At 44.4% G+C, this 72,089-nt stretch overlaps 4 protein-coding genes across 4 annotated transcripts in view; 2 read left to right on the forward strand and 2 right to left on the reverse strand.

Annotated features, from left to right (window-relative positions):
* Positions 1–7,595, forward strand: part of LOC135818848 (uncharacterized) — a 12,315-nt gene extending 4,720 nt beyond the window's left edge. Inside the window, exons 5-9 of the mRNA XM_065332062.1 lie at positions 930–1,016; positions 2,029–2,184; positions 2,588–2,779; positions 4,747–5,090; positions 7,244–7,595. Coding sequence (XP_065188134.1) covers positions 930–1,016; positions 2,029–2,184; positions 2,588–2,779; positions 4,747–5,090; positions 7,244–7,255 — 791 coding nt within the window. The 3' untranslated portion in view covers positions 7,256–7,595. The remainder of the gene's footprint in view (positions 1–929; positions 1,017–2,028; positions 2,185–2,587; positions 2,780–4,746; positions 5,091–7,243) is intronic.
* A 3,293-nt stretch (positions 7,596–10,888) lies between these two features.
* Positions 10,889–36,083, reverse strand: LOC135819435 (uncharacterized). Its single transcript, XM_065332645.1, has 18 exons — positions 36,004–36,083; positions 35,655–35,755; positions 33,002–33,150; positions 29,334–29,475; positions 28,728–28,805; positions 26,178–26,261; positions 24,229–24,390; positions 23,436–23,600; positions 22,074–22,222; positions 20,539–20,677; positions 19,162–19,332; positions 17,622–17,764; positions 16,506–16,650; positions 15,962–16,045; positions 14,806–15,003; positions 14,290–14,472; positions 12,817–13,154; positions 10,889–11,166 (listed from the first exon to the last, which is right to left on the reverse strand). Exons 2-18 carry the CDS (start codon positions 35,725–35,727, stop codon positions 11,164–11,166), a joined length of 2,406 nt encoding a protein of 801 aa, XP_065188717.1. The 5' UTR covers positions 35,728–35,755; positions 36,004–36,083; the 3' UTR covers positions 10,889–11,163.
* Positions 36,084–38,157: 2,074 nt separating this feature from the next.
* LOC135818849 (fibulin-1-like) lies at positions 38,158–52,240 on the forward strand. Its single transcript, XM_065332063.1, has 12 exons — positions 38,158–38,219; positions 38,465–38,564; positions 40,673–40,821; positions 43,429–43,570; positions 45,026–45,121; positions 45,397–45,492; positions 46,922–47,061; positions 47,856–47,997; positions 48,828–48,914; positions 50,186–50,359; positions 51,238–51,581; positions 52,034–52,240. The coding sequence occupies exons 2-12, from the start codon at positions 38,471–38,473 to the stop codon at positions 52,061–52,063; spliced, it is 1,494 nt and encodes a 497-aa protein (XP_065188135.1). The 5' UTR covers positions 38,158–38,219; positions 38,465–38,470; the 3' UTR covers positions 52,064–52,240.
* A 17,960-nt stretch (positions 52,241–70,200) lies between these two features.
* Positions 70,201–72,089, reverse strand: part of LOC135819436 (fibrillin-3-like) — a 46,987-nt gene continuing 45,098 nt past the window's right edge. The window contains exon 15 of the mRNA XM_065332646.1: positions 70,201–70,454. Within this exon, the coding sequence (XP_065188718.1) occupies positions 70,425–70,454 (30 nt within the window). The 3' untranslated portion in view covers positions 70,201–70,424. The remainder of the gene's footprint in view (positions 70,455–72,089) is intronic.

The following is a 72,089-nucleotide window of genomic DNA, read 5'->3' on the forward strand; positions in this document are numbered from 1 at the left end:
GGCGCTGACTTTGCCGATCACGAGCGTTCTGGAGTCGACGGGATGTCTGTCCTGACGTTTCCTGGGACCGGCGCTGACTCTGCCGATCACGGGCGTTCTTCTTCTTCTTCTTCTTCTTCTTATTATTATTATACTGACGGCAACTAACATCCATTCTGATTGCATTTACTCGTCTCCCTACTTCGTTTTTTTCTTCAGAAAATCTCCCCATACAGCAGGGAGTCGTTTACATAATATGACTCCCTGCTATAGATCTAAATGACTGTATATACGTTATAATGATTATGCTATCGGCCTACATGCGATTCCCGGGCTGGTCGACAGGCGGCCCAGCCAGCCTGCTAGTGGGATCTCGGCCTCGCACACAAACCCACAGAAAATGTTACTGCACTGAATGCATTCCCCCGATACACTTCGCATATATACTCATTCTCTTGATGGTACCGTACTCTTGATGGTACGGGACAGGTACGGGATAGCGCTAGGCATATCGATGGCACAAACAAACAAAAATATTGTGGTCAGCTGTCTTTGCTGGTACGGTACAGTACGGGACAGATACGGGATAACGCGAGGCGTGACACAAACAAACAAACAAACAAATAAACAAACAAACAAACAAACAAACAAACAAACAAACACCAAATTAAAACTGTGTGGACCCTGGCTAGCGCCAGACGTTACTGAAGTAACGTCTTCTGCATAGCTACGGGAATAAAATAAAATAAACAATACAAAAAGTGTACGTGGAGATAGGAAGGTAATTAACGCAATAGTTTTGCTGATGGTGTTTGTACTGAGTGCGCAGCTTACTCTATTTATTGCGTTAAATACAAACAGTGTGAGTCATTGTCTCTCTCTCTCTCTCCCTCTGCCTCTCCCTCTCCCTCTCTCTCGTTCTCTCTCTTCACTGCATTTCCTGTGCTCAGATTGGAATGAATGCAAATTCACGGATGCACCTTGCCCAGAGGGCACTGAATGTGTTAACAGCAAGGGCAGTTACAAGTGCATTCGATGTAAGTCAATTGTCTCTCCATCAAGTGTTTCTCTGCTAGTTTTCACAGCTATTTATGGCAGCGGTGATTCAGGGTGGTTTCTTCTCATACATTGTAGCTACACGTGCTGTCTGGCCGACCTCATTCACACCTAGTTCGAATCATTTCGTTGATCATAGTAGGCTGAAAGCTGCTGTCTATCCCCATATTATCAAGTTGTTGCACTGTTTCGGAAAATAGACAGGCATTTCTCTCGTGCAACAAGCGGAAGTCATTTGAACCGTTTAAAGAGGCACACGCATATTAGACAAGCGCAATTCGGCATTCGCTGCATTAGACAAAAATTCAGAAAATATTTGAAAGCAGGTACATGCATATTTACATGTAGGAGAAACTTAAAACATCATGAAAAGACGGAGGGCGTACTGTGGCTACCAGAGAAGTTGCCAGCTTCCCACTGATTGTGCTCTCCGCAGAGATAACCTCTGTGGTGTTGGTGACAGAGAATTTCAACCACAGCAAAGATGAGAGGAGACTTGTCCCGCACAGTCCATGTTGATTCCGAGACGGGAATGGTCGGAGAAGTGCGCTGCGCCTGACCTGCACAGCTCTTGTAGCACCTACTACTCCTTTCTTGTCTTTGTATTTTGTCTCTTTCATTACCCCATTACTTTGTAGGGATGAGCACATAGTATAAAAAGAAGAAAAAGAAGAAAAAGAAGAAAAGAAGAAGATAATAATGTAATGTTGCCATCACTTGAGTATTGCAGTCATCGAGAAACAATGAGAAACTACCTGCTACATCATTAGAGATCTCATGTTTACGCATTTGAAAAATCTCAAGATTTCTAATGGTTCTCAAGATACATGTACTAGCACATATTACAAATCCCTGGTTTTCTGATGGTTCTACAGAAATATTATTTTTATAAATCGCTTGATTTTTGGAGGTTCCTTGTTCATGATAGTATTGATACATGCTGTTCCCTACATAGGCCTTAATTCACGATTTTTCCTTGTGCTCGTTTATCAGATGAGTGCCCTGAAATGAGAGTGGAAAATGGCAATCTGCTTGCTACATTTGTGGATCTGTCGGCCACTGCCACATGTGATGAGGGTCACCACTCGACGAGGAAGGTACAATGTACAGCGAACGGCTGGGAACGAACGGAGGGCTTGTGTTCTGATCGTAAGTGGCGTATCTGTTGCATTGTTGGCATGAAAGCAATTTTGTAAGTGCAATAAAGAATATAATTGATGCAGACATGGCCAAACAACAACGGATTTTAAAAAAGGAATTAGAAACAAATATTATCCAAAATCGATTTTCACGTTATTATGATTACTACACTTGATCTACTCACCTCCCACCGCTTTAGGAGCTGCATCTGCGCCTTGATCCTTGAAGGGTGATGGCGTTGCTACGGACGCAAAAAACTCGGTCTCTACCCGAGTCTGACGGGAACCGTGAATTTGTTTTTACATTTGTGTGTCTTGTATGGGCAGACTAATTGTGCATATCGTTGTGGATACTACTGCAGGTGTTGGGTCTTCTGCTGAGTCAGATTTTCCTTTTACCCTGGTGTCCGCAGATCTCCGGTGCTCGAAAACAAGTATTGCTAATGGTGTCATACCTGCTGGACCAGCAGGCCGTACTGTGCTGCCCACATGTGATGATGGGTACACACCTCGTGGATATCTAGCTTGCAATGCTTTGTTGGGATGGAGCCTTACCACGCCAGACTTCAATAATCCCTACGGAATAGAGCAGCAGTGCAGGAAATGTAAGTAGCAAAATCGTACTGTATGGCCACACATGCATGTCTGAGCGGCGGGTGTTATTATTAATATTCACTATGAGATGACATTGTGAGAGCGAGGTGGCGGCTCTTTGGCCATGTCCTGAGACTAAACGACGATGTACCAGCACGCGTTATGATGGCAGCATACTTCGAAAACCCAAGTTCCGCTGCCACCTGGCGGGGCCGGCCACGTACCACTCTGCCACTGAGTCTGCACCAGGACCTGCAGCGTATCGGGGGGTCGCTCAAGAAACGCGAGGAACTTGAGAACCTCCATGCCATCTCCCAGTCACGACAAGACTGGAAAGACCTATGCAGCAATGTGATAAAAGCATACATCAAAGCCTAATACTGCTTCTACCTGTGGCAGCTGCATGGCCGTACGGTGTACCATAACATAACTCATTGACCAACATATTTTGTGAAAATATTATCCTGTAAAAGAATAGGAATGTAAACAATATACCTGTGAAAACACAACCTTGAATGCTACTAACACAACCTGTGACTACAATAATCATGAGATCAACCCCAAAACATTTCTTGCAGTTTACTTTCGTAGAGTTTGTAACTTTGTGTTCCTCAACACAACTTGCAGCTTTCTTCAAAAATATCCTCAACCTTCGTTCTGTCCTAGATCGTGTATACATACATTCATTGTTTCGTCTCATTGTGGAGCAGCTTATGCGAAGGCTAGCCAAGCTTGCTTGGCGATGCCAACGCGGAAAAGCCTATAATAATAAATAATAATGAGATGACAATCTAAAAAGTTTTTAGATTGTCATCTCATAGTGAATATTCACCACCAATATGATAATTATGGCTGTACATGTACATGTATGAGACTAACCAGTCTAATGACCGATACTTGGTAGCGCACCGCGTGTGTGGTGGCCAGCACTGTAAACACCAGCACTCTACAAGTACAAGGCACCGGTATGTCCATTATATTAGCACCAGCACCAGAACCAGCACCAGCGCCAGCATTAAAACACTAACACTAACTAATATTTGAATTTGAAACTCGGATGTTGAGCCATAAATAAATGTAGAAAGGAAAAGGACATATGGATACGAGCTACGAGCTACGAAGATGTGGTGAAGCTAGGTGTCAGGACATTGAATGTCTCAGTACTCTGTCAGTTTTGTGCCTAGTTATTGCACTTTCTGACTGTATATAGTATCCAGTGATGGAGAGTTACTCTTAACTCGTATCCATATGTCCCTTTCCTTTCTAATATTTGAATGTAAGGAAAAAATTGGAGGCGTATACATTTTTGACAGAAAAGGTGTCAGCACCGACGCAATCCACACAGTCAAGTGTGTTTTGGAAGCGTTATAATATTATATTCGGAAGTTGTCCCCTGAACTATGTGTTCAGAAGGAAAATGTTTTGTCACTTCAGTTGTTTGGCGCTAATCCTCGTGAAAGTGTCAGGAGTGCTTCTCCTCACTGATGTTTTCATTATGTTTTAGCCATTTCTTCACCTTCACCCTGTTTTTGACCTGTTCTGCTGAATTTTATTTTTTCCATACGTATAGCGTGAGGTTCTCGATCTTTGCTTTTGCTGTAGCTCTTATAAGTTGCTGTATTTTGACATTTTTCCATTATTTCCTGTACTTACCCATGATGAGAAGGGAACGAAAACGTTTGGTTACTAAATTGGATTACTTGACTGTGTGGATTGCGTCGGTGCTGACACTTTTCCTTTCGTAATATTTGAATGCTTTGAGTTCTCGGACCATTGTTGTTCTCACATTCTGATTTTTGTAATAAACACGTCGTGTCGACCAGCACGAACACCAGCACTAGTATCACCAGCACCACTAGCGCCAGCACCACCACCACGACCACCACCCACCACCCACCCCTCATCTTGGTCTATGAATTGCTTACACACAGACACACAACACGTTTGTGTCATTGTCTGTCCCATGTTGTGCTTGCAGTGAACCGGTGCTTAGTAACGAATGCCTATTTCAATGTACAAGCAGTCGGTTCAAACTCACGCAGCTCAACCTACACCGACCATCTTGAAACCTGCTTATCCGTTGGTCGCCGCCTGCCAAAAGCCTCCGAGGTTCCCTGTCTGAAGTCTGTCCTGAGGCAGTTGCTGAATAAGTCCCCTCAGGCAGGGTATCGCAATGCCTTTTTATTGGAGGAGAGAACTGCTTATGTCCTGAACATGACAGCTGCTGGAGCTATTCGTGCGTCTTCACTATCGCCAATGCAGAAGAATGAAGTCGTTCCCGGGGCTGTATATGCTGTATGCATGCAAGTCTGCAAGAAGACGGTAAGAATGCACTTTTAAAGAGATTTCAATAGTTGCGTACGGTTTCAGCACACAGCACCAAAATACAGACACAAACACATGCGCACATACTAGCGTATACACATGCACGCACTTTGCCATGTGTAGCGGAAATTGCAGTAGCTCCATTGGGATTGGAATAACACGGGGTTTACATCTTTGGCACACTTTGAGCACTAGTTTTCAGCGGTTGTTAGCAATATTCATTAATGACTATGTAGAATTCGAAGGCTAAACAAGGCTTCAGAGGTAACAGAAATTTCATGTGCAATTTGATCCCTGTAGAGACTGATTCTGTTCGAAGCAATATCCATGCTGGTCAAGAAAACTATGAGCACCCAACCATGACAACCCAGGGTTGACTTTGGGCCCGGCCACCTCAAAGACAATCTTGTGACTTAAGAACGGCAGCCAAACCACATGGGAGCACAAATTCGTCAAGAAACTGCCGTATCCTTTCACGAAAGAAGGGAATGCGCGGAATTGCTTAATTGGCTGAATTTAGTCTCTCAAACATAGTGCAAATGCATAAATAGTTCCGAAAGATTCGCTACATACACGCTTCACCAGTACTTTGAAACACACTAGTGCAAATGCATTTCGAAGTCTCTTCAGTGAGTCCGAGGGAAGTTGTGAACAGTCGCTGCTGGGCTCGCCACGGCACCAGAGCTTATAGGCTATTTATACTACGTTACGATACGCGTCACGTTTTGGAATACGACGTACTGGCAGACGTCATTTTCATGCTGGTGCATTCACACAGGCACGCACACGCTGCTCATACAGCTGTGTGTACAGCTTCTTTTGGACACAAACTGCTGGGAACGACAGAACAAACCTCGGTACATGGTCTGGATACGTCGTCTACATTTTCGTATCAGGGGTGCGATTTTCCCGCCACGTTCCATGTTGTCATGGCTATCCGGACGAAAACAGGCGTAGTGTGAATGGCCCATTAGTGGTCGAGCAATGTTGTCCATAAACGAGGGTTCCTGGTTCGAATCCTGGCGGCGCAAGTCAATACTTTCTTCAGTCTTTCTTTCCCCATTCAACTTCATGAGCCTTAGACATATCACTATGTGATGGTAGTTTGGAAGATGTTCATTGGGAATGATGCATACTTGCCAACAAAAACGAATTAAAAAGTAAGAGAAGTCAGAGAGAATAGAGAGATGTAACAAAGATTTTGGATAAGTCAGAGAAGTTGAATACATAAAACATTTGGAGATGAAACAGAGAACTCATTGAAGTGTAGGAAAGGGGAAGGGGGCGGGGGTGTGCAATGGTACTGCGGTCACTGAGCTTGAGAAAATGTACACGTATGGCTTGAAGGCAGACATAAGGCCACACCAAGTTATTTCTATGTTTCGCTTCACCGCCTGCGTACCTTTTCGAATCGTTGGCAATAACAAAATAACCGAAACGAGTCAATCGATGGCCATTCTGGCGAACATTCTCTAGCCAGTATGGCAGATCACTGAGATCAGAGATTATCAATCTTGCATTCCAGACGATGGTAAGTTAGAAGGTGCGAGCGATGAAAGTATCCATTTTTCCAAGCCGCTAGGGCCTGCACACCAAGCGAGCGGCGATTCCAGGTGTCAAGGACTTCGAGATTTTCCACTATCGTGAAGGAGTGGAACTCCACTCGACCCATGTCAAAGTTCTGAAGGAGCCATCCATGGAGTCTTTTGCTATTATTGTATCACTCCAGCCCCCTCTGCAAGCTCTCCTGTGGCGACATTTTGCCATTTTGTACTTAAGGGACAGTTTAGCAGTGATATTCTGTCTGCACCATGGCTCAGTACACATAGAATTGGGTCTTGTTTTTCGACTGTTTTTGTTTTTTTTCCGCCCGCCCGCGTGCCTTTTCCAGAAAATGGTCGACGCGAAACATGGAATTTTAAAACTATGCGTGGCCCTAATCTTTAAAAATAGAATTTGGTGTACATGTACTTCTAATATGTGCCCCTGTACGGCTCGCTAGCCACACAACCCAGGGATACATGTAGCCTTTTTCTCATACGTTGTGTAATGCTATGGCTTTTGCCTTGTGTGTGTGTGTATGTGTATGTGTGTGTGTGTGTGTGTTTGTGTGTGTGTTTGTGTGTGTTTGCGCTTGCGTCTGCACACAGGCTAATGTTTAGACTACGGACAGTGGACAAGCGACTGAATCAAGCCAAGTACTTGTCCAAATACTTGGAATAGGGCCAATATTAGTATTGACCGGCAGTGCAGACAAGTTCAGTTTCATATGTGACATTGTAAATTGAAACGAAGGTTATTTTCTACGCCAAGAGTAGCTCATTCTCCACATGTTCTTTGCGTCTCTAGCTCTGTTGCTTTTCATTTGTTTTTATTTGACATTCTTAAAAATATGAACACGAGTTTTGTCTGAACTCTTATCTTGATCGGTTGTTTCTGTTTTTTGTTTTTGTTTTCTTTTGTTCTGTGTTTGATCGGATCAATCCGACGTCCGCATCTGAGCACTGTATTTACAGTATGCTGATGTGTGTGTGTGTGTTTGTGTGTGTGTTTGTATGTGTGTGTGTGTTTGTGTGTTCGTGTGTGTGTGTGTGTGTGTGTGTGTGTGCGTGCGTGCATGCGTGCGTGCGTGTGTGTGTGTGTGCGTGTATGTGTGTATGTGTGTGTGTGTTTGTGTGTGTATGTGTGTATGTGTGCGTGTGTGTGTGTGTGTGCGTGTGTGTGCGTGTGTGTGTGTGCGTGTGTGTATGTGTGTGTGTGTGTGCGTGCGCGCGCGCGTGTGTGTATGTGTGTGCGTGTGTACCAGTGATCAATGTATGTCATTGTGCAACGGAGCCTGCACTGTCAATCTCAGCAAGTCTATGTTTTTAATGACCATCCCTGTGGTTTCATGCGTATTTGTTTTGCATCTTGTTTGGAAATTCCAATGATGATCACAGTCGGATATGTGTTGGTAGTAAAGTAAAACCTGGTGTGAGCGACCTCTGGGTTTAGCGACCACCTGCTCTTAACTTATGGTTGATAAATATGGTGGTAAAGACACACCTGGCAATATGGCGGTAAACACACGCCTGCCCACACACGCTCTCTAGGCTGTAAAGTTCTGGCACAGAGCTCTCCTTCTCACTCAACTTCGTACACCTGCTCTTAACGACCGTTTTTCCATGCACCGACAGTTCTACACAAACACTGTGGACCTGGTTCTAAAGACCACCTGGCTTTAACGATCGCTTTTGCTTGCACCGTGGGGTGGTCGCACAAACCAGGCTTCACTGTACTGTATACTGTACTGTAAAACCGGAAAGTGTGACGACCAAAAAGTTTAACGTTTTTTGTAATTTTGGCATGATTACGTGCAGAAAGTTTAACGATGGCTACCTGGTCAACCATCTGTATGCGCATCTTTACACAGACATCTAGCGATAACGTTTTTTTTCAAATAACGAAACATAATGACGTGTGTGTGCGTGCGTGCGTGTACGAGTGTGCCTGTGTGTGCGTGTACAAGTAGTTGTGCATTCATGTGTGTGTATGCATGGAAAAGTAGGTATGTGTCCGTGCGTGTTTGTGTGTGTGTGTGTATCTGTATTTGTGTTTAAAGTCTTCATTCTCACGAGGGCCCGAGTCCAATAAGAAATAGATAACAGAAAAAACATATTTAAAAACGTCAAAAAAACCGTCAATGATCTACCGATGTCTGTCCCTAATGTTTCACTGTTCGCCGATGAACCACAGTTTCCGCTTCAAGTAGTTGCAGGCAATTGCTAGTTAATGACCTCCAGAAAAAGATAATGTTTTTATCAGATTATTATTATTATTATTATTATTATTATTATTATGACGGATAACCCAAAGGTAATGGTACCTAAATCAGGGGGTGTCTCCGGACCAAACACAGAGCAAGGAGCTCAGCCAGCAGAAAACGTCAGAAAACAAATAAACAAAAACAGGAAGCCTGGCATGTCAGCCGTACTTGCAGGGTGCACTGGACAACAGCAGCACATGCACATGCGACGGGAAAAATAAAAATATGAAGCATCGGATGTCAGAGAAGTACGTGCAGGAGTGCGCCAGACAACAGCAGCACATGCACACGCGACGGGAAAAAGAAATAAAAACACAGTTTAAAATCCAGGGATCCCAGCAATGTCGTAACAGTACTGAGAGAAATGACGCTTTAAGTCTCTTTTGAATGTATGAGCATGTGCAATCTCACGCAGACTTTGGCACACTGGCGCCATGCGCCACACTGCTCGTTTTCCTTGTCCAAATCTATGTGTGCTGCTCTCCTATCGGCCTCATTATCCTTTACATCGTGAGTGTGATTGCTCTGGTAGACCACTACCCCGTGTACTGAACAGTCGCTTTGTGAGTGAAAAGTTTTGTTTTTTCACGGCTGAGCGTAGCGAAAGAGTGCAAAAAACGTATTTTTCACTCACAAATATTTTCGTGCATTTGCTCTTATTCTGCGCAACTCCGTTGAACCTGCCATCGTGGTCTTTGTTTTTCCTCGTGGTAGTTGAAGTTGCCCGCCCACCCACCCTGGTTTCATGGGAGTCGTCCGCTGTTCTTCTTGACAATCTATGCCTATGTGTGTGGCAGATGTAAATGTTGTGTCATGTTGCACTGTATCATCTCATGCTTTGTGCCTGCAGTCTGCACTCAGTTATATATGTTAGCACTATGCTTGACACCTATTATGTAATGCTGTAGCACTTCCTTTTTTGTTCACACTTTTAATTATGCTGTTATAAAATGTTCTATTTTTGTTGTACACAGTACACTCAGTTCCGATACTATTCACTGATGAGCGGAACACGAAAATCGATTTTGAATAACATAAAAATTCTTAAAAATTCCATGAACTCGTTGTTGTCTGGCCATGTCTGCATCTATTATACTCTTAGGGGCCGTCCGGGGTTACCGATTGTTTTTACAAAACGAAAAGTTTTAGTATTTTTCAGCCCCCACCCACCCACCCACCTTTACTGCAGGTAAAACGAATTCCAATAAAATATTGATGTCAATTTTCGACACCCAGAAGTAACTGGGCATTCTCCATCAGCATTCAATAATTATTTTCAAAACGAAACTCCATCAAACCCACCCACCCACAAACGAAAACATTTCGTTTTGAAAATATTATTGGTAACCTTGGACGGCCCCTTAATTGCACTAAAAAATTGCTTTCTCCACGCCGACTCCTTAAAAAACAAATAAAAACATTGTCTTATTGGACTGTAGGGCCCTCGTTAGAGTGAAGACTTGAAACACGCACGCACACACACTCACACGCACGCACACGCATGTACACACACACGCACACACACGCGCATACACGCATAATTTATAAACACACACGCACGGATACATACACAGTGACACCTACTTTTCCGAGAATCGTTCTGAGTTGCAAGGATAACTGACACGAGCACAAAACAGAGCAAACTACTCCAGACGCAATGTTTGCAACGACAACAGGGCCAGGTGAAATCTGCTTCATAAAATTTGTTCTTGAATTTCCCGGTCTTTTCCAGTGAGTGGTACAAGCTTTAGTATGACAACGTCACATGCTGGTCGACTGAAAACGTAATCTATGCAGACCGAAAAGTGCAATGTGGTTGCAGGCGGACTTGTACTGAAATATGCACGAACATTTGTACTGTGATTTAACTGATTTTCACGTAGTGTGGCCTTTTAAGCCTGCTCATATCTATTCCTTCCGCCACCTTTGACCAGAAAAGCTGCACTTCCATCCGGACTTACGTCCTGTACTTTGCGAATTCGGTACACACACCACACACCAAAGACCAAAGTTTCCAAGACATCATGTTGGTAGTCATCGTATTCAAAGAAGGAATGAAGTTAATAACTTTAAAAAACGTATCCAACAAAGAAATTAGATGTGTGCTAAACTGGTACGATCACACTGCAATATATAGCAGATAAACGAAGCATCGCGGGGGCAGCATTGGAATGTAGATGGAATCGTGCACCGCAGAAACATAAAATCGTGTCCGTATGACAGACGGCTTGACTGGAATCAGATGCTTCGGTTTTCTCTGTTCCCTCACTGGAGACACGCAAACATAAACAGGTAGAGTGTAAATGAGGAACAAACACCGGGTTAGGATTCGGTAAAACCATGAATTATGCAGCAGCAGCAGCAGTAGCACGACCATCACCAGCAGCGGCAGCACCAGCAGCAGCAGCACCAGAATAACCACCACCACCAGCATCACCATTATTGGCATCAAAATAATCAACATTCATACTGCCTTTAGCGCATGGTGTGCGCTTCACATGGCAGTACAGCCAGTGAGAAACGCCCTGAGCTTTGTGCATGAAATGCAGCCTTGCGATAATGACCTAGTACCTGACCAGTTGTCTTTGTGGCAATTCTCCATATTTGTGGTGTTGAGCACTCTATAGGCATATGTGGATAATGCCGGCAGAAAAATTGGCAGAATTCGATACATTTTCTGGTAAGTTTCATGCATGTTTGGTACATGTATGTGGATAAAGAAATGGAGCAGAATTCGAGGAGATGCCCGCCATAAGGTTTGTAATACAAACGGTTCTGCCAATTTCACTGCTTTTCGAGCATAATCTGCCACCTTTTCGAGCATTATCCGCACACCCCGGCCCCCTAGCACTCTAGGTAATTTGGGAGAGGTGTTTCTGGCAGCCTCAACTAACACCGCCAACGATGCTCGCGCTGATGTCCGGGCTCGAGGGCTGTGGACCAGGGCACAGAATGCTTTCCTGGATGTCCGGGTTTTTCATCCCGATGCTCCGTCCTATGCCACCAAACCTCTCGACAAACTGTTGGCGGAGCATGAGAGGAAGAAGAAGCTGCAGTATGCTGAGCGCATCATCAATGTGGACCGTGGGACATTTACTCCACTAGTTTTCACCACGGCCGGTTGTTGTACGCCAGAGTGCTCCAGATTTGTCAAGCGCCTGTGTGGCCTCTTTTCGAGTGGTATGGGGACACGACGTTGTATGCCAAGACAATGACATATGTCCGGTGTCGACTGGCGTTTGCATTGTTGCGGTCGACGATCATGTGCATCCGCAGTGCCCCATCGTCATATCACCGTCCTGTGAATGCATTGCGAGAGTTGGCAATCTCGGAGGGCCGGCTGTGAGGTTTTGGAGACGATGGTGGGCAGGACAGTGCCCTTGTATTTTCCTGTTTTTTTTTGTTTTTGTTTTTTGTTTTTTTTTCTCGTTTTTTGCGTTTTTCACACATACAATATTGTTTTCATTTTTTGGTGTTGTGTTCTAATCATTCGCCATGCCACTGTCAATTGTATTCTGTTTGCCCGTAAAAGAGGCCTACTTACTTCCTAGGTAATTTGGGAACTCTTCCTATTATGGGGTCCTGGGATTCTTTGTATGGGTGTCTACTAACTGACAGGTCCTTTGGCGGCTATTCTTTTATTTTTAAAGCATTGTTTATTGTGGTGAATGTCATTCGATGAATTCTCTTTGGTCCTAGTCAAACCTTCAGCGAACGAACAAACTCCTGGATGGACTGTGGAAAGACAAGAAGCGCTGCGGACCCTGTGTGCTCCCTTTCTTACTTTTTGGCCACGCTCAGCTACTTCGAAGTATTTTGTTTTCTGTTCGACTCTCTTTGTAGTGGAGCATTGTACAGGGCACAAACTAATAAGAACAAAAAAAGCACAAAATATCATTGTAATAATTATAATCTTACCGTCTGATGGCAAGCTGGCATGCACACCACCAGGTCTGCTCCGGGAAACGTTTGGTTGCGCTGTGCCGGTGATAAACGAGACTCGTGAAACTCTCCATCATCGCTGATGGTCAGGACGTGGCCTGCCCCACCAGCATAGAAGAAGACTTTTCGGAAAGCCGGGCGCTTTGAAAACAAAAACGTGAGTATCTGCTTCATACATGGCAAATCAGAAGACGTTGGCAAACGACCTTCAGCAGTGGCTGCGCAATTTTCAAGGAAATTGCTATATGTAGGTACCAGGCCACCTCGCGTGCTGAGCATATATTTCGATCCAGCATTCTCTGGGCAGCTGTTCACTAAAAGCAAAAGAGCAGACACATGCACACGAAACGTAACTTATAAGAATCACTTAGTTTCCAAACTAGGCAGATGAAGTGTACAACATCTTTGGCAAATACAGTGAAACCTGTCGAAGACGACCGCTCAACTCAAGGGACCTTCAAAATGTGGTCTCTGTTACCAGGTGGTCTCCTTATCCAGGGTCACTTGACTTGAAATAGCATCTCTTGATCCTGGTTTCAGTGGTCTTCTTGGACAGGTGGTCGCCTTATCCAAGTGGTCGCCTTGACAGGTTCTACTGTACATTTGCTTTGTCGGTACAAGAGGCTTTTCGACTAGGCTTTCTCCAAATCGGCCGGTTTTTTCGCCTATTCGGATTTTCGCTTAGCTAAAAAATACATCAGATTCGGCTGCAAAATCAGCTGATTGTTCGAAAATCGGCTGCAAAATTGGAATACGTTGGAAAATTGGCTAAAACAATTGTTTGCATATTGGCTTCAAAATTGGTGAGATATTGAAAATACAGCTCTGCTAGGTGGAACTGGCCACAACTGTACGTTGAAGTGTAGTATTTTACCAGTAACGATCTGCCTAATGGCTAATGTTTGTTTGGGAGGAGGTCAAACGACACGAGTCACACGCACTAGTACTACAACTACTGAGGTAGATAGCTCGAACGGTAATGCTTGCAGCAACATCATTCGTTCGTAAACGCACTTTGTAACAACATTTGGTAGATTTTTTGGCGATTCTCAAAGCAACCCTCCATTATCGGCGAATAGCTTAGCAATTTTTCACAAAGTCTCCTTTTCAGCTGCCCGATTTGGGGAAAGCCTATTTTTCGACTATAATCATTCTCATTAGAAACAATGCTCAATATCAATATCTTTAAGGAGTGTTAATAATGCATCCACCACTATTCGCCGTAAAATTGGATGTACAAGTAAGAAAAAAATGAGCTACCCCAAGGGCATGATAGCTTTGGGTTTGAGTACAAGGCATTGCAGGCCTAAAGTTTGAAACGGCAGAAATAAGAAACCCTGCGTTCTTTAAAGGCGCAACAAGTATGATATTGCGTGATGGACTGAATACGGATAAAGGTTGCTGTGAACTGTACAGTTCAGTATTATGTCTGATTAATATTGTACTCACATGGAAAACAGCCATCAGTGTTGTATCTCTTCCCCCAATAGAATCCACCATCCCTATCCTTGACACATTCGTAAAACCGTTTAATGGAATGATATCCATTTTCACATGTGGCAGAAACAATCGCACGATGTGGTGCTGAATGGACTCGACCATGAGGTATATCCATTCTTAGGCAACCGACAGCTGCATGATTGGGACGTGAACCACAAGAACAGCATTGACTTAATAAAAAAGTTTACAGTTGACTTTCTTACAAAGGATATTGCCGTATTTTCTCTAATAGGATATGTATGTTGCACATGTCGGCGTGGCTGCGATTAACACTTGTGTCCTAACACACACACACACACACACACACACACACACACACACACACACACACACACACACACACACACACACACCTGTGGCCAAAGAAGCAGTCTGATCGGCAACCACATAAAGGCAAGATATGAATGGCTATTAATGATGAAGTTTAAATAAGGAGAAACATTGTGCTGTAGATGATGAGCTTACGTTTTCCACATAAATGCCCATCGTGAAAAACTGTAGGCCGATCTGGATGTGGAACGCGTCCAGCCACCCATCCTCCTTCCGTACATGTCGCTTTGTTTACAGTGGTATAACCTGCGTCACACGTGGCTAAGACTTCATGATTCACAGGTGTGGTGTTCACAAAGCCATTAGGAACGTACACTGGTACGCACTCTCGCCCTACAAAACAGCGCACAAAATAAAACTCAAGAATTGGAGGCCGAAGTTCTGCAAATTGAGCATAGCTCCATTCAGCCAAATCGTAGGGTTGAGTCAGAACGAGGAGTAATCATAATAATCGTTATAGGGATGTACGGTTTTTACCACCACCTCTGGGTTTACAAAATAACGCTAGTAAGGCAGACCAGCTCCGGAAGGCACTAATTCCATGTATTGACTAGCTCCCATTCAGTCTTGATTCCAGACGGATCACCTGATGATCACGTTCACGGAGAGTGGTCATATGTGCAGCCGTACGCAGACTGGCCAGCAGGTACGATGAACACACAATCACTCACCCATCATTGCCAGCACAGCAGTACAGGTCGGTCGACAAGTCTCAGCAAAAGATTACGGATATGCGCACACTGAGATCCGTAAAAATATTCAATGAGAAGCTATAGTTATGACTATGTCGCCTTTCTGACCTCCTTCCCTCACTTAAAGTACAATGTATCCGGTTACGGTTTTATGTGGTAAATGGTTGATGCAAAAATAAAAAAATAGAAAAAGATTACAGATCATGCTTTATAATAATTAACCTCACAGCCATGCATCATTCAGGATTTCAACCTGCCTCCTACATTATCTTCGATGACGGCAGAATTTGTTCTCTTCATTGCTATTATAAAAATTGTTGTCTCCACGTCGATTATTTGCATATTTCAAGCGGAGATACTCTAGGAGTCAGGTTGAAATCCTGAATGATGCTCTGCGCAAACGCCAAACGCTACTTGGCTAGAAACATTTCAATATTATCTTCTTGAAGCCATGCATATCTTTTATTCACACCCATTCACTACATAATGAAGGGAGGCCTCGTTTTACTCCTTCCTCGCGAAACCTGATAGCCATTTTACTGGAAAAATGGGCAGAAACACTGCATGGGAGGGGGGGGGGGGTGGAGAGTAATACTTACGATGACATTCATAACTCCCCATTGTGTTTAAACATGTGAAGGAGGCATCACAAACAGCTCCATCCTCCTGACATTCATTTCGGTCTGCAAAGCAAGCAATATAGCAAAACAGCGTGAGAATCACCATGAACGTGACTGTTGATTCCCTCAAGCTGTAGACGGCGAGTGGATCTGGAAATTCACACAAATCCATTCCCAGTACCAGAGTTAGTGCACTGCTTTCTGCCTTCGAAAGGTTAATAGCTAAAGCTTTGTTCGTAACTGGCAAAAGTACTCCATAAGTAAAAGGTTCTTGAGAGCTCTAGCATACATATTCGTTAAGGACTTCACCTAGGACAGAATTTCGAGGTGTTACGAAAACGCTTATCGAAGGGCACTAGGTCTTAATATAAGGGAATTCATGAGTAAGTAAACAGAACGAAACACATTATCGCCCATGCCACCACTCTTTTCGTGAGACTAAAGAGCAAAGACGTAAAGAAAATAATTTTTAATATAGTCATCTCAGATGTGATTTTCTCACTGTCACTCACTCCAGGCTTACCTGTGACACAAATAAAGGGACTAGCAGATTGGCCAGAGCTGGCATCAATTGGTTCAGATTCCAGGCTAAACACACTGCCCTCTGACCGGGATTCCTTCAGCCAGGTGCTCGCCAGATTGATGCGCCGAAGTGTCCACGTGACGTACTGCATGTAAGAGACAAGCAGATTTCGGGTTAGAGGAAAGCAGCAAAGCACAGACTGAGGCAATGGACACTGTGACCGGGCCTATCGTACTCTTGAACATTCGTTGCAATGGTGATTATGGGAAGCAGAAAACCAATCTTTTATAGGTAGCTTTGGGACGTTGAGAGCAATGACGCGAAAGGCACCCGCAAGAGTGCAAGTATCACCAACTACAGTTGCGCTTATTCAAATCCGACAGAAAGTACATATTGGACGACCTCAACTCAGTTACTTGCACGCCTTATGAGGAGGCACGAATGCAGCTGGACGTACTCTTGAACAAGTACAGTAAAACCTGTCACTAACGACCACCCCTTGGGGTCAGAGAAAGCGGTCTTTAGTGGCAGGTGGTCCTTAGTTGGAGGTTTGCACCGCACAACCATGTATGCATGTGAGACCGTCCGTGCCTGGCGAAGTGGCCTTTAGCACCAGGCTGGTCGCTAGTCACAGTGGTCTTTAGTTACAGGTTTTACTGCTCAGTAACCGGAACTGGTCCAGGGCGTTAGTTTTTGCACTTCTGGTCTGATGTCAGTGAGCACCAAGTACAGAGTGAAATCATCCATACAGAGCATGACAATATCAACAACAATGGGAACGAAGAAAGCAAGTCGGCTAGAGACTGAACGTGGTAAATAACTGGAATTTTGTATTTTGCAGTGCATGTATTTTGCAGTGCAGGTAGTAGTAGTACATGTACTAGCATTAAGATTGCAGACGGAATGAAATTTAGAGTGGGAAAAGTATTATGTTGGGTAGATTTGCTGCAGCACCGTATTGCTGTTGATACAAGTACATAATATGTGCTTGTATATGTATAATTATTAATTATGTTCTTAGAAGTTCCAGGTACATATACATATACATGTGCTTTGGATCGGGTTAGCAGATTCATTTTTGTCCTTTCGTTTTCTAGACCTCGATGTGAGACTTACGTTGGAGCATGCCGAGCCCGCCAACTTATCGTGCTCTGCTTTGCTGAGAAGCGATGCATTGCGTAGTTCACACTGCCTAGCGGCGTCCGAGTATAGTGCAGGATCCTCGTGGATACTGATATGATATGGAGTGCATACGTCTCCTTCACATTGAAAACAAATAGAACATAGCTTCAATAACAACGTCTGATGCACGAATATGCCCCAGTCACAAGCCCACTTGACTAGAGAATATGGAGGCCTCACGAATTGCGCGTTCGAGTTCGTGAACGTTTCTCCGTGTGCGAACTGGATTGCGAACGTTCACCCTTTTCGTTGGGAAAAGCATTCGAATCACGAACCGCGTAACTCCCCTATAAACAATTAACACCATGGTTGGTTGGTTTATTTTAATTCGCACAGCCAACGTCACTGAAGACAGGGCAGGGACCGAAACCTGGGATGTTCCAGTCAGATTTGTATCGGCACTACATGTAGCGGTACTATTGGTTTGCCCAACCCTCGGGTCCGGCGCATTAGTTTGAAACCTTGCTTTAACTATCTTTTCCCTCTCCTAAGATCTCAAAGACTCATAAGTGTCAACATTCCCTCAGCCCTGGAACCTTTGGATCCGTTGCCTCATTTTCATGAAACACCTCATCAATTTCAAATTCGGTACTTGCAGTATTCCCTCATTGATTTGTTTCCGTCTTCTCTTTGTTCTTTGTTCATGACTGTATTATCCTCCTTTTCTTATAATTATCACCATTAAAAAAGAGGACCAAAAGTTTACAAGTTATCCGTTTTGTCGTTGAATGTCATGATCTCATCAGTCAGTTTTGTGCTAATTGTTGCACATTTTCACTCAACAGTGTTCTGCTTATAACCGTTAGTGTTGGACAAAACGGATAACTTGTAAACTTTTGGTCCTCTTTTTTAATTTTTATCCTTGGCTCTCCATCCGAGTTGAAGTATCACTATCTTCATTATTTTGCGAGAACTGTGGCAATACGCCCAGTGAGAAGGCAGTTTTTGCCTGTGCTTCCGGTGAAGTGAAATAAAGCTAAAAAACAAAACAAAAAAACAGCCTACTCAAGCTCAACTGATGAAGGTTGAATTCCCCGAAACGCTGTTTATTTAGCAGGGAGTGGTGCTTTCTTGCAGGTTTGCCGAGTGGAAGGTTCGATGGACTTCTCGTGTGCTCTGGATGGCAGCCGTTAGTCAGTCAAGTGAGAATTCAAGTCGGCAGGAAAGGCGCGAGCTCCCACGTAGGGAGCAACACACAATTCCTCAAGTATCGCCAGTCGCCTCTTCTTCACATTTTGCCGGTTAGGTAGGCTATGTAATGATAAATCTATTATTGTCCTCATATTGCCCTCATAACCGGTCAATATATGAAATTATAGACCTTGTGAAAGAAACGTCTTCGGCCGTTGTCGTCTACTGGTTCTATTTTATTGACGTCTTTAATCGTGCAATACATTCTACATATAACAAAGCCTTACTGCCACACACACATGTAGTATGTGCGGAGAAATACTGTTATAACAATAACACTTACGCGGTTCACACATGGGCTCGGTCAATACCCATCCGGCCTGATTGCATTCGGCCCAAGCCCCTGGAGCAGGCCTGTAGCCATCATCGCACGTGAAATTGGTTCTGAATCTCTCATCTTCCGGTTTCTCGACTAGGAAGCCATTACCAATCCTCTGTGTTGGACATCGGAGTCCTGGAAAAAGATTACAACTTCAAGGTTGGTTAATTGGTTGGTATAATAAAAGAGTCCATAACCCCCTGAGTGCGCAACTTCACTGATCAGATCTGGGACGCCGAAATCCGTGTTGCGCGTCATAGTATGACATCATGATTAGGGGAAGTGTGAACCGTGTCGGCGGAATGACGCACATCCGACCCAAAAAATGACGTACACCACGGAATACGCCGTCCCACAACCCCACCCCAGTGGCGCACTCTGGGGGATTATGGCATACTGAAACAATGGGATTATGGACCCTTGGCATAATTATTTGACATGCCCCAGCAGACATACAACAACTATCTCATCACTCTGGTTAACTGAAAGCGTAATGGTGGCAAAACTACGCCAGCTGAGTTGTGCTAACATGGCCACCGCACATATCTTTGAGAATTTATGTGCTGCGGCCTCAAACGTAAGAGAAAAATGATCTTCTAGCCGCCAATCCACTCTCCGTACACGGATGGGGCTAAATGGTTTTTTTTACATCCCGCGAGCCCAGGGCTAGTTTATCATGGAACCAAGCGGGAAACGTGCAGAAACAAAGTGCTCAGGCACACACGGTCCCGGTCCTCAAAGGGTTAAGAGTCAACGTCTTTAATCACGAAATATAACCGGACATGGCCAGATTTCTGATTTCGCTCAAAGTTGGCTCCTTTTATAAAAAAAAATTCTCCATTCGCCACATTGTAACAATGGCAATAACCTACCTCCCGTCTCCTTTGTACCGGACCTGCATGCACAATATTCTCTGAAACTCATTGCATTAGGGAACTCTTCCTGGAGCCCTCGTCGACGTCTCGAGATTCGCTAGTGTTGCCAGACACTATTCGCCTTCTGGATCGGTAATAGTATTGCCTGCTCCAATCTCTGCAGAATCCATACTCAAATCTTAGTGGCTCCTTAGTAATCACGTTTCCCCAAAAAGGGCATTTTTCAGAGCACACACTTTCTGGCATGTTGCACATGGAATAGCCTGTTATTGTGTAATGACCGTTTTTTCTATCTCAGCAAAACACAAAATCTGCCCCAGGGCCAAGGCCATGCATTCCTAGTTCTCTTTTACGTCCGAGCTATTGGGAGAAACCAAAAATGATAATAATAAGCTCAATAGACCTTATGCACGTTATAAAGATGTACGAAGCTCTGTACTATGACCGTAGCTGCAATTTAGCTTACCTTTAGCACATACAAAGGGGCTAGCAGATTGGCCTGTGCTAACGCTTTCAGATTCCAGTGTGAAAACAACACCGGTTGAAGGTGATGTCTTTAACCAGGTGGTTGCCAAATTGTGAATTTTTAATCCAGACATGATATACTGTATGAAGTGCAATTCATAAAACACACACACCCGTGTGCATATACACACATACACGAACACACACGCACACGCACACATACATTCACAAAATACACTTCAAGCTAGGTTTTCACTTTTACAGAAGAAACCTTTTACGATGTCCAGATCAGAGTGCTGTTGAGAGCAGCCCTACACACAACCTAACTTCATCATGAATTGTTCTCCTTCTAAGGCAAACCTATATCTGTTTTAGCATTCGCAGGGTTAGAACAGATCATGGTCGGGATCATCCACTCAAACATCACTTTTCTGGCAATTTACAGAGGATTTCTCGCACTCACACAAATGGGCGTACGCATGTTCATGGCTTTTGTAATCCAATATGTTCTTTCTTGTTGCTGTTTCTTGTTCTATGCAGGCATGTGTAAATAAATGCTACTGGGCGCTCCAAAATTATCGATTTCACTCATACGCACAGTCTCGCATTGCCGTACACACATACCATTTTTGTGCACAAAACTTACTATCAAACACTCCCATATGCAAACACTCAATCACTCACGATTGTCCACACACAATAGTCAGAGACAGACATTTTCTGACACACAAGCAGATTCACACACACACACACACACACACACACACACACACACACACACACACACACACACACACACACACACACACACACACACACACACACACACACACACACACACACACACACACACACACACACACACACACACACACACACACACACACACACACACACACACACACACACACACACACACACACACACACACACACACACACACACACACACACACACACACACACACACACACACACACACACACACACACACACACACACACACACACACACACACACACACACACACACACACACACACACACACACACACACACACACACACACACACACACACACACACACACACACACACACACACACACACACACACACACACACACACACACACACACACACACACACACACACACACACACACACACACACACACACACACACACACACACACACACACACACACACACACACACACACACACACACACACACACACACACACACACACACACACACACACACACACACACACACACACACACACACACACACACACACACACACACACACACACACACACACACACACACACACACACACACACACACACACACACACACACACACACACACACACACACACACACACACACATGCTCTCTCTCTCTCACACACACACACACACGCACACACATCCACACACGTATACACACTGACAAACACGCACACACAGACAATTGTCTATGCCAAAGATCAATTATCTGGCTTTCTATTTCTAGACCAACATGTGAGGCCTACCTTGGAGCACTGGGACTGTTTCAATGCATCATAGGATTGTTGCGTTAATAGCGTTGCATCGCGGCGTTCACACTCACTATTTGCATCTGCGTATAGCGCTGGGTCCAAATGGACGCTTACATTGTACCAGTTACATACAATAGGGTTATCTTCACGAGGTCAAGCAAGAAGAAAACAGAGCACAAAATGAAATGAAATTAGGACAACCTAAAGGCATTTTGGCTGGAGATTACGACGGAATGTATTCATGCACTACACACATTATGTGTGGTTTAAACATTTTACCCCATTTACGTATAGAATAAACACCGATGTCGCAGTGTTTAAGGGAATATATACACGTACTGCTATAAAAACCGAGGCGTAGCCGAGTTTTTATAGACAGTGTTTATATTCCCATAAACACAAGACAGAGGTGTTCTTCTATTTATACCTAGCTTCGTTTTTGGCCTGAAATACCGGTCCGAAATAGCTATTTTAGTATCCCAGTATACTATAGTATACTATTATCAAGAGTACATATCTACTCTTGCTATTATGATTAGGTAGCATTGCGTGTTCCAGACCTAAGACCTATCTTTCAACCAACATCTGCATCAACACCCTGGTGGCTGGGTGGTCAAGATATGTGCTTGGGAGTCTTATGGTTAGGTTCGATTCCTGCTAAAACTTCTTTCTTCTCTTCAATTTTTTTCTTTTTCAATTGGAGAGGAAATTTCTAAGTCCCTTGAAAGTTGAAAAGTTACAACCTCTAAGTGGGTAATATAGCAACTTCGTTTATAACGACATTCGGCGGGGCATCAAAAAAGTGTCCTTATTCGCGAAGTGTCGTTATACCCGAAGTCTCATTATTATGTATTTAATACAGTTGGATAGAACTTTGCTCTGGGCATGGAAATTCTGTCGTTATTCGCGAATCCGCAGTCGTTATTAGCGAAGTTGACTGTACCCCACGTTAAAGTGGTGAATATGGAGATATATTCACCAGTTATAGATCACAGGTATTAGTGGGGTTAACTTGAGCTGGGTATAAAGAATATTATTTTACGAAATACTCCATTGTGAGCATACTGTTTCTCCAGTGTTCAGAAATTTAAAATACAGTACCGGTAGTAGTTTTCACCAGTGGCATACGCGAAGGGCAACAAAACGGAAAATCTAAAAAAAATATGGGCCGAGTACTCAGCAAATATGCCAGTGTTCAAAGCTGGGAACGTGGGAAATCAGTCCACACGAAACGATGGCTGAAAAGTGGTGATAGACGGTGGCATCGTATTAGAAGCACATCTGCGCTTAACACAACCATCCTAGACTAGTAGTGCAACTGGCATGACGAAACCCAGTTGCACAATTGATACTAACCTGGTGGACATAAGGGCTCGGAGTAGGACCAGCCAGTCTTGGTGCAAGTAGCCTTAGCCTCATATGCCTTGTAGGAGCCGTTGTTACACGTTACTTCGGCATCATGATTAACAGGCGCATCTGCTAATGACCCGCTGCCAATTCGTTTTGCTTCGCACTGTGTTCCTGCAAAAATGATCGTAGCATGCCACAAGAAGATAATTACATTAATTTTGATAGCTATCCAAACCCAGATATTTGTAAGTGATACTTACCCATACTTGAACAAAAAATATACAGAACTGTTCCTAGCCATGGAGCGATGATTGCAGAAAATGGATTTAAGGTTGTTGCCTTCCATATAATTATCTAACCAGCACAATCTACAAGAGGTGTTTTTAGGGGTATCGGATACTAGCAAAATAGTGGTCGTCGAGGCCTGGAACGCCTAACCCTGAGCAACCCTGACTCTTCCTTCTTTCTGATGTTCACTAGGATTTTATTCGTGCTTGAAAAGGACATCTTTAAAGGTTTGTATCCATGGTGAGGTTTTAGTTTGAAGAGCACTATAAGTGAAATACTTCGTGCACAATCCTCATAAGCCTGGGTGGGGGGGGGGGGGTGGAGGTTGGGTGGGGGGGGGGGGGGGGGGGGGGGGGTGGGGGGTGGGGGATGGGTGTGGATGTAGGGGGGGGGGGGGGTTGTGCCTGGAACACTGTATACCGTACAGAGAGTGGTGCTTTCTTGAAGCACGGTTTACCAAACGGAGGGTATGATGGACTTCTCGTGTGCTTCTCCTAGTCCTAGGACTTACTTGGTGTACACATGAATTCATTGTAGGACCAGCCATTTATACCGCAAGAAGCCTTTTCTCCTAATGCACTGAAGCCATCTTCGCAGATGGGTTCGACGGATTGATCTACGCTCGTCCTTGCTAGTGAACCGTTGGATATCTCAATTGCGCCGCAGTGTGATCCTGCAAAAAGCAAAATGCAACAAAGAGCTCATTACATCAGCTAGCTGTCAAAACACGCATATTGTCGCATACGAGCAACCCACAACATACCCAAGAAGGGTATCTTCACACCAAGAAGATAATTATAGCCCTGACCCTAGCTTGGTGAATGCAGATAGGGATACCAGTTTGTGGTTACGAGCTACAGATGAGGTCAGATATTGTAAATTGAAGTCCAAAGTGAATTGGCTGCCGATATTAGTAGGAATGTCTGAATAGGAGTTAAGAAACTTTTCCGCGGGCTTTGCACAGTCGATCCACACCCCAAAGGGAACCTCCTGCACATTTTGAGTGAAATCGGAGAGATTCACTTCCACATAATAATACTTATATACTAAAAATTATACTTTGGTATTCTCACACATGCTCTCTTAAGGGTCTTCACGAACATTATGAAAGTTTTCTGTTTCACAAGTATACTTTCAAGCCTTCTCGTCAGGTGAAATACAGGCAAAGGGAAAGGTACAACAAGAACAGTGGATTCAGTAGAGTAAGGAGGTGATAAACAGTGCCAAGCAGAAGATAGCTTAAAAAACCCAGTGAAGATGCGTTACCTATACATATACATAAAGCAATAAAGCCAGAAAGTTGCAAGTGCGAGAAAACCCAACAATCGTGAAGTGTGGTGCGACAACAAAAGACAACCAATGGGAATAACGAACGCGTTTTTGACGACCTAACTAATAGTCGTCGTCTTTCTCCATAAATCCTGATCGTCGCGCGAACAACAGCCACTATTGCCTAAAACTACGACACAACAGTATCAAGCTCGCCCCAGCAGAAGGACACGAATGACGAGCGCTAAGACGGAGAAAGAGAGACAGGGTTAGCGAAAGCTGACTAGTGCAGGTACGCTGTCATCTCCTGAGGTGGTGGGCCAAGCAGCGAAGTGAAACGGAGGAAGATAGAAGGCATATGGAGGCACCGAAACCTATTGCCTGTCACATACTAAGTGCCATTTAGCGTTGACAGCTGTCAGCTGACAGCCTCAAAAGTTTGAAAATCTGCTCAAAAAACTCTCGATCAGAACTCTGCGCACTCTCAATAGGGGGGCACAGGAAAAAACTCGGCGACAAAGAACGTTTCGTATCGACGCCCTGGACTGAATTCGGCACGTCCAACAAACGGAATAGTGTTCTCTGATATATTTTCTACGTGCTGGGTATGGTCGTGTTTAGTTGGAAGCTCAGTGCATCACCGCTTTCTATTTTGAGACTTGGCCGATGGACTATTATGGTGATTTCCATGGTGATTACCTTAGGCGGAAGTTACGTAGACATTACGTCAATGCATACTGGTTAGTTACTTTTGTGATGTCTCTTCAGGCGATAGATATGAAATTAGACTAGCACTTCTTTTAGGGAAAAGTGCAGTGCTACATTTGTAAATGGCACGGGTGTTATTAATGTGGTACCAAGAGTACATAACCCCAGGGGGGGGGGGGGCTTGTGGACTCTTGATGGTACTGTTGAAGGTGTGGTCACTCATGAGAGTGGGTATTTGCCAAAGGTGAAGAAGACGTTGGTGTGACTTCGCGATAAATGAGGAATTGTGTGTTGCTCCCTACGTGGGAGCTTGCAAGTGAGAATTCAAGTCGGCAGGAATAGCGCAAGCTCCCACGAAAGGAGCAATACAAAATTCTTTTTAAAGATAATAGAATAATAAAAACAATGTAAAGGTTCGTCGTAAAGAATATTCCAGGTGAAGGCCTGATAAACGTTTCAATGAACGCCGCTTGCGACACTTACCACGACACATGTAACTGCCAATGGTGTTTGTACAATTGAAACCTGGATCGCAAACATCTGGCGAGTCCTCACACTCATTTCGATCTATCTCGCATGCAACATAGAAAACAAGACACGATTTATAGACGAGAAAATGGTTATCTTTCTAACGAATCTGAGGCCAGCACAAACAAAATCTAGACTTGTTGAGAATACATGCACTGCACCATAATCATAGGTAATCCAGGTGTCAAATGGTTCGAAAATGAATTTTGCATTTTAATGCATTATTCATTTTAAAATGTTCCAAACACCGTCGTCATTCACGTTATTAATTACAGGCTGAAAGACATTTCAGAATTCAGAAAACACTTAAGATAAGGGCAATTTCGCTGATATAGGCCTAATAGTTCGGATGCGGTTTATTTGTGTCGTAAACCAAGCATAAACATAATTACATCGAACTACGGAATAGGGAGAACCGGGATACACTTCGATATTAAAATTGAGAAATTTGTTGGGATGCAAAGCAAAGAGCAAAAACACGATGGACCGAAGATGAAAGCGTCATGGCGGCATCATTTCGCCAGCTGAGTAGTGTTAACATGATCACCACACATATCTTTGAGTAGTTGAATGCGCTGCAGCCACGCATGTAAGAGAAATCCGCTCTTGGTCCATGTATCGAGCTCAATGGTTTTTCTTACATCCCACGAGCCAACGGCTAGTTTGTCATGGCACCAAGCGGCGACCGCACAAAAATCAAGCGCTCAGGGGCTTTGCAAAACCTTGCACTAGCTTCCCAGGACAGGAGAACTGCGCGGGCCATCTTGCGCCACTGTTTCGCTGATTTGTTGTGGTGGAACAGTTCTTCTTTCTCGTCTTGTTGAGCTGGTGATCAGCAAGTGACTCTTCGCGGCGGCTTTCATTCGAGTTTCTGGGAGCGTAGGGGTTATTCCCATGGTTTCTAAGTGCTGGAAGCGAAAGGGCATATGTAGGCGCTCCGTGGGTGCTTTCCTGCCACGTGGTTGAATTCAGTTAGTGCATGACTGTGGGAGAGAAATTTGAAATTTTTAGTGAATATATTTATTCAAGACCACTAAAGTCTTGTCGGCGCTTGGGGACATGTTGTAGCAGACTATGGTGGTGGTCTTCCCCACATTTCAAAACGTAGTCTCGCCCTTGAAGATGGCCTTCGCACTGGCCGCCTTTGGACAGTTTAAATAGATCGATTCGTTCGAGGGACTCAGCAAGTCGTCAGTCGAAAGTTGGATGGCTAGATATTACTAATTTACTAGGTAACTTGAATCGGTTTGCGAAGATAGTTGGTTCGGCTGCGCTTTGTTGTGGTGTGCAGCGGTGGCCCATCGTTCTTGTACCTTGTTTGAATACTTGGCGAATAATTTTTCGATTATTTAATTTTGGAGCATATCGAAGAAACGCAGCGTTTTGGGACCACACTGTCCTGCTGGGTGAATGAAGTCCACCAGGGGTTAAAAGGAGGCAATGTTCCAACGGCCTATCATTTTCTAAGATTGGAGAAAGGACAGCAGAGTTGCGAAAATTTGAACACTGGTTTATTATGCACTGTACAAATGTATGCACTGTCAGAACGAGTTTACTCGTCCTCGTAAATACAGCGAACATAATTTGGACAAGTTAACTCGTGCTCGGTCCTCAAAGGGTTAATAGTCAACATCTTTAACCACCAAATATTTTCGGACTTGGCCAGATTTCCGATTTCGCTCAAAGTTCGCTCCTTTTATCAAAACAATTCCCCATTAGCCACATTGTAACAATGGCATTACTTACTTTCCGTCTCCTTAGTACCTGCATGCACAATATTCTCTGAAAATCACTGCTTTAGACAACTCTTCTTGGAGCCCTCGCCGACGTCGTCCCGAATTGTATTGCAAGGCCCACCGACAGGCATGACCACTCGAGGTCAATTGGGACGCAACCTTCCCCTCCCCCTGGCCCACAGTGCTTCTGGCGCATGCCGACCGCTTCTAGCCAGCTGCCGACTCTGGAATGGCCTGCCCGACTGTATGATGTCCATAGTATGTGTCCGTGAATTCAAACGCATGCTACGCGTATTTTACTTCGGTTAAATGTACTGGCTTTCGTAACCTGCTGATGAGGCTCGATAGAATCATGCTAAGATGACCCGATTTGTAAATTTGAGATCCATTTTTTTCTGCTCGTCTTGACCCTGCCTCCCCTAATTGCTACTTCCATTTTCGTATTTTTATTTTCATTTATTTTTCTCTTCATTTCTGACTCTTCTTACTGGTTGTCATCGCTTCCATAATAACGTTATTGGGCAGAACTGCCCGTTTGCCGTGCGATGTAAAATAAATAAACAACAACAACAAAAACGTCTCGAGATTGGCAAATGTTGACGCTCCTGACCCGAGAGCCAGACAATATCCGCCCTCCGGATCGGTAATAATATTGCTCGATCCAATCTCTACAGTAGCCATACTCAAATCTTATCTACTCCTGAAAATCATTTCAATGAGCGCCGAGGCAAGACCATTCCTCGAACAAACAGCAGATCACGTAGCCTACCTTCACACTTGTAAGTCCCTTTGCCATTGACACAGATTTCTCCTTGAGGACATGGATCAGTGCTGCACTCATCCCAATCTTACACATGGAGAAAAAAGTGATTATACAGAGCAATGAGAGCACGGACATGCAGTGGAGATAGAATTCAAGGACTTTCTTCAAGGGTATAATACATATAGTGCATAATTACGACACTCGGCGGGGCATACTGCACACTAGCATATTGATGGACATTTTTGTGATTCCGTTTTTGAATTCATAATATGAATTCAAAAACGGAATCACAAAAATGTCCATCAATATGCTAGTGTGCAGTATGCCCCGCCGAGTGTCGTTATACGCAAAGTTGACTGTATAATTATAATAGAATCATTTTGTTTGGACAAGTGAATTGGCAAACCTGTGACTTGTGAAAATACTGCCACTGGCTTAACGAAATGGTTTCGGTCGAGGAAACAAGCACCACCCCGAATGGCGTTCGCCAGTTCGAAAATTTATCTTGAATGCGCCACGGAACAAAGAAAATAATGGACCTCGTGATTCCCAGAGTGAGATACTGCTATATATGTCCTCATTATGAGAAACCAATTTATGTACATCGCTTACCTCTTGCACATATGAATGGCCTGGGCGAATCGTCCGGCTGCTCAGTGATCCTGGACCTCTTGATATCAAGAGAACCTTTTCCCTGTCTATTGTAAAGCCATATATGTTGTAGTCCCCGCCAGACAAGTCTGCCTATTACTTCCTGGAATCAAATTTAAAGCAGGCAGGCACAGTGGGTTGGTCAAAGACCATGATTGAGATACGAGAGATACCTGGTTCAAGTCTTGCTTGGGAACGGTTTTTCCAGCCGTGCTGTTACCCACAGTCAATTGGGAACTTGTTGCCAGGCACAAGGCGTACATGGATGCGGCGAATGGGGTTTCTCGGCACTTGTGCGAGTGGTTGTGAGACTTATCCACTCACCCCACCGTAATGCGCTGCATATGCGGCTAGGGTTTACCGGGTGTTAGCGGCCTTCGTGAGTTCCCTTGGGAAGGGACACGATAATTTACTTTTAATCAAATTTAAAGAGCGCTTTCAGAGTTGGTCAGCAACATTGCACATCAAGTTCTTATCCCCGTCATACCATGGTAAGTAAATCATGCTTGCTTTCTCATTTTGCAAGTTTTATATTTCGATCTTGTTTGCAATAAATTGCAGTCAAAACGAGAATGTAAAGTTACATTACCATCTAAGTTGGAACGCTGTTGGTTTGCGCATTCGAGTAGTTGTAGAGATGACGTGGACGTTTTTGGTTTGTTTGAATTTTTATTAACATCGCAAACCAAACGGGCGGTCCTTGAACATCATGACGACATCAGTGAGCATTGTGCTAAATATTACATCCTCTCACTGCACACATTTGGCGCTTTCGATTACACAGTTTGGTCCAGGTTTTATAATTCTCGAATGCACAGAGTTAACGGATTGCGGCCATGTGAACGAACGACTACACTTAGAAATCGTAAAATGGGATCACGTGATGATTCCTGTGCACACCTCACACGTGCAACTAGCATGGCATTTTGGAGGTTTCGCTCTACGGAATTACGGATAAAGATCGAGAGGTTCTGCTATACGTGAAACGCAGAGAAATCACGTAGGCCCGGGAAGTCTCTTCGCGTTCCCGTAAAGTAAAGAAAAGCTGTTCTGCTCTACGTTCACGTAGAGAAATCACGTGAAATGTGTACTGGGACTTTCACCTTCCATATTTGGCAGTTTTCTGCCTGCAGTTGATCGATGCCCAGCAGATCCATACGCATTTTCTCTGCGTGTGCCACAACGTAGAGAACCTCATCTCCGCGTAGAAATCTGGACACAAAACACGCGAAGCCGTAGACTCTAACCCAGACACCTGCTCTCTACGTGATTTCTCTACGTTTCACGTATAGCATTTTTAATTTTTAATTTTTTATTGAAAAACCGCAAACCTTCAGACATGTGAGTGTGCACATGATATACAGTGTACATACGTATGTATGGAGAAGGCAGCACGGAAACGGCAGTGGTGGTGAGGCCTGGGCAGCTCGTCCGACCGTGGGTCTCGGAGTCAGCACTGGGCAGACGCATCGGGGGGGGGGGGGGGGGGGGGGTGGTAGCTTAGGAGATAAGGGATACGTTACGTAGGAACTGCACGGAATTTTCAAACGTAAAAATCAGAGCTACTAGGGAGGTTCTGCTCTACGTTTTGGAAAAACGATGCAAAGAATCACGCGAACTCTCTTCGCGTTCCCATAACCTAAAGAAATCCTATTCTGCTCTACGTTCACGTAGAGAAGTCACGTGGAATGTGTACTGGGAATTTCCCTTTCCATATCTGGCAAATTTCAGCCTCCACTCCTAATGATACCCAGCAGATCCGTACGCATTTTCTTTGCGTGTGCCACAACGTAGAGAACCTCATCTACGCGTGGAAACCGGGACCCAAAACACCCGAAGCCGTAGACTCTAACCCAGAAATCTGCTCTCTACGTGATTTCCCTACGTTTCACGTATAGCAGAACCTCCCTGTTGACTTTCACTCTACGTGATTTCTCAACGACTGCTAAACATGCGTGGTTGCTTTGGAGACGCGTTGGCTGCATGCGCCCACAGCATGCACCACGAACAGAAACCGCATTTACCCTTTTATTTTGCACGTGGTGTTCGGTGTGTGTACCTTGTGTTTCGCGCGGCTTGAACGTTGCCTTGCATGGCATGGACAAATCCGGAAAACGCGAAATATATTTCAAAAAGTCCTACGGAGGACCCAACGTAGGAAACAGCTTTCCTACGTAAATCCGTAGAGAGATTTATGTGGAACCGAACGGTGCATCCGCCACAACTAATTCTAAAATTGATCGAAATGTGTGTAATCTATTAAACGCACTCAATATGACAATAAGTTAGAAAGCTATGGTCTTTCTGCGTCTTTTGCTGGGTTACAACGAAGAGCGACTGGAATGGAAAGAAATCGTTGCGGTTACTACTATCATTAACACGATAATGCCGAAAACGCACCCGAAACCGAACGAAAATGGAAACGCACTTCAAAGTAGTTTGAAATGTTTTCAAAACGCTTCCGCTCTATTTTAAACAGTGAAAACGATTGGAAAAGAAGCGCGGTCATGGAAACCATTCCACGCGGCAATAAACATGGTAATATGGTGTGGAAAATATTCAAACCAAGAGCTCAAACCAGCGTTCATGAGCTAGAAAACTGCAACTAGCGTGTTGATTCGCGCAAATGGTTTGAAAACAATTCAAGGGCAATTCCGTTCCGTTTCATTTCGTTTCGTTTCGTCTCCGTGTAAACGCTGCCTTAATTAATTGTTATCATTGTCTCTCCATCCAAGTCTAGCATGCACAGTGGTTCCATTGCTATTAGGGATCATGCCATTTGGGATTTTGATACTGCATAGGCAGTATTGAGTATTGGCTCTATTTCTAGGTCTATTGAAAAAATGTTAATCCTTCGCTAACTGGAAAAACCAGGAACAGCACGTACTTCCTGCATTTATAAGCCAACCCCACAAGCAACAGCATCAGTATGAGTCCATAACACTCGTGCTCTTGAGAACTGTTCAGAAGCATTCCGGAGCATTCAACATTAAATGTTTTCAACAAGTACCGGTCAATCGCCAAAGGATAATTTTGGATCTCTTGAGGGAACTTTAGGTGGCCTATAACACAAAGCCTACAGTCCATTCATCGGCAACAGTCCCGCAGGCTTTTGAAAGTCCGATTTGGGCCGAATTGAGGATCAAAACTCCAATTTTAAATTGAAGAAATCTGGGTTTGGGATCTGCTTTTCGAAACATTTTGCCATGCCATACCTGTCCTAATTTTGGAAAACCTGGCTGAATTTCTATTTCTCTGTTCCTGGACTTTTCTGCACTCAACTGTGGCAAGGAGTACATGTAATTGCAAGGGTCACACAATGCAGGATGTACTGTTGTTTTCACGATATCTACAACTATGTGCGGGAGACACCAAAAAGTTAGGGTGCCAGTTTCCACTGAATGGACTGTAGAACAAACGATAGGGCATGACGGGAGTGAACAGGAAATTCTCATCATGGCACTTAGTGTCTGATAGCAGTCCTACAGACCGAATTAAACATATCTAATAACCACAGTGCCTTGACAAACGAATCTATGTGAGTGCCTTATTGGCTTGATGAGGGTGTAGGTATTATAGTGATTAGGTGCAGAATGTTTTCAGAACTTTTAGCCATGCCAAATCCTTACCTTGTAGCACTGGGAATTTTTCAGCAAGTTATGTTCTTTGATTCTAAGAAGCCCTATGTTCTGTTCCAAACAGGCGCTACGGGCACCTCTGTACGAAAGTTTGTTGGTATTGATGCTAACATTGAATCCGTCACAGAAAAATGTCCTCGCTGTGGAGAAAGATCACAATGGGCACATCGTATCTGTCATTTTACGCAGCTGGCGTTGTTTCGTCAACAATTCTGAATGTATCATTGTATTTACAGCTACATATACATGTATAAAATCAGTAAACGAAGCACAGATGCCATAATAATAATTATTATTATTATACTTGAAAACACCGCCATTCCGGCAACAGGCTCTCAGCTGCACCAAATAAATATCTTTGCCAATATTTCGCCCATTGGGCATCATCAGGGCATTGAGGAAGGGGAGGCCAAATTACGAAATATAAAGACGAATAATGCAGGCAGATGAATGTTCAAGAACTAAAACATCATGGTGACACAATTGGCAAGGCCAGCAAACTAAACAATCATCACTTGTAAGGTGACCTAAACAAAACGAAAGATGAGAAAGCTCACACATACACACAGACACAATTTGGCAAGAAAACTAACGCTAACACTAACACTAAAGTTTACAATCATCACCTGTAAGGTGACCTAAACAGAAGAAAGAAGACTAGTAAGACTATCACAGCACGTACAAGAACACTTTCAAGTGTGGGAATGCTAGAGGCGATCTATGTATATGACAGCGGTGTATGTGCAAAGTATGTGTATGTGCTGTGTCATGTGTATGTGCTGTGTCAGCTACAGTGAAGCCAGATCTCTACAAGCGATATATCGACGACTGCATACTACTGTGGAGACATGGCTGGAAAGGTTTAACAGCACTTCTAGATCACTTCAACGGACAGCACACTACTATCAAATTCACAATGGAACACTCGGTCAACGAAATTCAGTCAGTGAACTTCCTGGATCTAGCGCTGTCTGTGCGTGGAAACAGCATAGAGTGGGAGCTCTATGTTAAGCCTTCCCACAGTGGTGTCCACCTGTCCTATGAATCATGTCTCCCCTGGTCGTGTAAAAGAGCTGTTGCAACGAACCAATTCTCTCGAGCTATCCGTAACTCGTCAACACCGGAAGCGGAAGACAGGAGCATGTCCATAATTGAAGAGTTGCTCGAGAGAAATGACTATCCACGCACCGAGATAAACGCAGCACGACGAGCAGCCAAGGGGAAGAGACTACACACCCGTCTCAACAACAGCAGCGTGACTGCAAGCGCAGACACAACCAATTCAAGTCAGTCATCAAACTGCCCTTCATCAACGACTCACTTGCCGCTCGTGTCTCACAACGTGTTCGAAAGTTCAGTCCGCATGTTCGTGTTGTCTTTGTGTCTGGCCCTTCTTTGAAGGATATGTTGGTCCGATCGTCGAGTGCTGTACGTGTGTGTCCCCGTGAGAAGCAGCGATCGGAGGTGAAGAGAGGGAGAGGTCGACCAATGGAGTGTCGTGCATGTGATGCGAGTATGGTGGATAGTCAGTGTTTAGTCAAAGGTGTTGTCTATTGTATGTCTTGCACGTTGTGTGCGGAATTGTACGTTGGTGAGACCGAGCGGCCGGTGAGGGACCGATTCGCTGAGCACTACCGAGAGGCAAGGGCGATGGTGGCGAAGGCTCCCTGGGGCTTCCACTATCGTACCCAGCATCGAGAATCTTTAAAGTCTTCCAACTTTCTGCCCTTCCACCAGGCAAAGATTCTCGGCAGGGAGGCTTCGCTACCATCAAGGAAACTGCTTGAAGCTATCAAGATAAGGAAGCGCAAACCAGCAGTCAATTGCGATGACGGCTGGCGCCTAATTGACTGATTGGATGTCACCGGATCGTCACTGGAATCGACACCCATCTCCTCGAACTACCACTGGACTTTACCACCTGACACAGCACATACACATACTTTGCACATACACCGCTGTCATATACATAGATCGCCTTTAGCATTCCCACACTTGAAAGTGTTCTTGTACGTGCTGTGATAGTCTTACTAGTCTTCTTTCTTCTGTTTAGGTCACCTTACAGGTGATGATTGTAAACTTTAGTGTTAGTGTTAGTGTTAGTTTTCTTGCCAAATTGTGTCTGTGTGTATGTGTGAGTTTTCTCATCTTTCGTTTTGTTTAGGTCACCTTACAAGTGATGATTGTTTAGTTTGCTGGCCTTGCCAATTGTGTCACCATGATGTGTTAGTTCTAGAACATTCATCTGCCTGCATTATTCGTCTTTATATTTCGTAATTTGGCCTCCCCTTCCTCAATGCCCTGATGATGCCCAATGGGCGAAATATTGGCAAAGTTATTTATTTGGTGCAGCTGAGAGCCTGTTGCCGGAATGGCGGTGTTTTCAAGTGCAAGGAATACGCTGCAATGGAGTTTGGGAATTCTGAAGAAATATTATTATTATAGTTTTAACTAGACCTTTCATACCATACTTTTCAAGTCGAATACAATGGTGATAAGCTTGTAGTCAAGCCGAAACCCAGACACCCGTATGCACATTATCAGCAAACCTACACTGCAGTATTGCACTTGCACTGGGTTTTACCACCCTTTAGCACCAGCAAGTTATCAGATCTTGGCGCCTCGAACCAAGTGGCATTCTCACCTTCACATTCCGGTAGCACAGCCATGGCGGCCAAGGAGACCAACACCAGCACGGGGAGAAGTGGCACTCGCATGTTGAAACAGGTACGGAAAATGTGGTTTCTACGTTTGGGAGAGAAAAAAAGAAGGTTTGCATATCCGTAACGTATCATAACAAAATTGAATATTTATATAAAAGCGAACAATTATGCTGCACAACAGTGAGACCAATTTTGCGATGCAACAAAACATCCATCAATGTTCATAAGCGCACTGAAAAAATCTAACAGCTATTATGCCAGGCCACAGTTAAGAGGATGCCATACAAGATGCACCGACCCCAGAGTATGGCAATAATTCAGGCGTTTTACCTTTCTCAGCAAGGGGTCCAGATCGCTGCCCGAAGGGATGGCAGTAGACAGATCAGTACACCAACCTTACCCAACTAAGAGCAAGGAAAACTGTGACGAGTATTTCACTATCACTGTTTTTATAATTCATGTTGTTCCTGGTGTTGGTCCAAACATGGGCTTGCAGCAATCGATTCCAAATACGGTAGATAGGATCATGGGGCCTAGGACATGAAGTTGTGGGCCTAGGCAGTGATCCTGTTCTGCCTAACAAGGGGCTAGAAAATTGCTCTTGAGGCAGCATCACTTTAAACTGGATATTCAACGCATAATGATCTCCAAGCTGCTGATAGCATTCTATAATTGACTTTGACGCTCTATATATAGTTTCTCAAGTCTTACTCTAGCGGGAATTCTCCCTAAGTAGTACAGGGCTCACTGCGTGATGTGAATTCATTCCACACCCTATTTTTGTGAACAGAGGTACCGGTACACCCGTATAAAGCACTTCTGCCACGGAGTATTTTTAACATCTGGTTTGCCACGTTACAGATTGCGACACGAAAACGTGCCTCCAATTCATCCTACAGAATGACCGACAGCTCTGATATGAGTGCACAGAATGAAGCCGTTGAATTCTCACCAAAGAAATGTACTGCTCTTTAGATTCTTATTATGACTCCTTGTAGGAAGAAGATGGGACATTATGAATACGACCTTTGAGCATAATTATTTCCAAAGATGCAGCCGGACAATATACTGTCAGAAAGTGAAACAAATAGGGAAAAAAGACACAGATACATGTGAAATACACGAGTGTTATGGGACTGCGTTTAGCCGGGAGCTAACACGTGCAAGCAGTCATGACCTGGCGTTACCATGTGTCACTGATCACTTTCAATAACATTACACCTGGCGCTAACACATGTCCGAAGTCCAGATTTACAACTTTCGAGCCGCGAACGTTCACCTTTATCGAAAGACCATATGATCTCGTCTCCTCATCATCCTGTAATGTGTATGCAGTATCAGTAGACTCGAAAAGTTGCTATAATGTTCATTCCTGTTCCATCAACCTTCCCCTCTTTGGCCTCTCGTGAGCATTCCAATTTGGTTGTGTTTTCTTTCGCACTATGGAGATCTGTTGGAGCTAGGTGTCGTGGCCGATTTTAAAAGCTTTGTTATTCATTAGACTTCATTAGACTTCATTTTTGATTTGAGCTGATAACGTCACGTGATACGTACTTAAGACCGAATCCAGGTACGCCTTTATCTGAATACGTGTAGTTTGCTTGACAACATGATCGCCAAACTTCAAGGTTGTTGATTCAGGTTTATTATTAGTATTCTGCTTGTTCGCGTTAGGCCTGGGCGGATAATGGAAGTTATTTTGCGGGATAATGCTACCGGCAATGCCAGAAAAACTGTATCATCATGCTACTTTTAAGACTATGTCTTTTTCTCTTTCTTTGCTCACCTATTGCTCATCACTTTTTTTACAGATTTGGTATTATGAAAAGTTTGGAAACCCCCTCGATAGACGAAAGCCTTTGGGGAATCCTTAAACAATAAAAATTACAAATTACAATCATGCTGCTGCGTTTTCTCACCAGCCGTCCTTTTGCGGCGCACTACCAACTGCGTTGCGCTGTAGTTGATGTGGAACCAACAGAAGACCTTTAACGGCAGAGCAAGACCTGAAGGGTGTGTGTGTGGGGGTGGGGGGGGGGGGGGTGGGGGGGGGGGGTGGTGTCCATTATGAACACCATATTTAGAATATTGTCACAGCATGGGTTGCCGATAGGTACAACGTGTCTATTCGCCTACACTTCAGAAGCCGGCGCTGCGGCGCACTGCCACCTGCGGTTCGCTGAAGTCGATTTCGCCTCGACCGCAGACGGTCAAGTGACAAGGCATGGCGGAAAAGCAAAGTCTGGCCCGTATTTGGCAAAGCCCTACCTATTTTCGGTGAGAAGGGGAATACTAGTATTCCTCTGAGGTTTGTGAGAGCCGAATTAGGGGGTCCCTGCCTCTGCCCTAACATGATATGCCAAATACAAGAAGTGCAGATCCGTGTCGAACACCATTCAGAAAAACATCCATTTTTGGCTTATTAGCATGGCCATGCTGCAGGATAAAACCATGCATGTTAGTCAAGAATGCTTCAGTCGCTTTCTTTGTGTAGCGGAATTTCATTTCCAGTCATTCAAGGAGACAAACTTCCTGATCGATAGAAGGTAAGAGTTCTGTAGCCTGTGTTAGCCCGCGTCTAGTACTCTAAAACTAATGCACATTTCCAGTGCATTACATCCTATACATGTGTTTATGCCATGGATCTTATCTTCCTTTTCGTCGAGTATGCTTGTGTAAGCTGAAAGATTAGTGTTCGTAGAAGTGAAGCAGTTTTGGATACTAGCGATGTAAAATTATATAACGTACAGTGTTATGATATTGTTCGTATTTTGGCATTTGTCCCTTGCAGGCAAACATGTCGCGTGCTACCTATAGTATGCAACTGCCACTTCTACAAGTGTTCGGGTTGCTGGCTGTAAGCGCACTGGTGTTACTACAGGAAATTAAAGGTGAGATTAAGTGAATGAATTTTTGTAACATGGAAATTGTGGGTACACGTTATGCGATCGAGTCCACCAACTAAACCAGATACTAAACTTGTGCCCACAATTTCCATGTTGCCACCGCGCCATTTCCCCTCATCCAGCCCCAGAACTCGCAGCGAGCATGTTAGCGTCATTGGCCATGATCACCAGCTCCAACACCAGCTGCTTGCATCTGTCCCGCTGGCATTAAAGCGCTCGTTCCCACACTGCAGTATTAGTGACTGGAACTCCCTCCCCGCCGCTCTTCTGTCCCAGCCTCCCCACAGCAAGGGAATACAAGCATTCAAAACTAATGTTTATCGCCATCTGCGAAGCACAAACTGGCTCTGGGCAGTCGACTCGCTATGATGATGCTCTCGTCGTTCTCCTCTATCCCTATCTATGCACAACAACTGGCTCAGACAACCGACTCACCATGATCAGCCATGATGATGCTCCTCTCAGTAACATGTTAACAGCCCTTGTAATTTGTTAATAGTCTCACAGTTTCTCCCGCACACTCGCTGGTGTTAACCCTTAAGGCCTTCCTTTCTTTTCATTTTGCTGACTCGTACAGCTCTATCTTTTGTTTTTGGTGCGTGTTTTTGGCCGTGATGCCGAGACCTCAGGTCGGCAGGGCCATCAATGCCCCACCATCACTGCTGCGTCTCGCTGCAGCCCCTGCTCAATAGTTGTCACGTTCGTCCTAGTCTCAGTATCATTGTCTTTCTTATTATTTTCGAGCTGGGAATGTGAACATACATGTAGTAAAAAAAAAAAAAAAAAAAAAAAAAATGTTACAACTGTTTTCCTTGGATTACCATCGGAGTTGTGAATATATTTTAGCCGGAAGTTCCGGTCTACAGCCTCACAATATCAGGGCCAGCCTTTAATGCTAATGTTGTTGCTGCTTAAAATCACTTGGTTCATTGCGCTTGGTTCTCCAGTCTTCCCACACCATGTACATAATTCCCGTCCCTTCGTCCTGTCCACCAAATAGACGTTGCACTTCCTTTAATCAATACACACACCGCATACTAAGTACACGTCTTTCCAAGTGGTGAATCCCTGTACAGGCGATCTGCCCTTTGCGTCATTCCGAAACATTTTATTCGGAAATAATTCCTCGAGTACAAGTTGGTTTGTTTCGCTCTTATAGAGTTTGATATCATGTAGCAAAAATTACTCTAAGTAGAAATGACAGGACATGTGGATACGAGTTAAAAGTAACTTCCCACCACTGTAACTAGATAGCAGAGAAGTTCTGCAAAAGGAAAATGGGCACAAAATTTCACTCCACGTCATGAAGTGAGAAACTTCGCACGAACGTTCGCAACTTTGGACGCGAAATTTGCAGGGAACGCGAAATGAACGTTCATGGGAGGTTTCGTGAGATTGGGTCATGGTGTACGTGCAATTGGCCCGTGCAAACTAGGAAAATGTGCAGAACTCAAAGTTGGTGCGAAAATTCATATACACATTTTCGCAAGGCCTGTCGCGAAACTTCGCTAATTTTTTGTTTTGTAGAAGTGACTAAGAATCCCTCTACTGTATACAGTCAAAAAGTGCAATGGAGATATGTTAAAGCTAGGTGTCAGGTCGTCGAATGTCTCAGTACATTGTCAGTTGTGTGCCTAGTTGTTGCACGTTCTGACTGTATATAGTATCTAGTTGCAGTTTTGGACAGTTACTCTTAACTCGTATCCATATGTCCTATTCCTTTCTACATTTATTATTGGATCAACATCCGAGTTCGAAAATTGTTCTGTAGTTGATGTTTCTACAAGTATACAAAAGAGAAAGGCCAAGGAACTACAAGTTACGCTATACTGTCCACTAACACCACCAGTTACTAAACAATCAATGTTATCAACGTGCAATGTTATCACATGAGCTGATTGTTTAGTAACTGGTGGTGTTAGTGGACAGTAAAGCGTAACTTGTAGTTCCTTGGTCTTCCTCTTTTGTATAAATTAAACATTGGCTCTCCATCTGAGTTGATATTTCTGTTCGCCAAAAACCGCAGTGCGTCCAATGAACGTACTTTTGCGCAAATCAGAAATTACCGTTTTTGCTTCGTTTTCTTGAACCAGCTTCTGAATTACACTGCAACGGATTCAACATCAGTAGCCATTTGGATCCGACGGATTACAAATCTGCTCGATCAGTCTGCTCTCGGCAGCAGTTAACGCTCCTCAGGATCAAAGATCACAATCGTTTGCGAAGGTCAACATGTTACAGCGTAAGTATTGTCGAACGATTCTAGGTTTAAGATGATTAGTGGGGAGTAATACCAAGAGTACATAACCCCCAGAGTGTGCAACGCTTGATCCAGCTCTGCATAGGGTCCTTGTCGAGCGTAATTGGATCTTTGCGTCATAATGCCGTACAGATCTGAGGGGAATCCGGGGAGTCGCGGATCAAAAGCAACGATCCCCTGCCTCTAGACCGGCCTTGCGCTCGTGTGGAGTGCACGCATGCACGCATGCACGCATGACCCCAGAAGATCCGATTACATTCGATCAAGACCCTATGCAGAGCTGGATCAGGCGTTGCACACTCTGGGGGTTATGTACTCTTGGTAATACATAATTGGACAGAAAGCAACAGCTTTCAGACGTTGACAATGCTGATTTGACACCACTGTTGCGCTCTTTGGCCGACAACATAATTATACTTTCCACATAAGCAAAAACTGGTTCCTTAGTATCGAAATGGTATTCCTTTTGACAGATGTTTCCGTCATTGCAAACTCATCAGAGAAAGTTGAATTGTAAAATGACTGGAAAAATCACCTATTTTATACTGACGCTTGAAATACGGGATGGCGCAATAATGAACGCCAATGAGGCAATAATACACAAAGTTATACCTTAACGGGATCACACATATCGCCAAGAATGGAAGCGAACAAAAAAAAAAGAGAATAGAGATTTGAAACAACAACAACAACAACAACAACTCGACGTGAGAATAAAAATTTGAAACAACAGCAAGAGAACATGGGGGACTACAAAGGGCGTGTCCGTGCAATAAAGCTGTGAGGTAGGCCTTGGCGGATAATGCCGGCAGAAAAATTGGCAGAATTCGGTACTTTTTCGGGTAAGTTTCGTGCATGTTTGGTATGTGGATAAAGCAATGGAGCAGAATCCGAGGAATTGCCCGCCATAAGGTTTGTATGGTTCTGGCAATTTCACTGCTTTTCGAGCAGAATCTGCCACCTTTTCGAGCATTATCCGCCAAGGGCTACTGTGAGGTGAAGTGCGCTCCCCGACCAATAATTTCGGGATCAAGGCACACATCATTCACCATTGAGGAGAGGGAGAGAAGAAAGACCACGTATGAAAAGGTGAGAGCCTGATTGCGCCTTGAAGAACCATACCACTAGGAAAGAGTGCACACTTAAGACTCTTAAACCACAACATTTTGAAAACATTTATCGAGTTTATTTTTAAAGCCTTTCTGTTACGGTGAAGTACAAGCAAGAGTATAGGAACGTATTGATAGCCGAAAGAAATTAATTTCCGCCCATCCACACAGAGGATGACGTAAGGTTGCAGTAGACATAGGTAACGCGTTGTTGACGACTTGTCTAAACCGACGTGTACGTGTGAATTTGTGTTTCACTTGGTTAGCCTAGCTATATACTTGGTCCGTTTCATCGCAATTGTCGCTTATCTATCGCAACTAAGAACAGGAGTTTTTTTACCGCTCTCTGAAATTTCCAATACGCATAGTGAAGAAGCATGATACAGGATTCCTGTCCGCCACAAGAAATAAATTCAGCGATGGAATCTGATGAAGCAAGTCGAAGAAAGGAAGCAAGGTTACAAAAATGTACAAAAGAAAACAGCGACGGAGCGCCTTCTTGCACTCAGGCTTTAGTTTATCCGACTCTGGCTCTGTATCACTCGAGCTGATGCCACTTGAGCTCACATTCACTGGTGTGTATAGCTGCTAGCGTAGAGTACCGTTTCTCTTGCTTTCTCCGCTTGGCGTATAGCAGCGACTGGAAAGGAACAGTCGCGGTTGTCACTTTGGCACTTGGAGGAACGTGGGCAGCGTGACCCGTCTGTCACTACAGTACTGTGTGTTCACTGTTCAACAATGTTTTTGAATCAGGCACACATCCCTCTCCAGACAGCTGTCATACGCTCTGCTGGATACGCTGACCACGACTCTTGTACTGCCGCTGCCAGGTCGGACAATGTCTTCTTTGCCACCATCTCGCCATCAGTTTGCAGGCTTGCAAAGAATACCAGGTCATTGCAGTTCAAACATTGCAGTTCAAACAACTGAGCTGGCTGGCCTGGCCGTGACTGTCACGCTCTCCAGGTCAGGATGTCGATTTCCCCTGCTACAGTTCCGGTCTTTGAGCTGCGCTTAGCTTTTCGCTGCAGTGAATGTGTGCATTCACTGCAGTGCATTCACTGCAGTACATTCACTGCAGTGCATTCACTGCAGCGAAAAGTTTCCCACTTTTCCATCAAAATTGTATGAATCGCGATGCCACTGGCGCTAGTCGCGATGGGTTTTTTTCTTTCTGGTCTCCTCTGATCTTGCCATCACAACCTCCCAAACGAATGTGAGTTAGATATCGAGATCGGACTGGGTTTTACCTGTCAAAAGGTGCGTGGGAGATAAGCGACAATTGCGATGAAACGGACCAAGTATATTACTATGAAGAGAAGGCTGATATGTATTACACTTAAGGAATTCTCGTGACATTTTAAAGATATGGAAGAAGCTGAAGTGTGCGATCCCCCCCCCCCCCTCCTTCAGACCATCTTTAACTCTGTAGAAAACTTTCGTAGCTATTCATAATTTCTTCGTCTTTTTTGATTCACAGAGTGTACTAGAACCTTTCCAATCTGGAGGCATAGACGTTATTTGGCTGGACAACTTACGTAGCAAGAGTGCTCTCCGCATTTCCACCTACAACAGCACGGTTGAGCCCACTGATGAGCCTAAACCGTTCATCTGTGCAAAAGGTAAGAGTTCCCCATTTGCTTTCTGAACACAAAAGCCCCATCAAGGCTAAAGTTTGTTGCAAATCACATCGGGGCCCCCGGTCTATTTTACCTGTGATTTGGAACCAAAATGTGAGATTGTGTCTCAGAAGTTAGCCGGGGATGATGAAGGGGGAAATCTGTTTACTTCTTTCAAGTTCTTTGTTACGTTTGAAATCCACTTCCCAGGGCCACCAAATATACTTATACATTATGGCAGATTATGCTTCCACATGACCAGTACCTTGCTTTACAAGCAATTGGATAGAGAGTTTGCATAATATAACTGAGAAGAAGGACACACTTCAGCCTCTCGATCAACTGAAGGGTGTCTTTCTTCTCAGTGTTATGGAATTCTTGGAGATTGCTAAGGCAAACGGGCATCTTGAAAATTTGAATGTGAAGATTCCGAATTGCCTGGGCGATCTGCAGATTGTGCGCGCAATCTGGAGTGACACAAAAGTAAGTGTGGCACGATGAATCCGTGTCCCTGAGCTACTGTGAGACATCTAGGAACACACCCAAGTGCGCGTGGTGCAAAATTGACGTGTGTGGGTCATGCAATTTGTGGATATTGGTGAAAACCTGAAGAGGACGTGGAATAAATGTGGGGCGCAATCTGTAGGCGCAATCTTTGAATTTTGTTGCAAAACATGAAGTGCAAGCGAATCGGTGTGGGGCGCAATTTGTGTTTTTCGTTGAAAACCACAGTGAAGAGCACACCGACTCAATTTGGGGCGCAATCGGTGGGTTGCGTTGAAAAAAATGAAGACCACAGAAAATCCGTGTTTGGGTGCCATCTGTGGCGCAAACTGTGGATTTCGCGCAAAACATGACGAGTACAGTGAATCCGTGTGGGCAATCTGAAAATTCCCAGAATTCACAAGCAGTCATTATCACGATTCATTTTCACTATTTGAAATAGACACAACACCGTCAGTCGTCCGGATTTAGGATAATCCTATAACAGCATTAAGAGAGCTGCTTGTGGTTCTAGGGCCGGTTGAAACTGGGGGAAAGTTTTGTCAGGTTTGGATTGCGCAGCGGAATCTCCAGTTTGCGCAAACAAATCCGAGGCTTCTCACGTTCAAGCCGACGAAATTTGACGTTGATACAACAATCTTATTTGGAATACAGGTTACCAGCCTTACGAAGGATATGCCTGTTCCATGTTTTCATTAAGATAAAAGCCTGAACCCTCCAAGGTGGAAGGCTATTGGTTTGCGCACTGGGGGTGTGTTAGAGCTAGGTCTCAGGGCGTGGAATGTCTAGTAACATGTCAGTGATGTGTCCTGTTATCACACTTTCTGACTGCCCATTATCTTGTTTCAGTCGTGGATAGTTGTTTCATAACTCGTTTCCATGTGATTTCTTCCATTATAATTATATTTATTGGCTCAGTATCCGAGTAACGTTCTATTTGTATTGGTTTCTTAGATTTTAATGAATGCAAAGATGCGGATATTAGGCAAGTAGACCTGTGCCCAAATGGATACACGTGTGAGAATACCAAAGGAAGTTACACATGTGAAGGTAGGTGTACCTCCTCGCTATGTCATAGCTGATATTATCGTGGGAAACTGTGCTGATTAGACTTGGGATAGCTATTTTTCACATTGAAGTTTGGCTTATTGAAGGCTTTCTGTTCCTATAATTACAGAGATTCAAACTAAAAAGCGGATGCCCATCTGGCATGAAACCGTTTTCAATGTTCGCATCCAAAACTTGAGATCTGATGGCGATAATGTGTTTTCTAATGAACATCGCCAACCTAAAGGTATGCATATTTTGCACTATTTGTATTCTAGAGAGAAACGAATGCGAAGAGGCAGAAAATACCGGCGTAGACCTCTGTCCCAGTGGATATACGTGTAAAAATACCAACGGCGGTTATCAATGCGAAGGTAGGCGTACTTGCTTTCTTTGTTTGCGCATATGCTTAATATTATAATTATAACCGGGGCTTCGGAAGGCGCAGCAATGTGCCTGACATGTCTGGTGCTGTTGTGGAATAAACACGAATGGATGAAGCACAGAGATGGAAATCTGCCGGATTTTATTGGGTCTGAGGAGTTTTGTGCCTCGCACATACGTATTTACTTCACCACAATCACTTCATATCTAGTCCCACACGCAAAATATTTGGTAGATGGTGAATGTCGCTGTCTGATGTTCGTTAAAATTCGTGAACCTACTTCACGTTTCATCTCCACAGCCATTGGTGTCCGGTGCTGGTGTACTCCGTGTGTTACTTGCTGGTTAAGGGTTCTCTAACTAGAGTGCAGTTAGCCATGGCGTCTCGGGGCCCTGTAACTGACTGTAGATGTTTTTATTTTATTTTATTTATTTATTTATTTTTACTAGAGCCACGTAAACCCGTCATGTGCGAGCCATGAATAAGGGGAGTGGTGGCGTGGTCTGGGATGCTCTGCCGACCTTGGGTCTCGGCCTCATCACAACCAGGCGCGCCAATAGCAGAGAGAAAGAAAGAGAGAGAGAGAGAGAGAGAGAGAGAGAAAGATAGAGAGAGAGAAAGAGAGAGAGAAAGAGAGAGAAATAGAGAGAGAAATAGAGAGAGAGAGAGAGAGAGAGAGAGAGAGAGAGAAAGAGAGAGAGAGAGAGAGAGAGAGAGAGAGAGAGATAGAGAGAGAGATAGAGATAGAGAGAGAGAGAGAGAGAGAGAGAGAGAGATAGAGAGAGAGAGAGAGAGCGGGGTAGGGTTGGTTAGCAAGAGAGGGGGAGAGAACTAAATATAGTATAATTATATAATGCGTAAGGGGTGCACAATCAGATCCAGAGAAAAGGATAAGCAGGGCACAAGGCGTATGGCAATATGCAGCAGTGTGTAGGCACATGTGCATACATATTGCAGAGTGTCAGTGGCCCAGTGCCATTGCTGAGCACGGAGGTGCCGGAAGACAGACACTTTGAAACTTTGCAGCCTTTTCCAGTCAGGTGGCTGGTTGAGGACGGCGGGTGGTAGGGCATTCCATACAGGGACATCACAGGCGTGGAAGGCCATAGAGTCTATGGCAACTTTCCCGGCTGTTGACAGGTAACCCTGTCTCAAGCTGGTCGTTATGCATGTCGAGACGGACGAGAGAGAGACGAGTGGGTCGAACATGGGCTGGTCGGGGGGCTTGAGAGGGAGGCAAGAGCTGGTGGCTTAGGGTTCCAAATGTAGACTGAATTGTCGCTTTAGTAGGCTTCCAAGGATAACGTGTATAGTGGCTTAGGGTTCCTATAGACTTGGTGGGCAGTTCTATACTCATGGTGATGCACTCTGCGTAACGTGAAGAATGCCGTATGTTCGTGTTGTGTTTTTCGCCACAGGTTTATGCGGCGGATATAACATAAGTATCCATACAAACAAACTGACTTACCGAGAGACTCGGGCTGTCTGTCATGGGCAGGACTTACGGAGACTGAAGATGAAAGATCACAACCGGTTGAGAAAGTCCGAGTGCTACAACGTAAGAATATAAAGCGTAAAAACTAGCGTTCTCGCGTGTATGTACTTGATGCAACCAGCCGCAGTTGCATGCACTCCTAAAGCGCTCTCACGTGTGATGACTGTTTATAACGCCACTCACTAGCATGGATATGCTGATTGCGGAATTTCAATGGGCACGGCCGCACACTTGACGGATAGTAGCCAACACTAAACTATAACTGGAGTACAGACTAGTACTGAGGTAATATAAAAATAAAATAAAACGTTTTTCTTGAGGTTTCAAAGAACGTTCTATTCTGATGATCATCATTTTGAAAATACATGACAATAGGGAATACAAGAAAGGAAATGTTTAAAAATAACTACCGTAATTAATTTCGCGTGGAGAGCCAAAGACTAATTCATAAGAAGAAATGAGGACCAAGGAAAATCTTCCAAGTTGGAAGGCTGTTGGAGTGTGAATCGAAGATGTACTAGATCTGATTGTCAGTTAGGTGTACAAGTAAAACGTCAGTATCGTCGGTCAGTGTCGTGCAATGCTCTCGTATGAGCTGATTGTTTTAAGTAACTGGCGGTTTTAGTGGACATTTTAGTGGAACTTGTAGTTCCTTGGTCCTCATTTCTTCATACAAAAATATGCAAATTATGGAGAATGTCACCTGAGCGAAACATTTAGTTGAGACAGTGCGTTGGTATCTCAACGTCGATTGTAAGAAATGAATGGCTTGTATTTTGCCGGAGAAAAACGACTGAAATTGTGAATATGCGCTCTGATAAACTATGACTGCACTGTTCTCATCATTTGACTGCCAGGGCGCACTGCAATCTATGCTAGATGCAGGTATAACAAATATTTGGCTGGACAACTATCGGGATAAAGATGTTCTTAACATTTCTACCCACAATAGCACGGCTGAGCTAACTGACCAACCGAAACCCTTCATTTGTGCCAAAGGTAAGCCCCTGAACTTGGTTTAGAAACATGACCTACTTCTGTGAAAATACTATCGTTGCAAATTATAGCAGGACAAAACTGACGTTGTTGTTTAAATATCGTTGAGACTTATGTGAAACGCTCTTCTTACACCATTGCTCAGCCTTTACATGCAAGGACTACTTTTTATGGTTTCGCGGCTGCTTTGAGTTGAACTATAAGACGGCCTACTCGGTTAGACCTGGTAATTTATGTAACAATTTATTAGCACAATAATTATGTTTTTATTTTATTTTCACGGAGAAGGTGGAGAGTCCGAACGAGCCGGTAAAAAACAGAAAGGAAGGAGAAAGACGAATCCGGTTGTAAACCTGAAGAGGCCTTTCGTACCTTTACTTTTCGAATCAGTACACATGATGGTGTGAGTTATGCCAAACACTGAAGTAGAAGAGCTATAACATGAAGGCGGGAAGTCCACATAGCACTCTTTCCTTAACATATTCCTTCTTTGTACAAAGCTGTGGCTATAACTTGGCAATGTGAACAGCCTCTAGCACATGTAGGTGGCATTCGCTGCTCGCCCACGCGTGAATCTTGAAGCGCTCCGGAATGTTCTTACACACTGCCCCGGACATGATAAGATCTGTTGTTATTTATTGTACGAACATTCTTTGTTTAGCTGGTGGGTTGTGTTTGCACTTACACGGGATAGTGTGAGTGCCCTGGAGCAGGTAACCAGCCAACCTATCCAAACCCATGTTCAAAGCTAGAAAAAAACCTAACTAGAAAATCTAGCAGTTTGATAGCATACCGAATCACGTTTGTCTGTACGCTTCTGATTGGTTTGTTAGATTTTGATGAATGTACAAATGGAGGCGCTAACCTGTGTCCAAATGGAACTCGGTGTCAAAACCAGAAAGGCACTTACTCCTGCGAAGGTAAGTGTTGCATTGCTCCTATAATTATTTGGTTGAGTTCTCCGCGGAAATGTCAATTGCAATGGATCCTGATGGTACTCACGACTTTCTACAACCTGCCGCTTGTTAAAACGATGCACGTTTACAGTAATTGCACACAAACTAACGCTGGGGACAGCTACATCGATGGCAACTGAAATCCGACCCCCTGGGCCGTGCGTTCACATTCTAGCGGTCTCTATTTCGTAGTTTTGCAATTGCGTGTTGAGTCGTTGCGATGTTAGCGATAACGCTCGGGGGGTCTGATTTCAATTGCCAGAACTGTACATGTAATGTTAGTTGTTGCTACGTTGTTAGATCTCATCATCTTAGCTTGGAGGTACTGGAAAAAGGAATTTCGATGAGGCCTTTTGAAACCGGCCCCGTTTCTCTTTTTTGAAACCGCCATAGTCAGCGTGCTTTAACTGCGCTAGATTCAGCCAGAGTTTTTCAGAAGCAGATACATGTGACGCTTGCCTAGATCCTTGAAGGGTGGTCGCGTTCCTATGGATGCGGAAAACTTAGCCTCTAGCCGAATCTGACGTGAACCGTGAATTTGTCTTATTAGCGAGTGTGAACGTGAAGCAGTGGGTAGCAAATACTGGTGTTTTACTGCGCCCTGGTGTGAAATGACTACACTGCGCTGGTTTTGGTCCAACTTGCTGCTCCCTGCAATTCGAGGGAAAGAAGCACGTTTGTCTGCAAGTCTAAATGTCGTAACCTCCTGCAAAACCTTTGGAAGAACCAACCGATGGTACATGTACTGTAGTTTAAGATCAAAGGAGAATGATGTATAATGTACATGTAGTCTACTGAATGAGACTCGTTTCTGAGAATGCCGTTTACAGAAAAATTCAAAATAAAAGGAGCTGGATGAGCCAGTATCCTTGGCTGCAAAAATGAAAATAGGGACTTCTGTACACTATAATTATGACGTCACATGACCTTCTAAAGCAGGTTGAAAAGGGCTACGCTACGCCCCTGATCAAGGTAATATGCTTGTTAATCAATATATGCCTGTTTTCTACCTCAATTATGGACCAAGGGCTGCTGTGCCGAGCGCCCGAATTGCTCTATAAACCGCTTGTTGCTTTATGTCGTGAGCTTCACGAAAATTAGGTTGAAATAGATGAACGAAACATTTTCTTCAACTTTCATTCAGGGAGGTTCCTGAATTCATGTCATTTGGACGGCATGATTCTTTGCTCTTCGAGATAAGTTAAAATCTGTCCTCCATTTTATCTTTTTTGCAGCGGCCGAGTGCCTTGAAACGACTATTCCTAATGGCGTAATGCGCAAGGTTGCACATCTTGAGGCGGGCTATCCTCTTTGCGATAGTGGTTACATGGCCATTGGACAAGCCAGATGTGTCTCGAATGAATGGCAGGAGTTCAAGACTCCAGAAGGTCTTCCGCTGTGTCAACAACGTAAGTATTTGTACTGTCTTGTTTTTGGAAAAAAACTGCATGAAAATATCAATTGCAAATGAAAGTAAGTGTGGAGGGAGAAAGAGGAGGAAATAGGAACGCTGGCCGGAGATAACGATCGGCAACTTCCATCTCGTGTCCCTATTGCTGTTTGCATTACCAAGAGATCTAACTGCCAGTGGTCGTTACATGGCTTTACATGCCGAATGTCTCTGAAGTATTTTAATCTGAAAATAACACTATATCCATTGATTCGATAGCTTTTAAAATAGAAATACTTGCATTGCCAAAAACGTACACTGTCTTGAGGATTGCCCCCCGCCCCGCGGTGAACTTTGATTTGAATATCCTTTAACCTTTGTTGAAAAGCATATAACCAACAGGGTATCTGACACATTTTATATAAAAAGAGTAAGACGAGACGAAAATAGATGAAGCGAGAGAGGGAGATAGATAGATAGAGAGAGACAGAGAGACAGAGAGATAGTTAGATAGATAGATATATATTTAGATGGAGAGATGGAGATAGAGACAGAGATAGATAGATAGATAGATAGATAAAGAGATTGAGAGATAGAGAGAGATAGAAAGAGATAGAGAGAGACACAGAGAGATAGTGAGAGATAGAGAGAGAGAGAGAGATAGACACAGAGAGAGATAGAGAGAGATAGATAGAGAGATAGATAGAGAGAAGAGAGAGAGAGAAAGAGAGAGTGAAAGAGAGAGAGAGAGTTAGGGCCACACTCGCACTAACCTCCTGAATATTCACCATACATTGAATATCACAAGAGTATTTAATGTTGATTTTTTACCTAATTTGTTGTGCACAAGCCGTAACCGTGTTGCCTTGTTGTTTCCGTATCTGTTTACATTTTCAGTGAGCACTTGCCCAGGACCGGACGGTTCCAAGTACTTCATTCACCGAGAACCAGATATGAATCAAACTTACCACACTCATTTCGAACGATGTACAATCGGTTTTGACAGTCGATTGCCAGCGTCCATGGACATTCCTTGCCTGCAGCAAATCCTGACCCAGTCTTTGGCAAACGAACCAGACAAGGGCTTTCGCAGTATATTCTTGCATGGTACGAACGCTGGCCATGTCCTGAGCATAGATGATGATGGTGCATTCACTGCAACTACTTTATCCAGTGATCAGAAGGACGAGTTCTTTCCTGGAGCAACACACAAAGTCTGCATGCCATTCTGCCAACAGACGGTAAGCGTGGAAAATAACTTAGATCACATTCGCACTAACTGCGTTTTATAGGAAAATTCTCTAAGCCTGAAAAGACAGTGTTCATGTGGAAGAAGAACATGGATCGAATGTGTCCCCTATCGCCTTCCTCAGTTGCTCTTTGAAGCCCTTCTGCATACAGACACTGCATTTCGAAAAATTACAAAGAGGTTCCAGCTGAACTTGGCGGTTGGCTCTCGAATAGTGTTACCTCTAAATTGTTCATTGTCCAGTAGATCTCTTCCTATGTCTTGTATTACTCCCCTGAAAAGGAAAAGCCAAGGTATCAAGACGAAGACAACTAAAAACCGCGGGACCATTATGAGCTTTTGATGCTTTTATTTCAATCCTGGGCAATCCATCCCAGCCTATAATACCTTAATAGTTTCTTCTTATGTTCAATGTCGCTGCCACATTCTTGTTTGTTCCCTCAGGTAACTAACAGACATCATTACTTGGATTGAGTCAAGGCAACTTATGGATGCGCTCTGCTCGTTGCATTGGTAGAAGCGGCGAGATCGCAGTGGGCGGCTTTCCGGGGTGGACCGGTACAAAGCCGCTGCTGGATGGCTTTGATATTTGTTTTATAGATGATGGCATGATAGTTCTGTGTGTGCACTGTGCAGCAGTCTGGTCATATGATAGGCCGATATAGATCTGACAGGCCGAAAATCCTGTCACCGCGATATCTCCAAAACTAGCAAATTTGCCATAGCAACATTTCACTGAGCAAAGTATGTTTTGAAGTCTCCCACTTACACACCCTGTTGAAGGTAGATAAATATTTTAAATCTTTGTGCGACATTCATGTTTCGGTCTTCGCGCAACACTATTGAACATTAATTTTATACGTCGCGGAATGCGAGGAATTGTGTAGTGAACGATCAGTGACAGGATAGTAATTGATGAAGCCAACGGCGCGGCATAGAGATATAAAGAAGTTCGTTCCAGCAGAATTCAAGCAGGCCTCCCTCGTGATAACTAAAACTCTGTAGTGTACGCACTAGGTATGCACTTTACGTTCTGCAAATTTCGCGCTGAATTTGGCGGAAATCGATGCTATGGTGCACCTGAAGCATAAAAAAATAACTCGTTTTGTCCTTTCTTTTTATCCATAACAAAATAGTAGTTAACTTTGAAATGTACTGCGGAATTCGACAACCGTCAACCAATTCCTGAGTCGACTCGCCGGAAGGAGTGGGTTTTGAAGGAATGGCCGATATTCCACGTTTCGCCGGGAACCAGCCCTGTTTGCGTTCCTCTAAATCTTGCATACATCTATAAGGACATTAAAAGTACTTTTCTCGTTTTTCAAGTGGTGCAAGTATTGGCCTTTCAGGTGAACTTTGACTTTAGTACCCATCATGTGACCGAATTTGAAATTCTCTACTTCTTGCCACTATGCCACAGCCAGCGGTGTTGTATGCACCAATTATTATTATTATTATGCAATCGTGAAATCAGTTCATGATAGATATCCATGCAGTAAGGTCAGAAACTGCGCACTCTTGGCTTCATGTCCTCTTAATCTGAGTGAGAAGTCTTAACCCTTTCAGCACGCATCACGTATATGTTAACTCAAAACCAAAAACATTTTATAAGAAGAAAAGAGGACCAAAGAGTTACAAGTTACGCTATAATATCCACTGACACCATAAATTACTTTACAGTCAGCTCATGCGATAACATTGCACGGCACTGACCAACGGTACTGACGGTCTACACCTAACTGCCAATCAGCTCTAGCACATCTCGGCTGCGTTCTCGAATCGTGGTTTGACCGTTTTGTCATAGTCTTGTAATACCGACCGGTATCGTCCTCGCCATACATGTACATCCACCAATGTCCTTCACAGCTGAGACTTTCAGCTGGTGCTTGTCTTGGTTGCGTTCACTTTCCCCTGTTTATGTTATTTCTATAACTTAAAATCTTCCAAGTTGGAAGGCTGTTGAAGTGCGTATCCGAGATGTGCTATAGCTGATTGCCACTTAGCTCTAGAACGTCAGTATCGTTGGTCAGTGTCGTACAATGTTATCGCATGAGGTGATTGTAAAGTAACTGGCGATGTTAGGGGATATTATAACTTAACTTGTAACTCCTTGGTCCTCTTTTCTTCTTATAAATTAACCCTTGGCGCTCCACGCGAGTCCAAAAACATTTTCCAATTTTTGGGGAAATACCAGGATCGGCTGCACAGCAGATGCTTGACAAGAGAAATTCGTCCCTGTAATTTTCCGCTGTACGCAACCACAATACGCGGTCACATAGGTCATCTCAGACCAGGCTGCTGCTGATATTGCCTTTCCACCATTGGCAACATTTGACCTAGAGTATGTTCTTGACAATGTTGCTCATATTTCCTACTGTGGCGCCCTTTGACTTCCCTCTAGCGCTGTTTCTCTTTTTGCTAGGAAGAAATATCACTATTTCTAGCATTAATTCATTGTTACCATCTTTGCAACCCATTTCTGTACATGTACAATGTATCTCTGTTTGGTTGGTTGGTTGGTTTTTCTTGTACTTCACACATTCAAACGGGATTACTACCCAATAAAATGATACTAATAATTTTCGAGTAAACTGGGTGGGGGGGGGGGGGAGGGGAGAGAACACGATGTACATGTATACATCTTTGATAGTACGTGAGGATTACTGAACTGCACGGGGAGGGAGAGCACAGCGATCAGCAGAAACTCGAACTACTCCCTACAGGCGTATGGTACACATGCAGGACCCTGTACATCCAACCACTGCATGGTGTGCATGCACTGACCAATGCAATCCAGGCATGCAGTTGCTTACAAAATGGACTCTTGCCACGAAGAGTACATATAATGGGGTATAATATGCACTCTTGTTGCTACCTGCATGAGGATATCCAAAACATGAAGAATATTGTGAACCGTGTGTTGCAGTCGCAGCTCGTCGCATGTGTCGCATGTCGCGTCGCAAGAAGTTGTATTGTGAAGGGCGTTTCACAATACAACTTTCTGCGACGTTGCGACAGTTGCGACAAGAAACCACCTGCTGCCAGCTGTCGCAAGCTGTCGCAAGGCAGCTGTCGCAGAAGTTGAAGAAAGTTCAACTTTTGCGACATGCAACACGCGACATACACAAACGGTACAGTTTTGACCCTGGGTGCACGTGCAGTGCACGTGCATAGTACTACTTGTGCATGAGGATGTGTCGCAAACATGAAGAATATTGTGAACCGTGTGTCGCTGTCGCAGCTCGTCGCATGTGTCGCGAGTCGCGTCGCAGAAAGTTGTATTGTGAATCGGCCTAAAGTTGTATTGTGAATACTCAGAATAGGCTTTGATGAATGGGCAAATTTTTGCCAAGCGCGTTGTACACGAATGGAGTGGATGCAGTTCACTAGGCTGGGTGCACGTGATGGCACTACGAACTGCACTTAGGGCTAGACCCTCTTTAGACTAGGTACAAAACAGCCTATAGTATAAGTGACATTTACATAGAAGTTTCCAAGACAACAACAAGAATCTGGCGGGAAGCCTAAAAAGCTGCCCAATCCTTTCAGGCAGGGTGCCAACCCTTGTACAAGGCAACTTTCCTGCATTTATCGTACTTTCACCAGGCTGTTGTACGAACTTTGTACCCGGGTACGACTGTCCGCTGCTTTCACACATCCCAGGCCCCTTGCGCAATTTCGTAGGGTCAAAGGTTGCCTGTATATTGCATGTAAAATGTGTAGTCTGAATGCAGGCATGGAAAATGTTGCCTTTTAGGCTGCATTCACACACGGTACAAAAATTCGCGTTTACATGACGGTACAAGCCACTTGCAACGCCTGTGCATTCACACAGTCAAATGCAGTGCATGCCAAACACGTAAAAAGTGACCCACGTGACCCATACTCCCATAGCGAAGAGCCGGAATTTTGATTTCTGCATGAGCTGAGCGCACCGTACCGGTACCGGTACGGCTAAACATTTCAAAAATACTATTTCTTGGTCCGCTAGTATGATCTTGGTGGGACGCCTCCACAACTGGTGTATTCCTCTGAGTGTGCTGGAGTTGTGAACGATAGCGGAATTAAAATATTTTGATTTCTGCATGAGCTGAGCGCACCGGTACGGCTAAACATTTCAAAAATACTATTTCTTGGTCCGCTAGTATGATCTCGGTGGAACGCCCCCACAACTGGTGTATTCCTCTGGGTGTGCTGGAGTTGTGAACGATAGCGGCCGTGGGTAGGCGTGTATATCATTTCCTGATCACTCCGGGTAGCTGCTTTGCGCACAGATTCAGCTCATCTGCAATCCTCTTCTCGGCAACAGCTCTTTTCATCATAGTTTCACTTTTCTCGCTTGTATTTTCCCCATAGTTCTATCAGCCGTAGCTCCGCCTCGGCAGAAAAGACAACTCGAGGCATGGTACTACCGGACTCTCCAAAAACTAACAAAAACTCTGCGCACTGGACACACCAAACCACTTGTTTCGACTTGCCTGAAAACTAAAAGCCGAAATCCGCTTTCAAAGCCGCCTTCAAAGCCGCTCCGGGATGGCTTTGAACGTTGATGTGATTTTTCACTTTTCGCGCATGTTTCCATGCCCCATTCACACACGGTACAAAACCGCATACAAGCATCATGTTCTTTGAAGTGGGCATGGAAACATGCGCGAAAAGTGAAAAATCACATGAACGTTCAAAGCCATCCCGGAGCGGCTTTGAAGGCGGCTTTGAAAGCGGATTTCGACTTTTAGTTTTCAGGCAAGTCGAAACGAGTGGTTTGGTGTGTTGAGTGCGCAGAGTTTTTGTTAGTTTTTTTGGTGAGTCCGTACCATGCCTCGAGTTGTCTTTTCTGCCGAGGTGGAGCTACGACTGATAGAACTATAGTCCATGGAGAAAATACCAGCAAAGTGGAACTATGATGAAAAGAGCTGTTGCCGAGAAGAGGATTGTAGATGAGCTGAACCTGTGCGCAAAGCAGCTATCCGGAGGTGATCAGGAAATGATATACACGGCCGCGATCGTTTACAACTCCAGCACACTCAGAGGAATACACCAGTTGTGGAGGCATTCCACCGAGATCATACTACTTTACGTACTAGCGGACCAAGAAAATAGTATTTTTGAAATGTTGAGCCAAGTGCCGCACTAGCACTGTACCGGTGCGCTCAGCTCATGCAGAAATCGAAATAATTCCCGCTCTTCGCCATGCAGGGGTCACGCGGGTCACTTTACGTGTTTGGCATGCACTGCATTTGACTGTGTGAATGCACAGGCGTTGCAAGTGGCTTGTACGGTCATGTAAACGAGAATTTTTGTACCGTGTGTGAATGCAGCCTTAGGTTTTGCGACGAGCTGCGACAGCGACACACGGTTCACAATATTCTTCATGTTTGCGACATCCTCATGCACAAGTAGTACTATGCACGTGCACTGCACATGCACCCAGGGTCGAAACATGTACTCCATTTGTGTATGTCGCGTGTCGCATGTCGCAAAAGTTGAACTTAAGCGGGATTCACAGAAGCTTTTTTGTGATGCGACACGCGATGCGACAGGCGCGAAACCGGGAAAACCCCAAATCGCAGCCATGTCGCGGCCCACGCAACTGCCGCAACTGGGCCATCGCAGAAGTTGAGCTTGGCTCAACTTTTGCGATGCGATGCGATACGACAAGCGATTTGGTGTACGATTTTGACCTTTTCTACAGCAAAGTTGTACAAAGGTGCAAGAGTTGCCTATAAATTTTTACAAGTTGTGTCAAACCGCGCGAATATCATGGTGACGTACCCGAATCAGCAAAACTTTGTCGCATCGCTGACTTCTTCTGTGAATGGTATTTCGCGAGTTCGCATCGCACGCATCCATCGCAGATCGCGTCGCATCGCGTGTCGCATCGCAAAAAAGCTTCTGTGAATCCCGCTTAAAGCCCGATTGACTATACAACTTTCTGCGACGCGACACGCGATTTGCGACAGTTGCGACAAGAAACTGCCTGTCGCGAGCTGTCGCAAGCTGTCGCAAGCTGTCGCAATGCACCTGTCGCACAAGTTAAAGAAAGTTCAACTTTTGCGACATGCGACACGCGACATACACAAATGGAGTACAGTTTCGACCCTGGGTGCACGTGCAGTGCACGTGCATAGTACTACTTGTGCATGAGGATGTCGCAAACATGAAGAATATTGTGAACCGTGTGTCGCTGTCGCAGCTCGTCGCATGTGTCGCAAGTCGCATGTCGCGTCGCAGAAAGTTGTATTGTGAATCGGCCTTAACGTTCTTCAACTTCTGCGACAGGTGCATTGCGACAGCTTGCGACAGCTTGCGGCAGCTCGCGACAGGCAGTTTCTTGTCGCAACTGTCGCAAATCGCGTGTGGCGTCGCAGAAAGTTGTATTGTGAATCGGGCTTTGAGCCCGATTCCTACTTCATCTCGCGTACGGGAAATAGTTGAGTTCAGATAAACTTTTTCGCGACGCGACGCATTTCCCGTACGCGACATGAAATATGAATCGGGCTTAGGTGTCACAGAAACAAAACAGATTATGAGTCGTATGTCGCGGTTGCAGCTCATCGCATGTGTTGCATGTTGCGCATCGTGGAAAGCAGTTCCTGTATTGGGAATTGAGCTTCAGTACTAACAGAAAGAGGATCCCAGAGGATGACCAACACCGCTGACAAATAATCTTCTGTGCAAAGTTTTGATGACGATGCTTGATTGAAACGTTAACATGCAATGGATATCCGAGTTTAAATAAACACTAAAAAAAAGAAAAAAAAGGAAATAAACAGCAGATGATACTGAGTATATATTAGGTATGGATTATTCCATGAGCATGAGGGGTATATGGCGAATATTGTCAAGAGTGCTTTAGGACGAGGGACAATTGGGGGACTCGGTATACACAGAGTACGAATGGTATAATCCATTTGCATTGTATTTCCTACATACAGAGCGTGACCAACACGAAAGCTTAGCTCACATTCGACGGGGCGCAAAGGGACGCGACTTAAGGATTGATGGGAACCGACGGCACGGTAATGACGCCGACAGACAGCGTCCAATGTGAAAACCAGGAACGGGAACGCAACCGTTCTACCCTACATATGAGCCCGAGCGCGCTAAAACATGACCACAGCTTTTTTTGAAAAAGTCGAGATAATCGCGATTTGAATTCCGCGGCAAAAAATCCGAATTGCAGTGCAACGCGAGTCGCTGTTGTTGTTCTCCTCGGTCGACTGGACTGTTCCGGATGCAATTCTTTGTTGCAAGTAAGTTTATTTGTTGGAGTTTGTATTCCATGTTGCGCTGAGTCGCCTAAAACTGATCGTCATCGATGTATCGACAGAAGAACACATCGTCTCAGCTTCCTCGGACCAAGACCATTCGACTCAGCACCCCGCAGCCTACAACTGGTGAAAATTTAATTTTTAGGGTAGACTTCCCCTTTAATAACCCTATTTTATAACCAGTGAGTACAATTGTTTCTCCAATAGAGATTTGAATAGATTTCGTCTACAGCGAAAGATTCTAAGCTAGACCGAACCATTGACTAGTCCTGTATGAAACAAATGAGTCACTGAACCTTTCTTTAAGAACATGACGGCAACTGAAACAACAACAGAGAAAATACGATACATGTACAGCACATTCTTGCGGGTACTTCTCCATAGTGAAGATTTCCCTGATACGCGAATTTATTTTGCATACTCGGCCAATGCATCCTTGAACCTTTCCCTCCAGATTGGGTGCCGTCAGGCCCCGTCTCTTACTCTGTATGTAAACATGGTAAAAATTCACCTAGGGTTCCCAGTAAAAAGGCAACGCCTGTTGGGACTCCCCTAGTAAAATAATAAAATCTACTACTACTACTACTACTACTGGGAACTGCCAACGATATTATGCCACTGCAAAATTCAGATTTTTAGACAATTTAGACAACGTGTCTCAATAGCGATGTCGTTAGCTCTTACCATGTGAACACAATAATAGAAAAGCTGACAGGATCGCTTTTCTAAATGTTGTTTCACTGAAAGAAGCCGCCATTGTTTCTGCGAGTGTTTCTCCCCAGACCCGGTGCCAGCATGCGAGCAAGACATCGCGTAGACGCTCTGCCAGGAAAGCCAGCCTTGCAACTACGGGCACTTGAAGATGACAGTTGGCAGTTGGTGTCAGTGGAGCCGCCCAGGCCAAAGACAGCCATGTAGTACGTTGGGAATCTGAGCGAGTCCTGCACTGAGGAGAGTCTAGCAGCATACGTCAAACAAAGGTCAGCCAAGGCTGGAGCAGAGACCACTGTGCATGACTGCAGCATGCACAGAGCAGACAATGGAAAGGTGTCAGCACGACTAATTGTTTTATATATTTATATTTTTTCAGACTAATGATTGAAGCCAGTGCCCTCTCGCTTGTTATAATTATCCCCAAACCTCTGGCCAAGCCGGTGACCTCTGTACGCCCGACCATGGCAGTTTAAAGACCGTGACCGGCAACATCAGAATGCAGCATCACAAGACAATCTTGGCAGCAGCAATGGTAAACATTCCACCGCAGATCCGACCAATGATAAAGAATGATGGCAGCACTAATATTAAAAAATACCACAGCACGCGTAATAATACTTGGCGCCTATCTTCTCACTTGGTTTTTTGGTGTTCTGCCTGTGCCACACGGCGTGGAACCACCGATTCACCATCCGAACATAACCCTTGACCATTGCATCCGACGACATGGCGGCACAAACCATCACAGAAGTTGCGATCGGTTCGTTTGAGTCTTTTTGACGTAGCTGCCGCCGACGAACACTTCCGTCAGCGCAAGAAAACACTGCAACCTTCGCTCGAGTCCGTAAAATAGGTCAGGATGTTCGCATTTCAGAGCGATGGAGAATACAGTTTCTGTCTACTTCCAGCTGTCTGATGGCAAGGATTGTTTACCCCGGGGAGATAATTATAGAAAAGCTGAAAAAGCGCTTCGCGAGCTTGATTTTCAGTGCTTGCACAGTACAGCGCCTAGTGAAGGGCTATCACCAGCAAATCGCTGACGAAGAAACTGCAGCTCAGGTCGATATCTCCAGTAAGTGAGACCAATCCGGCGGACACACTTTGAAGCTCACAGAGGACAGGGCAAAGGAGCTAATCAAAGAAAACACCAAGTCCTGAGAGAAACACTCGTGCAAAGGACTTTCAGGAAACTAGCCGAAAAGCCTGGTGCACGGCGTTGTAGGTGCAGTACGCACAGGTCACTGAGGTGCTACATCAAGCGGAAGCTATCACTGCGCTGCATGTAGATCTTCAAGCACCAGCGGCTCGCGTGGGTAGATCTACGGGTGCTGATCAGCAAGTACGACAAGCGCAAGAGGCGATTTGAAAAAAGGACACTGATATGGCGTTGCCTTTTTTGTCTCAAACAAAGACGCATCGTTGCGACGAACGGGGATAACACTTACAGTCTACATGCGGGCAGTCTCACTCAGCTTCTGATAGGAAGGTGACAGGCACGCATTGCCTTTGAGCGTGATTCGAGACGAGGAGAAGTGGAACAAGCTATGAAACGATCCTTGCAGCAACTGTCCGGATCGTACGTTTTGAGCTCTTCCTCAAGCGACGATAGTGGCGAGGAGGATGTGTAACTTGCTTGAATTTTCGACTGAGTTGCTTACTGACATGTAAATAATCATGTATATAGTGCTTTGTGATCTTGGCTTGCTTCAAATATTCGTATTTCTTTCCTGAGACAAGTGTGAAGATAAGCGCCAATTTTAACTGGGCGGACCAAGTATAAATATGTGGGTATAATTATACGTTCCGCTTCTGTCCTATCTCCTATGATCAAATTCCATTATCAAGATAATTATTAACACGGCGCACTGATGACCTGTGACGCCAGATCATGGATTGTCGGCCAGATTTCTCCATGTAGGCCTGTCCAGAGCGATGGCCCTCACATTCCCCACTGGGTGACCCTTATTCTCCAACAGGACTCGAACCTAATCCTAATGCCGCCCCATCTATTCTGTTTTTTTTTCACTAGACATCTCAACACTAATGCCATACCATTTACACTACGGTCAAATCAAGTCGCCCCAGCAAATTCCTGGGTACGTTTTGGCTTCATTAACATTTGTAGCCTTCGGCACAAAGTCGACGCCCTGAAGCAGCTGATCGCGGACCAGTGCTGGGAAAAACTAGTAGTCGGTGTTGCTGAAACTTCAATTTACCTGGCTTAATGGCACAGTGTCTGATGGAGAAATCCGGATCCCAAACTTCAGTATTGCCCGTCAGGACGGTGCCGGTGGAAGCGGAGGTGGAACATGTATCTACTTCAGGTCGACCCTCCCAGCGAAGCCTCACCCGGATGTGACAATGGATGATGTAGAGTGCGCTTGGATCGTGCTTAAAGGTGCCCGGGCACCGCATCTCTTAGGGTGTGTGTACCGCCAAGTGAAACAGTTGCGTTCTGGGCTAGACTACAGACTGTCTTACAGGAAGCCACAAACAACACCGGATCGGTCACCATGATGGGCGACTTCAATGTAAATGCTGACCTAGTTTCTCCTGGCAGTAGGATCGCCAAGCCCTACTCAAGGGCCAGTTTTATTTGCAACCGCGGGAAACAAAGCTCCCATGACGCCGTCTTTTCAGACCTTCAGGAATGGCCGAGCTTTCGAAATTTGTGGAGGACTCTACCTGGCCCTCGTCGTCTCAGAGGCCGGTCAAGGGCAATCAAAGGGTGTTTTCGGCTCCGTAGGGATACCTTCTACCCCAATATGATATTAGTTTGAAGATGAGCTGCGTGAAGCGCAGTTACACGGCTGATGTTTGTTGGACGTCGTCATTTCCATTTGAATTCATGAATCATTGGGCTCGAAAGAACTGGCTGGTAAGTGAAAACTGTAGAACTGGCACTAAAGCCACTTGGTGGGTAGGTTGCCGCAACACTCTAGTTTGTCAAACAACAAAAGAAAGCAGTATGGCTGGTTGCCACACAACGCGGCACGAAATTCCCAGAGGTGTGTTGCCATTACGTAAAAATCACGACGTAATATTTTCGCATAAATCAGGGGCAATATGTCTCTGTTTAGCATAGCAATCATGGGCAATGCATGTGTGACGCATCTATTGACAAAGAGCAAAGGGTGTAAAGTAATGTCGTGCATTCCATAATGCTTGGACTTGAAAAAAGTAGCATTTAGCCAGTGAGTACTGTGGTTCTTTTAAAGATTTCCTTGAGTTGTATATTTGTATTGCTCAATAAATACACTAGCAAATCTTTAGATTTTTCATACAGCAGTAGTGAATAGTCCGAAAAGATTCTTGGTACACTGCAGTATACATTAAAATATAGTACCGTGCACATCATAAGCCGCGTCATGTTCCTGCTGTTTGTGCTGGTACCGCTGTGGTTGCCGTTGCTGAACATGATGATGCTGCTGCTACATGTACTGCTGTTGCTAATGAGGAGATTTGGGTTGATTTTGTGACGATAGGCTCTGCAAATGGTTGTTGTCCGGGGTTGGTGCTACAGCTAGTTGTGCTACTACGACGGGTTATTTTGCAGCAACAAATTGTAGGGCTTTGAAGGGTTGGGCAGGTTTGTAAGGTTTGTGCTGCTGCTCGAGATGCGCTCACACTGCACATCCCCCACTGAGGCCGCAATCAGGATTTGGAACCTCACTGTGGCGTTCAGTTCATGTGTGAGCCGTTGCCATGCAACTTTCCTGCTTTTGCGCATGGCCACCGGTTTTGGTCGCAATGTGAGCACTCCCTCAGTGGGTTGTGCGGCTGTGATGCGTTTTACTGCTGTTGCTGCGATTGTTGCTGCTGCCACTGGCATTTCCGCTACCGCTGGTGTTGCTTTTATTGGCGTTGTTGCTGCTGTCGTTCCTCTTGGGACCAGTGTTGCTGCTGTGATTGTTATTGAGTGTGTACACTTGCCGTTGCAGTCTTGAATCTGGATCACTTTATCAATGGTCCTTGTGCACGTTGTACAGATGTACGAATTCCCGTAGTTGTTTGTATTCCTGCTTGGGTGTTCATTGTGTGCCATACATGCACATTTGACCAATTTAGTCCAATAATCATGGGAAGACAATCGCCTTTCCAGCTTCATCACTTTGGATAGAGCTCAAGACTAGCTAGATCTTCTTTGGACAAATGGTTCCGTATGAAATGCCTTCAGCGCACGTTCATAAAGCAAAGAGCAGTAAACACATTTCCCTGTACATTCAACACCCAACACAGTCTACAGGACTCTACAAGATTCTATGAGATTTCTTGCATCTGTACAGCATTACTTGTTGAGTAAAGAAACCCATGACTAGGCATTACATGAGTTTAAAATGTTTCCGCCGTACATGTATTTGGCGCGATGTCTACGTGTGGTATATCGGTCCTGTGGAAACCACGACAGGTGTCTTCACAGTTGATTCTTTACCACTGCGTGTTATTGTGTGTGTTATCTTCAGATCTCATGGAGAACGTGTGCAGCATACCTTTCTGAACCCCGACAGACATGCGTCGGTCAACCATTGCCATCATAGCGATGTATGCATGTCAGCAATGTTTATCAGCTCAGCTGAATGTCTATTTGTTTCCACCACGTCGATCAAGAAGGTATGTACATGCTTGATTCTGCATGTAGCCGCCCGTCCGTACCCTCGCCAGACAGCACTTCAGTATCTCCCAGTAAACAAAATCACAATCACCACTTCCGCTGCATAGCTCGCTGAGCATCCCATTGCTTTGCTAATCCCTTCCCCACGTTGTGTACGTGCTCTTCATTTCTTTTCTCTTTTCTCTTCTTCCGTGGTTGGTCTCACCCTCTCCTCAATTCAATTGGCTGTCTTGACATGCTACGAGGTGCAGAAATAAATAAATAAAATAACTGTGTGGCTTGACCTCTAGTCCTGTATAATACTAGTAGTGTGTATATTCTGCTTCCAACATTCACCATAGTGACTGCCAGAGGTTAAAGGGGAAGTGCATCGATGTTTCAAGTAGGGTTCGTAAGAAAGACAATTTGATGGCAATTTGAATGGCATATCTCTCGCTTGCATACGATAAGCCAAACTTGCCAAATCGCCAATTCTATGCTCACGTTGCCATAGCCCGTCCATTACCTACATGTATCATAAATTACATTGGGCTCTTTCGATTACACATTCTGGACCCAGGCTTTATAATTCCTGAATGACCGGAATGAACGGATTGCGGCTATGTAAACGAACTACACGTAAAAATCGTAAAGGGGGATCACGTGGGATCCCGTACATCCTCGCGCGCAAGTGTATGGCATGTACGTCGAGTGTAATTTCTGAATTCTAGAAACGACGTGATTTTGTGTAATAGGTTTTGTGTAATAGGACGCGCCTATTGTAGAAGTGTCGCTGAAGCGGAGACCTCAGGTCGGCGGAGATGCTCCAGTTTCACCACCACAGTTGCGTCTGCAACCACCTCTATCATGCAGTATTCTGTTCTCGAGGTTCGTGGTTTCTCGTAAAAAAAAAAAAAAAGATACTTAACTCTTACATTAGTGGTGCCAGGCTGGAGTTGTTGCTTTTTGTGTTGCTGTGTGCAGGGTGTCTGGTTCTTGCCTCTGCCGCAGAAGATTCCATCGCTGCTCCAGGATTGAGTTGTAGAGGAACTGCAGCATGTCCGACCCATTTCGGTGAAGCACGATGCCGTGATTGATCGTGATTGATCAGTGATGGTGATGATGGCCTGTACCTGGTGGTCTGTGCTGGCTGGTGCACGTTACCCTATCCACAAGTTGCCTGTCAGGATGTGTAGCTAGGCATTGTAACATGTGCTGCAACGTAGGGGATGGCGGCATCCGCATGTCACTGCGAGACAGATCTGCCATTAAGCCGCCACAGCGCTATGGCTCCTGAAACTGTATGTGTGTTGTGTTATCAGTATTACTTGGCGCGTGCTTAGTTAGGAGCAATCTAGCAAATGCAAGACCCATTATGCATTTTGCTGTTCTCTTGTTTAGCTGTTGGTGGATGGTTGGTTCTTTTCTTTGGAGAACCTTAGTTATACGTTTTAGTGCATGTTCCCTGTTTTGTTGTGTTACCAGGGGGGAATGTGTGATCGAATCAATGTGGTCAATGCATTCTATTCTAGGTTGCTAACATAACAAACCAGACCACACACGGTATGGACTCATGATTGTATGTAGGTGTGAACAAGTTAGTTTCCGGAAATGTTGTGATGTTAGCAACCTAGATTAGAATGCATTGACCACATGGATTCGATCACAAGGGTACTACGACACCATCTACCGCCTTGATGACAGCAAAAAAAGAATAGGGATGTTATAAATTTTTCAATTCTCCTATTTGTTTCAGGCATTACCTGGGATTCGAATCCGCACTATCGCCCTACATGCATTCCCCCATACACTTCGCATTCATACACATTCTTCCAAGTTGCTTCACGTTATGATCTTGAGTTTGAAAGCCCTATTTGAATATTGCGGCCAGCTGTATGTGGCCAGCTGTGTTTCATGGTACGGTACGGTACGGGACAGATACGGGATAGCGCCAGGCGTGACACAAACAAACAAACAAACACACAATTACCAAACGAGAGAGCTTGGAAGCTCAGGGCCCTACGCTTTGCTTTTTTTGCCTTGAAGACCTAGACAAAAAAAGCATAGGGTTGTTATAAATTCTTATAGATTTCTCCTTTTTTTAAGACATAACCTGGGATTTGAACCCGCACTATCGCCCTGCATGCATCCCCCGATACACTTCGAATACATACTAATTCTTCCAAGTTGCTTCACGTTATGATTTTGCATTTGAAAGCCCTATTTGAATATGCATTGCAGCCAGCTGTATGTAGCCAGCTGTGTTTGATGGTACGGTACGGTACGGGAAAGATACGGGATAGCGCCAGGCGTGACACAAACACACAAACAAACACACAGATACCAAATTAAAGCTGTGTGGACCCTGGCTAGCGCCAGAGGTTACTGAAGTAACGTCTTCTGCATAGCTACAGGAATTAAAGCTGTGTGGACCCTGGCTAGCGCCAGACGTTACTGAAGTAACGTCTTCTGCATAGCTACGGGAATAAAATTTAATTATAATGTATAGGATATTACCCAAGTACGAGGGTGGGTACCTCCCGAATATCATCTCGACTGCGTAGCAGGAGGGATTATATGAGGGTACGGTAACACCCGAGTACGCGGGTCAATATCCTACTTATTATTATTATTACGCACACACTCATGGCCAAGGCCAATCAAGGAGGAGGTGAGGGGGATTATAGCCAGCCATGGCAAAAAAAGAAGAAAAAAAGACAAAACAAAAAAACAAGTGCAAATCAGAACAACAACAATAAAACGAGAGAGCTTGGAAGCTCAGGGCCCTACGCTATGCTTTTTTGCCCTGATGACCTAGACAAAAAAAAGCATAGGGATGTTATAAATTCTTTAAAAATTCTTTTTTTTAAGACATAACCTGGGATTCCAACCCGCACTATCGTGCGCCCTGCATGCATCCCCCGATACACTTCGCATACATACTAATTCTTCCAAGTTGTTTCACATTGTAATCTTGCATTTGAAAGCCCTATTTAAATATGCATTGTGGCCAGCCGTCTTTGATGGCACGGTACGGTAGGGGATAGGTACGGGACAGGCACGATCGAGGGTATTACTATTACTACACCGTCTCCCGTACCGTACCGTACCATCAAACACAGCTGGCCACATACAGCTGCCAGCAATATTCAAATAGGGCTTTCAAACGCAAGATAATAACGTAAAGCAAAATGGAAGAATGGGTATGAATGCGAAGGGTATCGGGGGATGCATGTAGGGCGATAGTGCGGGTTCAAATCCCAGGATATGCCTGAAAAAAAGGAGAATTGAAAATTTTATAACATCCTATGCTTTTTTGCCGTCAGATACGGATAGCGCCAGGCGTGACACAAACAAACACACAAACACCAAATTAAAGCTGTGTGGACCCTGGTTAGCGCCAGACGTTACCAGACGTTACTGAAGTAACGTCTTCTGCATAGCTACGGGAACAAGAGATTGGGCTGCAAATCAAGTTGTGTTATTAGTAGGGCTGAAACGATTATACCGAATAATCGAGTACTCGTTTGATAACTCTAACGATCGAGCAATCGTTTAGATTACCGATTACGATTATTTTGCGTTTTTTAATTTTTTGTTAAGAAATTACTGTAAACCCTCGTTTTGTGAAGTTTGAATCAGTTTCCGCTGGACGTATGCAGTTGCCAGGGGTATGGTTCATGTTCAGAGGTTAAATTGACTTCAAAACTGCCATGTTTCGGAGCTACCCTTTCACTAATGCAGATTTGTAGGTATTATGAAGGCATAGTTTGTGGAAACAGTAATGTTTGCACAGAATTATGACTCTATTTGCTAACGATTATAATCGATTACTCGATCGTTAAGCTAAAGAGTAATCGATACTTGAAAATCCACGATCGTTTCAGCCCTAAAGTTTATTAGGTTTACGGGAAATGGTCCGAAGGATCACGAACGAAGGCAGAAATGTTTTCACATGATTGCATTTTTTGGGGAAGTGAGTCCCAGAGACAGTAGCTAATGAAAACAGGCGAGCGACTCATTGAGTTATTTCTTGAAATAGGGAATCTTAGTTTATTACGACTTGACGAAGAGGAGTTAAACCAGTTAAGCGCATTTATCCCAGGTACATCCACACATTTTGGGGATCGACGCAACTGCGTTCTGAATACAATTACCAAGGTACAGATGTACCAAAAACAAGATGCTGTCTTTCTTTTCAATCCAGTCAAGGTTTGAGAACGATGGAGACAAGTAGCAATTAGTAGTTGGACTAGAGAATTGACGAAGATTGCACTGTTATTATATGCAGTATTGACGATCACTGTGATCATACATTGGTTCAAAGTAGGTAAGGGTCATACTTCAAGTCACGGCGAGATACAACGTCATTATGGATGATAGTGCTGACTTCCTTGTCATTGGATGGGCGTGGAACTTTCAACCGTTTGGAATCCTTGCTGAACACTTTCCGTGCAGGCAGTAACTACATGTCATTGTGCATAACGTCGGACATTGGCACCAGTGAGTAAAGTGCATTTCGTTGTATCAAGACTCTTGGTTGTATCACTATCGGCCACTATGCAATCAGAAGAACGTTGACCTTGTTATAGCCAGACTGGATTTGTAGCAGCATCTACATTTTAGATGGTCCTTGTGGTAATCGTACTGGATACAATGTCATGATAATCACTGCAGGTCGCATCTGGCATGCAGATTTCTTTACACCTTATCTACATCACACATGCATTGCTGAGCTCTTCTTCTTTCACGCCATTGAATATTCTGCACAAGCTTTTTCCTCTCACTTTCATGTCTTTTACGTTTCGTGTTGTTACGGTATCTCTCCTTGCACCTGCAATTAGTAATTTTCACTCGGATGGTGATACTTTGTGTGGGTTTCGAGTTTAGAAAGAGTGAATGAGAACTGATGCACTTCGAAGTGTCCTTTGTGTCGTAGTGTTGAGTTGAATAGTGATTGGAGTTCGTAGTCTGTTTTTGTGGGATCTGGTTTTGGACGTAGTGGCGGAGATGTGTTCTCTCAGTTCAGGTGAGTGCTTCAATTTTACTGTACCGACGTTTTGGACGTAGTGGCGGAGATGTGTTCTCTCAGTTCAGGTGAGTGCTTCAATTTTACTGTACCGACGGTGCACTCTGCATTTTATTTTTTATTTTTTACTAGAGCCACGTAAACCCGTCATGTGTGAGCCATGAATACTTGAAGGGGAGTGGTGGCGTGGTCTGGGATGCTCTGCCGACCTTGGGTCTCGGCTTCATCACAACCAGACGCGCCAATAGAAGAGAGAGAGAGAGAGAGAGAGAGAGTGAGAGAGAGAGAGAGAAGAGAGATAGAGAGGGAGAGAGAGAGAAGAAGAGAGAGAGAGAGAAAGAGAGAGAAAGAGAGAAAAAGAGAAAGAGAGAGAGAGAGAAAGAGAGAGAGAGAAAGAGAAAGAGAGAGAAAGAGAGAGAGAGAGAGAGAGAGAGAGAGAGAGAGAGAGAGAGAGAGAGAGAGAGAGAGAGAGGGAGAGAGAGAGTACGTGAATTGGCATGCTTCCACCCTCTAACGGTTCTGTTTAGTGCATTTTGTCTCTGGGTTTCTGATTGAAAGGACTCCAGTGGCAAGGTGCATTGCATCGAATCGAGAGGGGGTGGGTGCATGCCAATGCAGGATGCACCGTAGGTACGGTAAAAGTGAACCAAGTTAATAATGAATATCAATCCCGCGCGGGATTGTATTGGCTATTATTTCCCGGCCAGGAAGGCTCTCGATTGGCTGAAACAGGCCTATAGTACCGTACCATGGGATAAATAAAATTAATATATCCGGCGGGGTCTAATAGTCGAGGAAGGAAAGGCTCTGATTGCAACCCGCCATAAACAACCATGCATAGTGAGAACTATAATCATGCCATGCATGAATGTCCCTTCTCTTGTCTGGAAATTCCAGCCAACTTCCATTAAAACCCTGGTGCTATAGATTTCTGATATCAATAAATTCACCAGCAAAACAAGCGATTTGCCGCTGCCCATGGAGAACACACCGAGTAGAACAAAAATGAATTTCCACGATCATATCCGTGGCAATCTGTTCAGAAGGAGTGCCATGAATTTTTCAAGTAACCAAATAACAAAATGCAGTTGTGGGCTAATGCTTCAAAGAGTATGCTCGATTGCATAACAAATAAGCAAAGCAATGCAGTCAGCTGTGGGATGAAAATATTATAATCATTCATCCTGGCCACTGCGAATTCAAACTGTACGGCGAGCTACTTGACTTGAATCAAACCCTTGAGCGTTGCCTGTTCTCTCGCTGGAGACACACGAAGTGAGAAAGTAAACCCAACACACGAGAATGACCAGTGAGAACAATGTGAAATAGTAGTAGTTTCAATTATTTTACTAGGGGAGCCCCAGCAGGCTACTGCCTTTTTACTGAGAACCCTAGGTGACGTTTAATCATGTTAATGCAGACCATGAAGGTTCACAAGATGCTGAGCAGCAGCAGCGAACCCACTACCACTACAAGTCCGTCAACATTATTATTGACGGTATCATTGACGTTATCATTGACGTTTTCATTGACGTTAGGTTTCAGAAGTATTCACACCACCGATAACCACGTGAAATGCAATTTCAAGTGCTGTGCCAAGATATGTACTTCGAAGTATGTACATACTTTGCATGAGCATTCCCTGTCAATGTTTCCTTTCTCAATGATCTCTTACTGATTCGTACATATATAACTAACGAGATGAGACAAGCAGGCAATGCAGATCAGATGGGCATTGAGTGTTTTTTTCTCAAATGAAAGCTTCACGTGTTCTGGTAAAAGGAGAACCCTCTTTCGGGGCGATTTTAGTGAAAATCGCAGTAATTCACCTGGGGTCCACCATAAGTATAGTTATTGCACAAAGTAAATAAATGACTTCTTGAACAAGCAAAAGATTGAGCTAAAGCCGAGGTCTTTCACGATATCTATATCGCCTGTATTGACCGAGCATGAGAGATTGAGGGCAACATTAGATTTATCGTGACATAGCACACTTGAACTTTGTTTTGTTTTGTTTATAGAAAGCAAGGAATTTAACTCGGTTACTGAGCCAGTATTATAAAATAAAAGACATCACATGGAAACGAGTTATGAAGCATCTTTCAACGACTGTAAAAAGGTAAAAAGCAGTCATAAAGTGAATAACATGGCCCAAAGCTGACAGGCTACTGAGACATTTGAAGACCTGAGACCTAGCTCCAACACATCTCCAGTGCGCACACCAGCAGCCTTCCAGCTTGGAAGGCTCAAGGTTATGGTACCGTAGTACCAATCACCGTAGGTGAACGCATCGTAAATGTGCACAAGCTAAGTCCCATGGCAACAAAGAATGCCGACCGTTGCAGGGCGATGAAGAGACCAGTTAAAAACTGGACAATGCGGTCCAACTACAATTCGAAGCAGCAAGGAAACACACCACCCAGCTTGGGTGGTCCAGCAATATCAGAGATAAAGAAAGGGGAAGCTTTGCGAAACCAAATTGTACAAAACCGAATGCCAGTATCTAACAGTACTCCAGAGTCTTCATGTATGACATGGTTGTAGACAAGTTAACTACGATAACAAGTAGTATCACACGACATACGTTTCGCCGTATTGTTCATGTCGTGAAGTAGGAAATGCTAGTGTAATAGTACATAGTATATATGTAGGACTCAGTATAGAGTCCATGCACTATATGATGTCCAGCACCCTATATAGAGTCCATTGGTCCAAAATCCACTATACAGAGTCCAGGAGTCCACTCAGTTTTGATCAGCTTCATCCCGCCGCGCAATCCCCTATAAGGAGTACACTTTTTCTACAAGTCCCCTTTCCACGGTCCAGGAGTCCAGTTTATCCAGTCACGCCGTCCTCGACGTCCTGTGTGTTGTGCCCGAAAGAGAACAAACAACT

Source organism: Sycon ciliatum, chromosome 6 (genome assembly GCF_964019385.1).
Source record: "Sycon ciliatum chromosome 6, ocSycCili1.1, whole genome shotgun sequence".
Lineage (NCBI taxonomy): Eukaryota > Metazoa > Porifera > Calcarea > Leucosolenida > Sycettidae > Sycon > Sycon ciliatum.

What these genes read in the sequence shown, in the direction of transcription:
- LOC135819435 (XM_065332645.1), bottom strand. Translation starts at nt 35,727, where the DNA reads ATGCGAGTGCCACTTCTCCCCGTGCTGGTGTTGGTCTCCTTGGCCGCC. An exon ending in CCCCTTTGTATGTGCTAAAG is followed by an intron (nt 19,333 to 20,538) that starts GTAAGCTAAATT and finishes ATCTTTTTCCAG; the next exon opens with GACTCCGATGTCCAACACAG. An exon ending in GGGGAGTTATGAATGTCATC is followed by an intron (nt 15,004 to 15,961) that starts GTAAGTATTACT and finishes GCTGTTTTGTAG; the next exon opens with GGCGAGAGTGCGTACCAGTG.
- LOC135818849 (XM_065332063.1), top strand. Translation starts at nt 38,471, where the DNA reads ATGTCGCGTGCTACCTATAGTATGCAACTGCCACTTCTACAAGTGTTC. An exon ending in ACCCTTCATTTGTGCCAAAG is followed by an intron (nt 47,998 to 48,827) that starts GTAAGCCCCTGA and finishes TTGGTTTGTTAG; the next exon opens with ATTTTGATGAATGTACAAAT. An exon ending in AGGCACTTACTCCTGCGAAG is followed by an intron (nt 48,915 to 50,185) that starts GTAAGTGTTGCA and finishes TCTTTTTTGCAG; the next exon opens with CGGCCGAGTGCCTTGAAACG.